Here is a 72089-nt window from a genome sequence, read left to right on the forward strand (position 1 = left end):
AGTGACATGGTTCCTAGAGCTGTGCTCACCACCCAGACACCACCCTTAGATGGTGAGAGGCTACTAGCTGGGGTAGACCTTGATGACACCATCAAAAACATGGGGGATTCATCTGTTTTCACTGAAGACATCATGGAATTCACAAATGCACATTCAAGTGCAAATCTATCTTCACAGGCAGTAGGGTTTGAGGGTAGTACTCCTGAGGGGGAGCTATCTAAATTCCCTCCTATTCTATTGGAGGTTCCTCATGAGAGAACAACTCCCCTCACAACCCTGATAGAAACTGCATCAGCAGCTGATGCTAGGAGTAAAATTGTCAATGACCCTGTAATAGGAGAGACAAGAATAGGACATTCAGGTTACAGTGTGGTGCAAGACACACAAGGGTTTGAGGCTGTTGCACATGACAGTAGCACAGTCAAATCCCCTCCAATTCAATTGGAGGTTCCCATTACCAGTATGGAATAACACCCTGTTAAAACCACAGTGCAAACTGTGAGTTCAACTGTGACTCAAGTCACAGGTGGTCCTAGTTCTTCAGAGCCTAAAATCCAAACAAATCATCCCTCCACCTCTTAACCTCATCTTATTGCATCATGGCTACAAGAAGCTACAACTCAACCTGCCACTATTGAAGATTTTAGAGTTGATTAACTTTCTGGGCTTGCTCAAATCTCGCAGCAACTTCTCACATCAGATATGTCTAATCAAGACTATCAAGCCATAATGATATCCTATCAAGAAGATGTGGAGGACCAACAAGCAAAGATTGTAGATGAGGCTGGCAATGATGCTAACTGTGATGCCTGGCTAGATAAAGAGTATAAATTAGAGATGGAGGATGTTCTTGTCAAATTTAGGGATGATTACCTAACCATTATAGGAAGCATCTCTAAAGCTCTTACCCCATCTGAGGTGTATGATGCTGTGAATGAAGTATCAAAAGCCCAACTTGTAACACCCCCAGATCCGGGGTCGGGAATCCGGGTTGTCACGGTCTTTCTTTCCACAATATCACTTTACTTAATTAATAATAAATACCTTCATGCTGTGACCCCACACTAACACACCCCACAACTCGTTATAGTCTCAGAGATGAAATTGAAATAAGTACAAGTCTTTGAATCCACAATTTAAAATTATTACAACCCAAAATGATTACTTGATAATTTACAGTTAATTGCCATTATCTGCCACAAGTTATAATTATACATAATTGGATTCTCAAAAGTAGATGGTCTAACTACAATGGATCTACCTCTGCAGCTATAGCAGCTACAATATCAGCGGGAAGACGCGGGACGCTTCCCACGCGCTTGCGCTGGGTCTGCTGGAGTCTGGCCATCTCTCCTAACTGTTGTTGTGTGATGAAGACATAAAGCAAGAGTGAGCCTTACAGCTCGCAAGATAATATGTATAGTGATAACAATAATATAAGTATCTAAATGGATACTTAATAGCATCTCTATCATATGCAAGATAATTACTTGCTAGATATAAGTAAAAACAAGGAATGAAGTTACCAATACTACATCACACTTATATCATATAAAGTTACTTGAACTGCCACCGTTCAAAGTATTATAAGTTTTAAGAAAAACATCCCATAGATGAGACCACAAGTTAAGACTTGAATAGATTCAATCTTTGAAATATTATTGAATGAAAAGTTATGAGATACTTTATTTAGTCCTGATATATATATATATCCACATATATATATATATATATCCCGAAAACATTTCCTGGAACCTCTGTTATGTGAAGTATGAACAGAGTTCGAAACATCCAATGAATTTTGGAAAGGAAAAGAATTTTGGCATAAACCCGATATCTCGCTGATCAGGCAAAGATACCAATAAGTAACCTGTTCTACTAGTAGATGGACGAATTCCCCACTGGTCATCACCCTGGTCATAATTAAGACCTATGCTGGACTGCCACTCAGCCACTTATGCATTTGATGGACTCCCACTGAGCCACTTACACAATAATAGACCGTACCCCGGCCTGTCGCTTATGCCGACTCAATGAGAGGGGCTTACTTCCCGAACGTTGGGCAAGTAATCAATTCATTTACCAAATCTGCAACCTTGTTGCGAATATAAAATACACCACAGAGCCGGATTCCCCAGGTTTTGAGCGAGTATTTAAATCCCCTTAAAAAGGAAGATCTTAAATATAAAAATGAGTTTTGGGATCCGCTCTGACTTTTAAAAATCACTTTGAAGACTCGAAAATACTTTAAAGAGTGTTTGGAGTAAAGCTGATTTAATGAAGTAAATCAGTCCCCAGAATATTAGAAAATATCTGAATATTATTAATTAAATAATATTCCCATAAAGAATAATCTTTATAAAAAAATAATTGAAGTAGAAGTATTAAAATTTATACTTGAAACGAGTATTAAATAACCAAAGATATACTTATATGAAAGTATTATCTTTATTTGAATAATCGAAAATAAGTTTGATTATTGACATCTTATTCTTTAATAAAATAAAGAATATATTTCAGCAAATAATCGGAGTCATAGATCCTCAAATGAATATTCAAATAATATTCAAAAAAAAATAAAATAAGCTGAGTCATAATACCTCGAATGAATATTATAAATAATATTCATTAAATAAAATAAAGGAGTCATACATCCTCAAATGAATATTCAAATAATATTCAATAAATAATATAAAAGAGTCATAAGCCTTCGAATGAATATTCAAATAATATTCAAATAAATAAATAAAAGAGTCATAAGCCCTCGAATAATATTCGAAATAATATTCAATAATAAAATGAAGTTTAAAGTTATCGAATAAACCTTATTCGATTAATAGTTTGGAAAACTATAACCACATATATATATAAATATATATATATATATATCCATATCCATATAAAATCTACTCGGGATCCTCGACTCCCGGTTTTAGAAAATATTTTCACCTTTGAGTCCCTATACTAAGGGTATATGCAAGATACAACTATCCTCTAGCATAGGTATTATCAAATAAACCAACAGATATATATCTCAAGAATATAAAACAGGCATGCATATATACCATATCACATGCTACAATATATCGCAACATTTGCTAAATAACAATCATGCAATATCACAAGATAATGCATATACATACATTTACATCACAACAACAGTGTATCGGATAGAATACTTGCCTGAGCGACTTGGGGGTGAGAAAGGCTCGGGACGAGTCTGATAACCTATAAACAACAAGTAAGTTGGAATTAAACCAAAATCACTTGTAAATCTATGCTTTAGCTAACTTAGACTCTAATGCTAGTTTTACGCTCACCGATTCGCTTAAGTCACTCGGGTACCCTCGACTCCACCATTTTTAATAACTTAACCTTTACGAGTTTTAAAGCGATTCCTTCGCGAATGACTTACCAACTGCCTAACGCACTTACCATAAATGTTTCACACATTAATTAACCCTTTTTGGTCTTTAACCTATGTTTCAAAGTAAGGCGAGGGAAAAAGTTTCGTCCGCGAAACGCCGTTACTTGAAACGGTCGTTTCTCCTAAACCGTAAATCGGAATTGAACGAACTACATATCAAAACGAAGCTCGCAACATGAGCTATCTAAACATGGCAGTGGTCACAATTTAGCAGGGGGTTCTCGGGTCCTAATGCTATGCACAAAAACAGTCCAAAGAAAATCGGACGTTACGACGGCTATGTTTACGCGATTTCCCATTTTTTAAACTACCCACAATCAACACAAACCATCCTCAAATCCAACACACAACAAACACCCATCCTTATCACATCATAACAACCCCAACCAATTCAATTTAACCATTCATACTTATGCTTAATCTTTACTTTAATCATTCTTAAGTTTCTTTAAATCAAAACCACAAAATTACCATTTCATTTCACTACCATTCCAAATCTCAAACTCTAATCATAACAACAACTACAATAACATCCTACTCATCAAAATCACCTTATAATATATATGAACCTAGGGTTTGAAAATGGTATACCTTCCTTGAAGTGGTGGGTTGAGCTAGGAAGCCTTAAGAAGCTTGGAGAAGCCTTAGGAAAGCTTGGATCTTCAAGAAAAACAAGAAAAAGTTCAAGTTAAAAACTTGAAAACACTATTCATTGTCTTCTTCATTGATTAAATGGAGAAGCTAGAGAAAGAATTAATGGCTTAAACTCATGATATAGCCATAACTAAGCATAAAGATGGTTAGGGAATTTTCTTACCAATTAAGGATGCTTGGATCTTGATTTTGGAAATTTTTTTCTTTGAAAAAGGCAAAAAGCCGAGAGCTAATATGAAGAACAATGCCTTGGCTGATTTTTTTGATTTTTGATGAAATGATTTGCTAGTTGGTTGGCTTGGTTTTGTTTTTGATTTAGCAAATTACCACCTTGCCCTTGAATTTGTGTGGTCCTTAATCAACCACACCTCCCTTCTTCCATGTCATGCTTATGTCACCCTTATGATGTCATCCTCCCTTCCTTGTCTCCTTTCTATTGGTTGGATGACATCACTCCCATTAAACCCTTTGATTAGCTTCCTAATCGTTTGCCTAATGACCGCTGATCTGTTGTACGGTTCGCTTAACTTTCGTTCTCGTTTATCGTTTGAAGGATCATACCCGGGATCTTATTACTTAGGTTCCCTTAACCTTTCTCAATACGTTATATTCCTTTTTTATGATCCTCTATTATAATCCTTTAATTTAAATCCTTTTTATCCTGTTACCTTATACTCAATTCTCTCCGTATCTTGTGGATTTCCGGGAAAAACCAAAGTGTTCGGAATTGGGTTCTGACGATATTTACATACACTTATATACTTCATAGAGTTCTAATAAAATCCCAGAATATCCATAACAGAACCCCTACATAGTGTGGCGTGAAAAGTTTTCTCATTCAGCTAAAACACTATTCACAAGGGTTACAAAAAGTTGAAAAATTTTGGGGTTATTACAGTCTCCCCTCCTTAAAAAGGATTCCGTCCCGGAATCAAACAGAAAACAATTGGGGGTACTTTTCTAGCATTGCGCTCTCTAGTTCCCAAGTCGATTCTTCCACATTATGATTCTGCCATGGTACTCTGACTAGCTTGATCACCTTGTTCCGAAGCACCTGCTCCTTCTTATCCATAATCCTTACTGGCTTCTCCACGTAAGTTAGATCTGGCTGCATATCCACCTGCTCGTACTCCACTATGTGCCTGGCATCTCGATGATACCTCCTTAGCATTGACACATGGAACACATTATGAACTTGTTGCAAATTAGGGGGTAGGGCCAGCTCGTAAGCTAACTTCCCAATCCGTCTTAATATCTCAAAAGGTCCAATGTATCTTGGGCTTAGTTTTCCTTTCTTTCCGAACCTCATTAATCCCTTCCAAGGGGATACTTTCAACAGTACTAAGTCCCCTACTTCATATTCCTTGTCCTTTCGGGCTAGGTCTGCATATTTCTTCTGTCTGTCTTGGGCTGCTACAAGTCGCCCTCTGATAAGATCCACTATATCTTTGGTCCTTTGGACCACTTCGGGTCCGAGCATCTTCCGCTCTCCTACTTCATCCCAGTATAAGGGAGATCGACACCTTCTTCCGTACAAGGCCTCATAAGGCGGCATTCCGATGCTAGCATGAAAGCTATTGTTATAAGAAAACTCGATCAACGGCAGGTGATCATCCCAACTTCCTTTAAGGTCTATTGCACAGACTCTCAACATATCCTCTAGTGTCTGGATGGTCCTTTCACTCTGTCCATCCGTCTGGGGATGGTACGCGGTACTCATATTTAACTTGGTCCCCGCACATTCCTGAAAGCTCCTCCAAAATCTGGAGTTAAACCTAGGGTCTCGGTCTGAGACAATGGACGCTGGGACTCCATGTCGTGTCACTATTTCCTTAAGGTAAATGTCCACCAGTCTATCGACTGTGTATCTCTCATTGATAGGAATGAAATGAGCTGACTTTGTCAGTCGGTCTATAATTACCCAAATGGCATCGTGATTGGCTTTCGTCCTTGGCAAGCCTACAACAAAATCCATCGCTATCTGTTCCCATTTCCATTCGGGAATCTCCAGGGGTCGCAAAAGTCCACTGGGTCTCTGGTGCTCTGCCTTTACTCTTTGGCAAGTCAAACACTTGTTTACCCATTCTGCTACGTCCCTCTTCATGTTGGGCCACCAGTAATATTCCTTCAAATCCCTATACATCTTGGTACTTCCTGGGTGAATGGAATACCTTGAACTATGGCTTTCATCCAAAATCTCATCTTTAAGTTCTTGAACATTCGGAACCCAAATTCGGTAGGAGTACCTCATTATCCCTTTATCATCTTTCTCAGTATGGATCTCTTCTCCAGTCATTGACTCTCTGTCTTCATTCATTGTTTTCTCCTGGCACAATCTGATCTTTTCCAATAATTCTGGCTGCATTGAGATCTCGAAAAGCTTTTCAGTTCCGGTTCCGGTTACCTTTACCTCTATTTCCATTCTCTCAAAATCCCTTATCAATTCTTCCGAAGTCGTTATCATTCTGAGTCTTTCCTTTCTACTAAGGGCATCAGCCACCACATTGGCTTTCCCTGGATGATAGAGAATCTCACAATCGTAGTCCTTGATTAGTTCTAACCATCTCCTCTGGCGCATGTTGAGCTCTTTCTGCGTAAATATGTACTTGAGGCTCTTATGGTCTGTGAAAATCTCGCACTTCTCTCCATACAAGTAGTGCCTCCAAATTTTTAAAGAAAATACTATTGCCGCGAGCTCAAGGTCATGAGTAGGATATCTAACCTCGTATTCCTTCAGTTGTCTCGATGCATACGCGATAACTTTACCGTGCTGCATAAGCACACATCCTAATCCTTTGTGCGACGCGTCACTATATATCACAAAATCTCCTTTTCCATCCGGCAATGCCAATACCGGAGCCGTTATCAACCTTTTCTTTAATTCCTGAAAACTGTTCTCGCATTTCTCCGTCCATTCAAACTTCTCTGTCTTACGAGTAAGTCGTGTCAAAGGGGCTGCGATCTTCGCAAAGTCCTGCACAAATCTACGATAGTAGCCGGCCAATCCTATGAAACTCCTCACCTCTGTGGGTGTGGTTGGCCTTTCCCAATTTGAGACTGCCTCTATCTTGGAGGGGTCGACCAATACTCCTTCTTTATTGATCACATGTCCTAAAAACTGTACTTCATTCCGCCAGAATTCACACTTCGAGAATTTGGCATATAACTGCTCCTCTCTGAGTATTCCTAGAGCTATCATCAAATGCTCTGCATGTTCTGCCTCAGTCCTTGAGTAGATCAAAATATCATCGATAAAAACTATCACACACTTGTCCAAGTACTTCTTAAATACTCTATTCATTAAATCCATGAAGGCCGCTGGGGCGTTGGTTAATCCAAAGGACATTACCAAGAACTCATAATGCCCATACCTGGTACGGAACGCTGTCTTGGAAATATCTTCGGGCTTAATCTTTAGTTGGTGATATCCAGTTCTCAGGTCAATCTTGGAAAAATAAACAGCATCCTTTAGCTGGTCGAACAGATCGTCTATTCTAGGTAATGGGTACCTGTTCTTTATGGTTAGCTTGTTCAACTCTCGATAGTCTATGCACAACCTCATGCTCCCATCTTTCTTCTTAACAAATAAAACTGGTGCTCCCCACGGAGACACACTGGGTCTTATCATACCCTTATCCAAGAGTTCCTGCAATTGGATAGCTAATTCCTTCATTTCTAACGGGGCTAACCGGTAAGGTGCTTTTGAAACTGGCGCCGTCCCTGGGGCCAACTCAATAGCAAATTCAATCACTCTATCGGGTGGTAATCCCGGAAGGTCTTGGGGGAATACATCTTCAAATTCGTTGACTACTGGAATATCTTGTAAGTTGGGCACCTCCTTCTGTGTGTCCACCACATAGGCTAGGTAAGCCTCACTTCCTTTTCGTAGCATCCTTTTGGCCTGAGCCATAGTCAAAAATTTCTGCGTTTGCCTCTTTCCTCTAAATATAACTTCTTTCTTCCCGGGGATATTTAACTTAACTTTCTTCCCTTTACAGTCTATCTGAGCATCGTTGCTAGATAGCCAGTCCATTCCCAAAATCACATCAAACTCCCCTAATTTAAAAGGAATCAGATCAACACTGAAAGATTGCTCCCCTATGCCTATCTCGCAGGCGGGGTGAATCTGGTTAACAGGAATAATTTCATGATTGGCTATTTCTACTTGTAAGGGTTCTATCAAAGGTTTAGCCTTAAGTCTTAACTTACGCGCAAAGTCCTTTGATATAAAAGATTTAGTTGCTCCCGAATCAAATAAAACAATTGCACTGACTGAATTTAGAGAAAGGGTACCTGCTATCACATCTGAATCTTTATAGCATCCTGGACTGTCATGTTGAAAGTCCTCGCAGTAGGTGGCTTATTAGAAGCAGCCCTGCTTGCTCCCGAAGCTGCTGGTTTGTTCATTGGGCAATCCTTCTTCCAATGACCCTGGCGTCCACACTGATGACAATTGGTGGTTGGAACAACGGCAGGGGTTGATGATGGGCACTTAGTTGAATAGTGGCCTTCCCGACCGCACTTAAAACAGGTTACTGGCCTTTCCTTACACTCCCCAGTGTGGTTCCTTCCACATCTGTTACAGGCTGGCAATGGGGGTCGAGACTGGTTGGAATAGGACATTCTTGACTTCTGGCCGCCCTGGCTCACACTCACACTCATTGGTCGCTTAAACCCAGTGTTCCTTCCTGGCAGGGACACTGCTCCTCGATTAAACCTAGTTGGGAAGCTCCTTCCTGCGGAACCTCCACCCATGCTCATACTTTTCCTCTTTATTCCTTTCTTCTCTCTTTCCTTCTGCATCTGCTCACTTCCAACTTCTACAATCGTTGCCTTTTGCACCAGAGTGGCATAGTCCGTAAGCTCAAGGATTGCCACCCTATTCTGAATCCATGGTTTCAGTCCCTGCTGAAACCTCCTAGCTTTCTTTTCCTCAGTGCTCACAAACTCCGGCACAAACCTTGATAACTCAGTAAATTTCGCTTCGTACTCTGCTACAGACAAGTTATTCTGCTTTAGCTCCAAGAACTTGAGCTCCATCTGGTTTTCCATAAACCTCGGGAAATACTTTCCCAGAAACAACTGACTAAACCTCTCCCAGGTTATTATAGCATCTGTCTCCATGTTTTTCTTGGCCTCCCACCAGTAGTTAGCTTCTCCTTTCAGAAGGTAGGTAGCAAATACAGTTTTCTGTGCCTCATCGATACTCAAAATCTCAAAAGACTTCTCCATTTCCTTTAACCATGCCCTTGCCTCAACTGGGTCGGCTGATCCGTGGAACTCAGGGGGCTTAAGGGACTTAAAAGCCCTGAAAGAGTTTGCCACTGCATTGTTACTTCCTTGAGGGGGTGGGTTGGGTTGACGTTCCAAATTCTGTCTTAGGAGTTGCATAAACTGGCCCATGGGATCCATGCCTGGGTTTGGTACTGGTTGCTCAACCTCGGTTTCTCCTTCTTCAGCCTCTATCTCGAATCCCTCAACATCATACGTTTCCTCTTCCTCTTCATACAGGGAGTCATCCTGTTCCACATAATCCTCATCTTCCTCTTCACTGTGTTCTTGGTTTCTATTGTCCTGATTATGGCTTCCCTGGTCCTCAGACCCAGGGTTCGCCCTAGTTCCAATCTTTCTTGGCGGCATGATTCTGATAATAATAAAAAAAACAATTTTTTGGGAAAAATTCAACGTTAGGTCACAATCATATACAACATTGTGCCTTGCACAGCTCTTATAATGGGGAGAACGTATATCGCAATTCTATTATTTTAAGAAAGTTCTAATACGAAGTGCAGTAATAATAATAATAAAACAGTGATCCCGTCACTATGGAACTGAACCGAAAGGAAACAAATATATACATAATGCGAGAATACATAGTTTGATCTGGTCAAAAGTACAACAGTGCTACAGTCATCTGCCCCAAAAGTGATACACAAGAGTCTATCTGTCTAGTCAGAAAAAAAGGGATGCTATATACAAGTCAACTATCCCGGAAAATTGGCTCTTACTAAGGCCTCGGCTAACTAGACAACTAGACTATTCCATCATCAATCCTGAATCACACACCGGAACGGGTCAGCTCCCAAACCCTTTCCATCGCACGACGGAAGATATAGTCGGCCTGCCGCCTGGAGATCCTACCATGCCTGTTGTAATAACCCCAATTTTTGGAAATTTTTGAAACCCTTATGAATAGTGTTTTTGCTGAATGAGAAAACTTTTCATGCCACACTATATAGGGGTTCTGTTATGGATATTCTGAGATTTTATTAGTACTCTATATGGTATATAAGTGTATGTAAAGATCGTCAGAATCCAATTCCGAACACTTTGATTTTTCCCGAAAATCTACCAGATACAGAAAGAATTGAGTATAAGGTAACAGAATAAAAAGGATTTAAATTCAAGGATTATAAGAGAGGATCATGAAAGGAATATAATGTATTGAGAAAGGTTAAAGAAACCTAAGTAATAAGATCCCGGGTATGATCCCTCAAACGATAAATGAAAACGAAAGTTAAGTGAACCGTATAACAGATCAGCGGTCATTAGGCAAACAATTAGGAGTTAATCAAGGAGGTTAGGGATGATGATGTCATCAAACCAACAAGGTGTGGACAAGTGGAAGCATTATGACATGTGCAAGATGACATAAGCATGACAAGGGGTTTTGTTTTGTTGGTTGATTTTGGGCCATGTAAAATTTACCATGGTAAAAAGCTAAAACATTATCCAAGGCCAAAAAGGAGAAGCAACCAAGCAAATATCATAAAACACAAAAATTAGAAGTTGACTTTCCCATTTCAAAAAGAAAGCTCTCGGCTAAAACAAACCCAGCAACTTCAAACTGCCATATCTCCTTCAATACTCACTCAAATGTTGTGTTCTATAGCTCCTTGGAAAGGTATTGAGATATCCTACAACTCTTGTTCACAAGTCTCTTCCAAATAAGCATGGTAAGACCCTCATTTTTACAGTTATTTAAATCGGACTTTTAGAAACTTCAAAGCCTAACTTTGTGTTCTTGATTTCTTTGGAAAGATCAAGCTTGTAGGAGGCTTCCTAAGGCTTCCTAGCAACTTAACACCTCCCAAGGAAGGTATAAATCTTCACACCCTTTAGTAATAAGTTTGAATGTTGAAGTTTGGAGATGGTTTGGATGGATGAGTAGTAATTTGAATGATAAGCATGATTCGAGCTTAATTGTTAAGTAGTTTAGTTAAAGTTGGAGATGTTATAATATATGATTGGATTGAGATCCTTGAGCTTATTATGACTGAAATCAGTAGCATTGATGTGTATCTTGAGTTGTTGTTGATTGGTAGTTGGATTGATATGATTTGGAATGGTAAAAATTTGGGAAATCGCGTAAACATAGCCGTCGTAATGTCCGATTTACTTTAGACTGCTTTTGTTCATAACATTAGGACCCGAGAACTCCCTGCTAGGTTTTGACCATTGCCATGTTTAGATACTTCATGTTATGAGCTTCGTTTTGATATGTGGTTCGTTTAATTCCGCTGAACGGTTTAGGAGAAACGGCCGTTTTAAATAACGACGTTTCGCGAACGAACCCTTACCCCTCGCCTTACTTTGAAACATAGGTTAAAGATCTTAAATGACTAATTTAAGTATAAAACATTTATTTAAGGTGTAATAGGCAGTTGGTAAGACACTCGCGAAGGAATCGCCTTAAAACTCGTAATGGTTAAATTATTAAAAAATGGTGGAGCCGAGGGTACTCGAGTGACTTAAGAGAATCAGTAAGCGCAAAACGAGCGTTAGAGTCTGAGTTGGTTAGAGTATAGATTTACAAGTGACTTTGGTTTAATTCCAACTTACTTGTTGTTTATAGGTTACCAGACTCGTCCCGAGCCATTCGTAACCCCCAGTCGCTCAGGCAAGTTTTCTACCCGATATACTGTTGTTGTGATGTAAATATATGTATATGCATTATCTTGTGATAGTGCATGATTGTTATTAGCAAATTTTGCGATATATTGGAGTATGCTGATATGGGAACAGGCATCGCCTGGGAAATATCGGTGAGTTCTCCTTTTCAAATAGATACGACTTCTTGGTGGAGCCGTATCAACAAGTTTCTACTTGGGGAAAGTGGGGACAAGCTTTACGTTTCAGAGTCATGGATTTCATCTGAACTAGGAGTGGCGTAAGTGGCCGAGTAGCGCCGGCCCAGCCTTATTATATTGGCCCAAATGGCCTGGAAGTTCCGCTAAGGCGGTCCATTCCTTAGGAGTTCAGTGTTCGGTTGACAAGTAAATCCGACAGGTTCTCCTCTACATGTAGAAAATGGTGGGGTTGTACTACTACGACTGATCATCGTAAGTTGTCTTCCTGGCGCGGCAAACTCCCGTAATGAGTTCATCATCCAATTGGATAATTTCTGCAACACTACCCAGAGCACTTCGATAGAAAGGCTACGGTTGGGCGATTGTTGAGTGTTGGCAGGGTCAAGTTTTCAAAATGATGTTTACATCAAATGAAGTATCTCTTAACTTCATTTTATTTTGATAATATTTTAAAGATTTAATCTATTCAAATCTTGCCTTATAGTCTCATCTATGTGATGAACTTTTGAAGCTAATTATAACTTGAACGGTGGTAGTTCAAGTAGTATTTGGGAAAGATATAAGTATATTGGGGTATCTTGTAACTTCATCTTTTAAACTTATATCTAATTAATAATTGTCTTATGAATGACAAAGATTTTCAGAAAAACGTTGAGACAAGGTTAGATATATGAGATCACCTTGCAACGATATTTTTTTTATACAGTTATACACTGGGACTTTGTGTATATTATGCATGGAAGAGGACTTCTAATATTTTGAAAAGTATATATGTATATATATATACTGAATATTTTGCGACTTCATCGCATTAAGATATCAACTTGGTTCATTTCTTTTGACCAAGACTTTCATGAGTACTATGAGAAGGCTCATATATTGTTAATCATTATACATATTATTTTGGTGGGCTTGCTGCTCACCCTTGCTTTCTTCTTTCATCACACAACATCAGATAGACAAGATGAACCTTACCAAGCTCCCGATTCGCAAGAGGTTAGGAGACGTTCCGCAGTTTTCTAGAAGCACTGATGCCGCCATAGCTGAGGTAGGAACTACCAATAGGCTAGGCTTTCAACTTTTGATGTATCAGATTATGTATATTTATGAATTGTAATAATGGCAAAGAAATGTAAATTTATTTAGAAACCTGTTTAAGGTGTATTGGCATATAATTGTGGAATAAAACGACTTGTGATTATTTTTGGATATTCATCTCTGAGACTATAACTTGTGGTGTGTGTTTATTGTGGGGTCACAGTACAGAGTAGTTGATTATTTATTAAGATTGGGTGTTGTTAAGGGAAATGGAACTCGTGACAACCCGGATCCCCGACCCCGGATTTGGGGGTGTTACAGAAATGGTATCAGAGCCAAGCGTTATAAACCTCAGAGATGATGGGACGTTAAGATAATAAGTTCACTAAGATAATAAGAACTCTTGCCAAGTTCATAGTCGGACTACCTAACGTAGTACTGACAGTTAAAACCCTTATGGGAACCCTTATAAATGTAGCGATAGAAGCGTAGTTCGTTATCGTATATGGTAGCGGGACTCCGAACCCTGAAGTTGAGGAACATCAACGCAATGATGTTTTATTACTAATTGGAGATCAGATTGTGGATCCAATAGAGCGTCCTAACGCAGGACCGGATGATGTTGATATTGAGGATGTAGCGGTTGAGGATGTTGTCCTAGAAGGGATAGTTGCTGAGGAGGATCCCATGGAGGATCCTGACGAGATTGGATAAAGGACCACTGATGAATTGATGACCCTGGTTGGGTCGACTACCAGAGGTAGGATTGGCCGGTCACTACCAGAGGTTCGTTCAAGTTTGTAAAGATAGTAGCCCCTTTAACGCGGCTTACTCGTAAGACTGAGAAGTTCGAATGGACAGAAAAATGCGAGAACAACTTTTAAGAACCGAAGCAAAGGTTGGTGACGTTCCCTATGTTGGCGTTGCCGGATGGAAAATGAGATTTTGTGATTTGTAAGTGACGCTTCGCATAAGGAATTAGGGTGCTTCTTATATAGCACAACAAGATAATCGCGTCTGCGTCAAGACAATTAAGGGAATTTAAAATTCGATATCCCCACCCATGAGCTTGGGCTCGTGGCAATAGTTTTGCCCTAAAGATTTGAGGCACTACTTGTATGGAGAGAAGTGTGAGATTCACAAACCATAGGAGCTCTAGTACATTCTTACGTAGAAAGAGCTCAACATACGCCAGAGGAGGCGGTTAGAGCTAATCAAGAATTATGATTGGGAGATTCTTTATCATTCGGGGAAAGCCAATATGGTGGCTGATGCCCTTAGTAAAAAGGAGAGACTCAAGATGATAATGTCTTTTGGAGAGTTTATAAGAGATTTTGAGAAAATGGAAATAGTAGTGAAGGTAACCGGAGCCGGTACCGAAAAGCTGTTTGAGATAGCAATACAGCCCGAAGTATTGGAAAAGAACATATTGTGCCAGTAAAAGTGATGAATGAAGGCAGAGAGCCAACAAATAGGTATGAGATTAATACCGAGAGTGATGATAAGGGAATAATGAGGTATTCCTATAGAATTTGGGTTCCAAAGGTTTAAGAGCTTAAAGATGAAATCTTAGATGAAAGCTAGTTTGAGGAATAAGAGTTAGAGCAAACCCTGAACGTGATAGTTAGGGAGGTTGCCACCAAGACAAAAGGAACCCATAACATGATGAAGTGGAAAATGAGGATTTAAATTATGTAAGATGACCCCAATTATGGGGAGTAGGAAGAAATATTTAGACTGAGGAAACAAAAGTCGAGTAAGGACAGGAGACCCGAGATGGTACCCCTATACGGCAATTCATGGACCTGTCTAAAGAGAACTTAGACTATTATCCCCAACCACCACCCTGAGGAGATAGTGTGGTGGGAAATTCTTTCATGACCTTTAAGTCGCTAAGCTCTCAGAGTTCCAAGGAACAAGCTGACCCAGTCGAGGCAAGAGCCTGGCTAAAGGAAATAGATGAATCATTTGAGATTCTAAATGATTGACGAACCACAAAAGACTGTTTTGTCACTTACCCTCCTAAGAGAGAGACCACCCGCTGGTGAAAGGCCAAGGAAGGCACGGAGCAAGAGATTATAATAAACTGATTTAAGTTCAGTCAATTGTTTTCAGGAAAGTACTTCCCAAGGTTATGGAGATAGTGTAAAAGCTTTAGAGCCAGAACAAAGGCAGACGAGTATGATGAATCATGAATCTAAGTTGTAAAAGTTGTCAAGATTCGTTCTGCGGACACGAATCCAGAATGACGGGATGTTTGAAATCAATACTTATATTGTGCTAGTTCATGAAATAATGATAAGAGAAAGGAAAATAAAAAGAAACTGAAGTGGAAAGGAATATAAAGGCAGTAGAGTTTGAGGAATGATAAGGGAGTTGGGTATGAGGAAACCCTAAAGACTCGTAGAAATAGAAATAGAAAAGTAGGAAATCGTCCGGATGAGAGTGATTCACCATGAGTTAAATTGATGGTTGAAGGTATAAGAGATACATATATTTTATCCCCTGTAAGTTGGGAAGATTCGAGGAAACCTTGAGATAATTCGAAGGATAAATAATGAGACGCGGATAGACTGAGGAGACATGAAAGTAAAAAATTAAGAAAATTGGGTGAAGGAAGTGACCTTCAAGAAGGTAAAGTGTAAGACCGGTGGCATGATACCCAGAAAGGGAGACACCAGATATGAAAGATATCCCAACATTGAGATGACTGTTGAGATAAACAACAAAAGTAAATAAGGAATTATTAAGAAGAAGTTCACGTTGAACATGACCAATATCTTCCAGAACATCCATGTTATCATTACCAAATCAAGAAAGAAAAGTGGACGACCATTGTTATCTTTTGGAGGCCATATGGATTGACCTCAATTTGAATAAGGATGTTATTGTGAAATTCGGCATATACTATCGAGGTGGGAATGATTGAATAAGACACCCTTATCAGGGATATATGACTTGATTTATCCATGGAAAGATGCATGTACCTTTTAAAGGTGGAATTAAGGATAGAACATCGGTAACTTAAAATGAATCCTAGGGGAATGCATAAAGGTTGGCATTTCACCCTTAATAGGGATAGTATGAGTTTTGACAGTATGAATTGGAAAGGATTAAGGTAACAACAACCTTTAAAGAATCAGTGGAGAAATTTTTTCAAAAGTATATAGACAATGATTCTAGTATTAGTATATGGTATTTTGATATGCCCTGTATCTAGGGAATACAGGAGGAATGATTCAAGGATAACCTTAGAGGTTTTACAAGGAGAAAGGTAATATTCAAAATTCTCAAGAATAGAAATGTTGATAAAGGAAATATGACGTAATTATAATGATGCCAAGTGGGGCACGTGTTAAACCACGAGAAGGTATGGATCGAACCAGTAATGGTCGAAGTTGTTCAGGGCAATTAGGACTTGAGATAAAAAGATGTTCTAATTATGATTGAGAGTCAGTCGTGATAGTGATTAACCTCTAAAGACTGAGGCAATAACTTATGGAAAAATGGTGATATTTTTTTTTTACTCATCAGATTTTAAGGAAAACATCTTCACATAAGCTGTGATTGAAATGAGGTAGAAAATTTATTTGGAGGTGGTTAAAATGACATTGACTGTAAGGAAATTTTACTATCAGGAAAGGCCAAAGAGGTGGCCGACACTTTAAAGGTAAGAGGATAATTATAGGCGCTTGTGCCAAAGGAATACAGTGATGATGGTTAAAGCTATGAAGGTTGTATTATGGTTTGGAAGATTGACATTCCTTCTGATGACTGTGCAATACCCAACCGTAATAGTAGTTGGTAAAGGTTTAATTCGTGTAATCGCCATGAGCGGGCTATCTATCTCAGGAGATACTATATTGAGATAAGCCAGGACCATGTTTCAAAAAGGACTAGACGAACCATTGAGTTAAGTCTTCTATTTAAGGCATACGAGTAAGAATGGTATTAACCTGCTATCGTTGCTTTGACTGAAACTCTTCTGCAATTTTATCTACTTCATGTCATGAAAGTACGTCAAGTTCAGGAGTGTTCTTCATGAATTTTGAACGGTGATCATGTTACCTCCTTAGAAGAATTAGATACGAGATATATGGACTCCGTATGGTTAGCTATTAAGACTTCATGGAAAATGAATGACTACAGTAGGTCAGTGGTGGACCATAGTAATGTAGCAATGATTCTGCGAGTAATGAGCTGATTACAACCGTGAGAGTTGTATTGGAATGGATGTTGAGATTGAGTACCACTAATCGGGTCGTGGTAGTGTATAAGTTCTCATTGATAGACTAATTAAGTAGAGTATCTACCTATTGAATATTTATTCCCTCTTATCAATAGAGAGTCGTATTACTATAGGAGGAAGGTTGCGGTGCGAGCATAGAATCCTAGTAACAGTGATATATAGAATGAGATCCCAGATTCGATTTTCGATGTCGAGGGAGTTTCAAAGGTGATTGTGTATAAGCTCGAGGAAGAGCATGGGTCCATAGAATGATGGACGGGATAGCGAAAATATTTAGGAATGTGAAATACGATGCTATAATACTTGATGTTGATATAAATACATATATGTTTTGTTCTCCTATGACAAACCTCTATAGTTCAGGGGTAGATTCCAAGCCAGATATTTTGTGGCAGTATATTTTTATATATATTTACAATTCTCTTCAATTCGTTCTTTTCTCTTCTTTTCATTTCATATAAACTGAGAAGAATAACCCTTCTAGAAGGGGAGGTATTGCCGAATGACTATCTATCTGTGTGATAGAAGCCGAGTAGGATACCAACTATTGTTTAATTGTTTGTCAAGTACTAAAGGCTGGCCACCTTCTGTACTAACTATGCAATGTAACAAGTGTTCATGATCATAGTGATCTCTCAATGAATTCTTTTACTTCTATATGATCAAGCTTTCAAAAATAGAAACAGCTGAAAAAGGAGTAGTAAAGATATGGTGGTATTCGGAATGGAAACACATTCGTGATACTAAGGTTGACGTGGTTACTAAAAGGTTATAGAACGCTAACGAGCAAAGGTATAACCAGTATAATATTAGGAACGGAAGGTAGTAGCGATTACGAACTGGAAAAGAATGGGTATTGAGAAGCAAAAGCTCTAATGCTAAAAGCTATAATGAGAGTTTGTGCAATAGACTTGAAAGAAATTGGAATGATCACTTAACACGGATTGAGTTTTCTTACGACAATAGATCGTATGTCAGGTATCGAGATGTCGTCTTATGAGATCCTTGAGGGAAGACAACGTCGATCTCCCTTATGTTAGGATGAAGTTGTAGAGCGCAAGATGCTCGGACCAGCAGTGGTCCAAAGGACCAAGGATTTAATAGATTTAATCAGAGGACGGCTGGTAGTAGCCCAAGATGGACATAAGAAGTATGTTGATTTGATACGAAAGGACAAAGAATAGGAAGTAGGGGACCTAGTGTTGTTAAAGGTATCCCCTTGGAAACCATTGGAAAGGATTGATGAGATTTGGAAAGAAAGGAAAGCTAAGTCCACAATTTGTCGGACCCTTGGATATATTAAGAAGTATTGGGAAGTTAGCATCTGAGCTAGCCTTACCCCAGAACATGTAGCAAGTCATAACGTGTTCCACGTATCAATGTTAAGAAAATGTAATTCGGATGCCAGATAAATAAGGGCATATGAGCGCATAGACATGCAACCCGACGTAACCTATATGGAGCAACCAGGAAGGGTTATAGATTGAAAAAAAAAACAATTACTTAGGAAAAGGGTTATCAAACTAGTCAGAGTTTGATGGTAGAACCACAATATGGGAAAATTTACTCGAGAGTTAGAAAGTGCAATGCTAAGAGAGTATCCCTATTTATTTTCTATTTGATTCCGGGACGGAATCCTTTTAAGGAGGGGAGACTGTAATAACCCCAATTTTTGGAAATTTTTGAAACCCTTATGAATAGTGTTTTTGCTGAATGAGAAAACTTTTCATGCCACACTATGTAGGGGTTCTGTTATGGATATTCTGAGATTTTATTAGTACTCTATATGGTATATAAGTGTATGTAAAGATCGTCAGAATCCAATTCCGAACACTTTGATTTTTCCCGAAAATCTACCAGATACAGAAAGAATTGAGTATAAGGTAACAGAATAAAAAGGATTTAAATTCAAGGATTATAAGAGAGGATCATGAAAGGAATATAATGTATTGAGAAAGGTTAAAGAAACCTAAGTAATAAGATCCCGGGTATGATCCCTCAAACGATAAATGAAAACGAAAGTTAAGTGAACCGTATAACAGATCAGCGGTCATTAGGCAAACAATTAGGAGTTAATCAAGGAGGTTAGGGATGATGATGTCATCAAACCAACAAGGTGGGGACAAGTGGAAGCATTATGACATGTGCAAGATGACATAAGCATGACAAGGGGTTTTGTTTTGTTGGTTGATTTTGGGCCATGTAAAATTTACCATGGTAAAAAGCTAAAACATTATCCAAGGCCAAAAAGGAGAAGCAACCAAGCAAATATCATAAAACACAAAAATTAGAAGTTGACTTTCCCATTTCAAGAAGAAAGCTCTCGGCTAAAACAAACCCAGCAACTTCAAACTGCCATATCTCCTTCAATACTCACTCAAATGTTGTGTTCTATAGCTCCTTGGAAAGGTATTGAGATATCCTACAACTCTTGTTCACAAGTCTCTTCCAAATAAGCATGGTAAGACCCTCATTTTTACAGTTATTTAAATCGGACTTTTAGAAACTTCAAAGCCTAACTTTGTGTTCTTGATTTCTTTGGAAAGATCAAGCTTGTAGGAGGCTTCCTAAGGCTTCCTAGCAACTTAACACCTCCCAAGGAAGGTATAAATCTTCACACCCTTTAGTAATAAGTTTGAATGTTGAAGTTTGGAGATGGTTTGGATGGATGAGTAGTAATTTGAATGATAAGCATGATTCGAGCTTAATTGTTAAGTAGTTTAGTTAAAGTTGGAGATGTTATAATATATGATTGGATTGAGATCCTTGAGCTTATTATGACTGAAATCAGTAGCATTGATGTGTATCTTGAGTTGTTGTTGATTGGTAGTTGGATTGATATGATTTGGAATGGTAAAAATTTGGGAAATCGCGTAAACATAGCCGTCGTAATGTCCGATTTACTTTAGACTGCTTTTGTTCATAACATTAGGACCCGAGAACTCCCTGCTAGGTTTTGACCATTGCCATGTTTAGATACTTCATGTTATGAGCTTCGTTTTGATATGTGGTTCGTTTGATTCCGCTGAACGGTTTAGGAGAAACGGCCGTTTTAAATAACGACGTTTCGCGAACGAACCCTTACCCCTCGCCTTACTTTGAAACATAGGTTAAAGATCTTAAATGACTAATTTAAGTATAAAACATTTATTTAAGGTGTAATAGGCAGTTGGTAAGACACTCGCGAAGGAATCGCCTTAAAACTCGTAATGGTTAAATTATTAAAAAATGGTGGAGCCGAGGGTACTCGAGTGACTTAAGAGAATCAGTAAGCGCAAAACGAGCGTTAGAGTCTGAGTTGGTTAGAGTATAGATTTACAAGTGACTTTGGTTTAATTCCAACTTACTTGTTGTTTATAGGTTACCAGACTCGTCCCGAGCCATTCGTAACCCCCAGTCGCTCAGGCAAGTTTTCTACCCGATATACTGTTGTTGTGATGTAAATATATGTATATGCATTATCTTGTGATAGTGCATGATTGTTATTAGCAAATTTTGCGATATATTGGAGTATGCTGATATGGTATATATGCATGTCTGTTTCGTAATCTGGTTATCTATCTGTTAATTTCAATGCTTATAGTTGCATAATACCTATGCTAGAAATAAGCAAGTAGTTGCGTATACCCTTAGTATAGGGGATAAAAGGTGAACATATTTCTAAACCGGGAGTCGATGTTCCCGAGTATATTATATATATATATATTTATATATATGGATATAGTTTTTAAAACTATGGATCGAATAAGGTTTATTCGATACCTTTATTTTACTTAATTGAATATTAATTTGAGTATTCATTCGAGGGCTTATGACTCAGTTTATTTTATTATTTGAATATTATTTGAATATTCATTCGAGGGCTTATGACTCAGTTTATATTATTATTGAATATTACTTGGATATTCATTTGAGGATGTATGACTCCTTTATTTTATGAATATTATTTATAGTATTCATTCGAGGTATTATGACTCCGCTTATTACTTAATAATATTCTTTATTGTATTAAAGAATAAGGTGTCGATAATCAAACTTACTTTTGATTATTCAAATAAAGATATTACTTTCGTATAAGTATATCTTTGATTATTTGCTATTCATTTCAAGTATAAGTTTTAATACTTCTACTTCAATTATTTTATAAAGATTATTTTTTATGGGAATATTATTTAAATAATAATATTCAGACATTTTCTAAATATTCCGGGGACTGATTTACTTCATTAAATCAGCTTCACTCCAAACATTCTTAAAAATGTTTTGCGAGTCTTCAAAATGATTTTTTTAAAAGTTAGAGCGGATCCCAAAACTCATTTTTTTTAAGATCCTCCTTTCGAAGGGGATTTAAATACTCGCTCAAAACCTGAGGGATCCGGCTCTGTGGTGTGTTTTATATTCGCAACAAGGTTGCTGTTTTGATAAATGAATTGATTACTTACCCAACACTCGGGAAGTAAAATTCTTGGAACAAGTTAATCCATTAACAGGCATCGCCTGGGAAATATCGGTGAGTTCTCCTTTTCAAATAGATACGACTTCTTGGTGGAGCCGTATCAACAAGTTTCTACTTGGGGAAAGTGGGGACAAGCTTTACGTTTCAGAGTCATGGATTTCATCTGAACTAGGAGTGGCGTAAGTGGCCGAGTAGCGCCGGCCCAGCCTTATTATATTGGCCCAAATGGCCTGGAAGTTCCGCTAAGGCGGTCCATTCCTTAGGAGTTCAGTGTTCGGTTGACAAGTAAATCCGACAGGTTCTCCTCTACATGTAGAAAATGGTGGGGTTGTACTACTACGACTGATCATCGTAAGTTGTCTTCCTGGCGCGGCAAACTCCCGTAATGAGTTCATCATCCAATTGGATAATTTCTGCAACACTACCCAGAGCACTTCGATAGAAAGGCTACGGTTGGGCGATTGTTGAGTGTTGGCAGGGTCAAGTTTTCAAAATGATGTTTACATCAAATGAAGTATCTCTTAACTTCATTTTATTTTGATAATATTTTAAAGATTTAATCTATTCAAATCTTGCCTTATAGTCTCATCTATGTGATGAACTTTTGAAGCTAATTATAACTTGAACGGTGGTAGTTCAAGTAGTATTTGGGAAAGATATAAGTATATTGGGGTATCTTGTAACTTCATCTTTTAAACTTATATCTAATTAATAATTGTCTTATGAATGACAAAGATTTTCAGAAAAACGTTGAGACAAGGTTAGATATATGAGATCACCTTGCAACGATATTTTTTTTATACAGTTATACACTGGGACTTTGTGTATATTATGCATGGAAGAGGACTTCTAATATTTTGAAAAGTATATATGTATATATATATACTGAATATTTTGCGACTTCATCGCATTAAGATATCAACTTGGTTCATTTCTTTTGACCAAGACTTTCATGAGTACTATGAGAAGGCTCATATATTGTTAATCATTATACATATTATTTTGGTGGGCTTGCTGCTCACCCTTGCTTTCTTCTTTCATCACACAACATCAGATAGACAAGATGAACCTTACCAAGCTCCCGATTCGCAAGAGGTTAGGAGACGTTCCGCAGTTTTCTAGAAGCACTGATGCCGCCATAGCTGAGGTAGGAACTACCAATAGGCTAGGCTTTCAACTTTTGATGTATCAGATTATGTATATTTATGAATTGTAATAATGGCAAAGAAATGTAAATTTATTTAGAAACCTGTTTAAGGTGTATTGGCATATAATTGTGGAATAAAACGACTTGTGATTATTTTTGGATATTCATCTCTGAGACTATAACTTGTGGTGTGTGTGTTTATTGTGGGGTCACAGTACAGAGTAGTTGATTATTTATTAAGATTGGGTGTTGTTAAGGGAAATGGAACTCGTGACAACCCGGATCCCCGACCCCGGATTTGGGGGTGTTACACCTGTCCCCCTGGAGAGATCTGAGTCTCGCTCGGGACGTGAGCTCTATCCCCGTAAGCTCCCTCCTCAAGGATCGGGGTATAGAAGCCCTGGTCTCATAAGCTCGGGTACGCCTACCCGCCCTCTCTGCATCCAACTCCCTCCTGGCCTCATCCAGTCGGGCCTCGGCAACAGCCACTCGGGTCCTCAAAACATCCTGAACATATCCATGAGCTAACGAAGACTGCCTCTGGGCAGGGTCAAGAGGTGGTGAATCCGGAGCCGCTGAGGGTGCCTCCTCGGTCTGCCTAGGCTCGGAAGTATGGGTCTCTGAGCTGTCATCATCAGGAATCCAAGATAGTGGTGGAGGGGTAGGGGCTCTGACCACCGGAAGTGTGGGTAAAGGGATACCAGCATACACTACCATAGATCCAACACGCTCCTCAGCTACTGGGACCTCATCCGGGTCCTCCTCATCTGGAATAGCAATAACCTCTGTCTCTGACTCCTCTGAGGGGTCCTCCTCATCTGAAACAGCAATGACCTCCGTCTCAGGCTCCTCTGGGGGGTCCTCCTCATCCTCCTCCATCTCAGGCTCCTCCTGATCCTCAACATCCAGCAATGCCTCATCATGCTCACGCTCGTACATCTCAGGGTCCTCCATCTCAGGCGCCTACACATTAAACGAGCTAAATTACTATCATGATACTTATAAGGGTTCCCGTAAGGGTTTTAGCTGTCAGTACTACTTTAAGTAGTCCGACCATGAACTTGGCAAGAGTTCTTATTATCTTTGTGAGTTTATTATTTTATCGTCGCATCATCTCTGAGGTTTATAACGCTTAGCTCTGATACCATTTCTGTAACACCCCCAGATCCGGGGTCGGGAATTCGGGTTGTCACGGTCTTTCTTTCCACAATATCACTTTACTTAATTAATAATAAATACCCTCATGCTGTGACCCCACACTAACACACCCCACAACTCGTTATAGTCTCAGAGATGAAATTGAAATAAGTACAAGTCTTTGAATCCACAATTTAAAATTATTACAACCCAAAATGATTACTTGATAATTTACAGTTAATTGCCATTATCTGCCACAAGTTATAATTATACATAATTGGATTCTCAAAAGTAGATGGTCTAACTACAATGGATCTACCTCTGCAGCTATAGCAGCTACAATATCAGCGGGAAGACGCGGGACGCTTCCCACGCGCTTGCGCTGGGTCTGCTGGAGTCTGGCCATCTCTCCTAACTGTTGTTGTGTGATGAAGACATAAAGCAAGAGTGAGCCTTACAGCTCGCAAGATAATATGTATAGTGATAACAATAATATAAGTATCTAAATGGATACTTAATAGCATCTCTATCATATGCAAGATAATTACTTGCTAGATATAAGTAAAAACAAGGAATAAAGTTACCAATACTACATCACACTTATATCATATAAAGTTACTTGAACTGCCACCGTTCAAAGTATTATAAGTTTTAAGAAAAACATCCCATAGATGAGACCACAAGTTAAGACTTGAATAGATTCAATCTTTGAAATATTATTGAATGAAAAGTTATGAGATACTTTATTTAGTCCTGATATATATATATATATATATCCACATATATATATATATCCCGAAAACATTTCCTGGAACCTCTGTTATGTGAAGTATGAACAGAGTTCGAAACATCCAATAAATTTTGGAAAGGAAAAGAATTTTGGCATAAACCCGATATCTCGCTGATCAGGCAAAGATACCAATAAGTAACCTTTTCTACTAGTAGATGGACGAATTCCCCACTGGTCATCACCCTGGTCATAATTAAGACCTATGCTGGACTGCCACTCAGCCACTTATGCATTTGATGGACTCCCACTGAGCCACTTACACAATAATAGACCGTACCCCGGCCTGTCGCTTATGCCGACTCAATGAGAGGGGCTTACTTCCCGAACGTTGGGCAAGTAATCAATTCATTTACCAAATCTGCAACCTTGTTGCGAATATAAAATACACCACAGAGCCGGATTCCCCAGGTTTTGAGCGAGTATTTAAATCCCCTTAAAAAGGAAGATCTTAAATATAAAAATGAGTTTTGGGATCCGCTCTGACTTTTAAAAATCACTTTGAAGACTCGAAAACACTTTAAAGAGTGTTTGGAGTAAAGCTGATTTAATGAAGTAAATCAGTCCCCAGAATATTAGAAAATATCTGAATATTATTAATTAAATAATATTCCCATAAAGAATAATCTTTATAAAAAAATAATTGAAGTAGAAGTATTAAAATTTATACTTGAAACGAGTATTAAATAACCAAAGATATACTTATATGAAAGTATTATCTTTATTTGAATAATCGAAAATAAGTTTGATTATTGACATCTTATTCTTTAATAAAATAAAGAATATATTTCAGCAAATAATCGGAGTCATAGATCCTCAAATGAATATTCAAATAATATTCAAAAAAAAATAAAATAAGCTGAGTCATAATACCTCGAATGAATATTATAAATAATATTCATTAAATAAAATAAAGGAGTCATACATCCTCAAATGAATATTCAAATAATATTCAATAAATAATATAAAAGAGTCATAAGCCTTCGAATGAATATTCAAATAATATTCAAATAAATAAATAAAAGAGTCATAAGCCCTCGAATAATATTCGAAATAATATTCAATAATAAAATGAAGTTTAAAGTTATCGAATAAACCTTATTCGATTAATAGTTTGGAAAACTATAACCATATATATATATAAATATATATATATATATATCCATATCCATATAAAATCTACTCGGGATCCTCGACTCCCGGTTTTAGAAAATATTTTCACCTTTGAGTCCCTATACTAAGGGTATATGCAAGATACAACTATCCTCTAGCATAGGTATTATCAAATAAACCAACAGATATATATCTCAAGAATATAAAACAGGCATGCATATATACCATATCACATGCTACAATATATCGCAACATTTGCTAAATAACAATCATGCAATATCACAAGATAATGCATATACATACATTTACATCACAACAACAGTGTATCGGATAGAATACTTGCCTGAGCGACTTGGGGGTGAGAAAGGCTCGGGACGAGTCTGATAACCTATAAACAACAAGTAAGTTGGAATTAAACCAAAATCACTTGTAAATCTATGCTTTAGCTAACTTAGACTCTAATGCTAGTTTTACGCTCACCGATTCGCTTAAGTCACTCGGGTACCCTCGACTCCACCATTTTTAATAACTTAACCTTTACGAGTTTTAAAGCGATTCCTTCGCGAATGACTTACCAACTGCCTAACGCACTTACCATAAATGTTTCACACATTAATTAACCCTTTTTGGTCTTTAACCTATGTTTCAAAGTAAGGCGAGGGAAAAAGTTTCGTCCGCGAAACGCCGTTACTTGAAACGGTCGTTTCTCCTAAACCGTAAATCGGAATCGAACGAACTACATATCAAAACGAAGCTCGCAACATGAGCTATCTAAACATGGCAGTGGTCACAATTTAGCAGGGGGTTCTCGGGTCCTAATGCTATGCACAAAAACAGTCCAAAGAAAATCGGACGTTACGACGGCTATGTTTACGCGATTTCCCATTTTTTAAACTACCCACAATCAACACAAACCATCCTCAAATCCAACACACAACAAACACCCATCCTTATCACATCATAACAACCCCAACCAATTCAATTTAACCATTCATACTTATGCTTAAACTTTACTTTAATCATTCTTAAGTTTCTTTAAATCAAAACCACAAAATTACCATTTCATTTCACTACCATTCCAAATCTCAAACTCTAATCATAACAACAACTACAATAACATCCTACTCATCAAAATCACCTTATAATATATATGAACCTAGGGTTTGAAAATGGTATACCTTCCTTGAAGTGGTGGGTTGAGCTAGGAAGCCTTAAGAAGCTTGGAGAAGCCTTAGGAAAGCTTGGATCTTCAAGAAAAACAAGAAAAAGTTCAAGTTAAAAACTTGAAAACACTATTCATTGTCTTCTTCATTGATTAAATGGAGAAGCTAGAGAAAGAATTAATGGCTTAAACTCATGATATAGCCATAACTAAGCATAAAGATGGTTAGGGAATTTTCTTACCAATTAAGGATGCTTGGATCTTGATTTTGGAAATTTTTTTCTTTGAAAAAGGCAAAAAGCCGAGAGCTAATATGAAGAACAATGCCTTGGCTGATTTTTTTTGATTTTTGATGAAATGATTTGCTAGTTGGTTGGCTTGGTTTTGTTTTTGATTTAGCAAATTACCACCTTGCCCTTGAATTTGTGTGGTCCTTAATCAACCACACCTCCCTTCTTCCATGTCATGCTTATGTCACCCTTATGATGTCATCCTCCCTTCCTTGTCTCCTTTCTATTGGTTGGATGACATCACTCCCATTAAACCCTTTGATTAGCTTCCTAATCGTTTGCCTAATGACCGCTGATCTGTTGTACGGTTCGCTTAACTTTCGTTCTCGTTTATCGTTTGAAGGATCATACCCGGGATCTTATTACTTAGGTTCCCTTAACCTTTCTCAATACGTTATATTCCTTTTTTATGATCCTCTATTATAATCCTTTAATTTAAATCCTTTTTATCCTGTTACCTTATACTCAATTCTCTCCGTATCTTGTGGATTTCCGGGAAAAACCAAAGTGTTCGGAATTGGGTTCTGACGATATTTACATACACTTATATACTTCATAGAGTTCTAATAAAATCCCAGAATATCCATAACAGAACCCCTACATAGTGTGGCGTGAAAAGTTTTCTCATTCAGCTAAAACACTATTCACAAGGGTTACAAAAAGTTGAAAAATTTTGGGGTTATTACACAACTCAAGGCCTTCCATCTTTTTGGAAGAGCACTAGAGATCAGGTTCACTGGTCAAGAAGACAGATTTAGAAAGCTCATCAAAGGAAAGGTTGAAGAACTCAGTCTTACTCAAACCAAGATAAACACAAACTTCCAACACTTCACTGATCAAATGGCCAAAATGAACTTCGAAACTATTGAAGCTGAAGTCAAAAGTATTAAGACCGTATTCTAGGCTGTTCACAAGATTGTTCAAGAACAGGTCACTCAGTCAAATGATACAAAAGTGAAGTTGGATCAAATGCACTCTGCTAGATACACTCCTTCACCTGTGACCATTTATGAGATTCAAAAATTCATCAGAACAACCTTTGGAAGCTCTACATCCTCATATGTCTCAACCTCTTCAAATCTTCAGATTCAGGAACTGCAAACTCAAGTCTCATCTCTCCAACAATCCAATGCATCTCGGAGTTCTTAGGTGCATGCTCTCACCACCTTGGTACAAAGTCAACAGACCGATATTCAATCCCTTGTGGACTCTCACAAGGTTCTTCAAATACAAAACTCCATATCCTTGGGAGCTATCATGGGAAAACTGGATATTCCACTGCCATCCTTTCCTGAGCACATAAGGCCGGAAATCAACACTCCCTACGTCATGCCTATTTCCAAGACTAAGAGGGAGATTGAAGCTATGATTCAACAATCTATGGATAAGGTCAAAGGAAAATTAATTTCATCCAGTCAAAGCTCATAATCTGAAAATGATAACCTGATTAAAGATGTTCATGGACCAATTCTAGATAAGGAATTCAGTGATCTTCTTGCAGTACTCAGGGAATCACTTCAGAGAAACTACATCAGCTATCAGAGAGCACTGACCAAGAATATTAATTTTCTAAGAGTAGTAGTGATAAATGTTAATGACATTGAGCACAAGAAAATTGTGGTCAGCATCAAGGATGGAGAACAAGACTGATGTTTGCAAGTGTCCTTTCCGTGTCTGAAATCTCTAAGAGCATCAGAGCTAGATGTCTTGATTGACAGTCACTACACCAAAAGTGGCCTTCTGCATCATTCCACAAACGTTGCAACAGGCCAAATAAATGTTGCAACAGACCAAAAAATTTCAACGGCAACACTTTTGTGATGTTAGTATTTTTGGCGTTGCCTTAGGGTTCAAAGGCAACATTTTATTATCAAGGGCAACACCAAAAATTATGTTGCAAAAAGCAATGACATGGCAAAAAAAGGGGGTCAAAGTGACACGTGGACAGCCACATGGACTGCCACGTGGCACTTTGACACGTGGCTTTTTGACACTTGGTAGTTGTGGGGCCCATTGATAGGTGGGGCCCACTGACAGGTGGAGCCCACTAACATGTGGGTCCATCTTGACACATGGCACTTTTGCAACACTTTTTAGTACCTATTTGCAACATTTTTAATACCTATTGTAACACAATAACAATGGTCAAATTTTGAAATATACTTTTTGCATACATTAAAGCCCAGTTCTATTTTAAAACTGTTTTCCCAATCAAAGTCATTAGCAAGACAATACAATATCACCAGTATGATGAACTACATCATTTAGACAATTTCTAATTATCAAAAGATTACATTTGCAAATGTGATATTACTGGACAATTCCAAAGTACCAGAATTAATACAGCTACTACACACGTTTAGACTTGGAAATTACTACATAACTCTGCTTTACAAAATCAACAACTACTTCAGCAGATAAAATGACATGTCCTTGGCCTGGTGTCATAGCCATTATTTGACCAATATAATGAGGTAGTTCTTATAAAATCTGCCAACATAGGTGGTTTCAGACCAGAATCCTTTAACGGTCTCTCATCATCATAATCTGCACACAAAAAAACTCTAGTTAGTCAAGGGTATATCTTGTATACATACAAATCATGTGTGCTGAAAAGAAAGGCCACCCCATTTGTGTGGCGAGCGTGGGACTTGGATATTGATCAACGCATTCGATTCCCAATATAGAAAATATCAAGAATCCTAAACATAAAATTGGACACGAGTGCAGGGACAAACCTGCAAGGTTGACAGAGTAATCTAATTTGATAAAATCTTTCATTATTAAACAGTGTCTTTTTTCAATTAAAAAAAGGATTACCAATAAAACTGTTTGATAAGGTACAACTCACTCGCTTCCCATTTTCTAGTATAAGGTTTGATTTTTTCATGCTGTAGTTCGTCTTTACCATCGACTGAGAGATCTGATACACGGGTAACATAATCATTTGTATTGTTAGAGGGTGTGTAAAGAAGAACCGAAAAGGAAGAAGAGTGTGTTCTCACATCCTCTTTCATTATACAAACATCAGTACGAATACTACTTCTTTCACAACAGATAGTCCCTGCACATTGTCACCAAAGTTCTATCAACAATTATGACACAGGGAAGTTATTCTACAGCTGAATTATTATTGATTTTTTTTTTGCAAATATTACACACAATTACATCTTAACTTTGTTATATTTAACTAAAACATATCATCTTGCATCTTGAGTATTAAATGATTGAGAAATAATGCTACCAAATATCTCTCTATATAGTATACCAGAACTGTTACATTGCTGGAATATAGCTGAATGATTGTTAGTGAAATAATGCAACAAATAAATACATATGAACAGTAGATGTTATGTTGACATTCAAGTGGACTAATGCAACAAATACAAAGCAAATAAAGACAACACAATAAATTGATCAAGACTATATCAAATTACCAAGTCCCTACCAACTAAATGTTCCATTTGACAAACTGTAATTTACCAACACAAACTTAGCAATAAGTTATAGCAACTTACTGATGTAACAAACTGCAAAGTAGACACATTTAACACTACAAATTGGACTACTGTTCCATTGATCCATCGAATTAAAGATCTAAACAAGAACTGTATTTTAGATTTAGTCGAAAACATTAATGAACACGACAAGGATTTCGGTTATATCTACCATACCCTTATTACTGAACAAGAAAACAACCACATGGAAACATATAAATTGCAAAACTAATTAAAAAATTACATTATAAAGTTACTTTATTTTCAATATCATTTTTGAACTCTTTCCTTTGTTCTGACCACTAATGAGCATCTGAGTAAAGACAATCTGATTTAAATTTCAGAGTAAATAAGGAATTGGATTAATTCACAAATAGGATTCATGATTATGTATATGTGTATAGCATAAAAAATGGCAGTTCATGGTAGGTGCCAAGATCCAATTTGTGAAGTCCACTCACATGGTACATCGCAACTAAAACGTTATTACAACATAATTTGGCCATATTATTGTAACATGACTGAGAAGTTACTGATTCGCATGACTTACCGATGTCTGAGTGATCTGAAGAGAAAAGTTACGGCAAGATAAATAAGACCCACGTAGGAAAGTACTGTAATTAAGCTGTAAAAATGCAAAGAACAATAAAAAAATTACTCGTTAGTTCTACCTTGGAACAAAATAACAGTTAAAAGTAACTAATTTTTTACATCTTTAAGGCAATAAACATATGGATTAGTGAATACTTTAGGCATTAATATTCTGACCTTATATTAAGATCTGTGGTGTAAGAAGATGACATTATGACAGAAGTTCCCAGTCCAAAGATAAATGATGATCTTGATGCATCTCTCCACATGACTAGATCAACTGAAAATCACATTCAAAGCATAATTTAATCTGTGCTCAAATTCTAAGTGCTTTAATAAAGAAGAATAATACTAATTGGCTTTATTACTGAAAACAAAAGTTTACCTAAACTCTGTAGTTTGCTGTGTCTCTTTGGCACTGAACAATATCCATCTGCAACTGGAACTAAATGGCAAACAGAAAAGAACAATCAAGAATGATACCGATCAAAATCTATGACATTGAACTGTTGACTTTCGGAATAAGGACTGATAAGTAAAAATTAAGAAGAGGATTAGCAAAGCAGAAAAATAACTTACTTGGTTCAATTTTTGTGGGTTTCGAGACAATTCTGGGATGGATCGCACCAAGAGTAGTCTGTTTCTTGACTGTTATTGAAGTGGGAGCCGATTTTAAGTTACTTTCTTCTATTCTCTGTTCTTCAACCACAATATTTTTGGCCTTCTGTTCTGGAATGCCAATTTCTGTCACAACTAAGCTTTCTTTTATTGTTTCAGTCTCAATTTCCTCATCGGACTCTTCCTCTGATTCTTCATCCCAATCATCTTCATCATCAATGACCTCTAAGTTAGGAGGAGATTTGATCGGACCGGCATTACCTAGATTGCTTGTGATAGTCTTTTCTTCATACTCAATAAGTTCCTTACAATTACTTTTAGCAATACCTGCAGGGCTCTTCTTGATAGCTACAGCAGACACATCAAGAACCTTCTTTGTCTGATCAAAATGCTTGCTAGTCTCCGACTGTGATCCCTCTGATTCAATTGACATCCTCCTGATTTCATCAGCAGAGAGAATTCTACTAGAATCACCGACAATTTTATCCGAATTTGATTCAAATATGATCAACTGAGATGAAATCCCCTCGCTACCACTGTCAGGCATATTCGAGTCCTTACCGGCCTCTGATCTTATCTTCCTCAGTCCAGCATTACTCTCATTTCTCACACTGGATGCCTTACTGGATGCGGATTTCACCTTTCTCAACTGCAGTGAACTCCTATCGCTGGGAATGTCATCATCTTTGGACTTTTCGTCTTTGGACTAGTACACTGACTTCTCCAAATAATCATACTCGTCAAACTCCATATTAGAGATTCAGAGAGACAAAATCTGAACCCTGATTTCAAAATAAAAAAGTGTGTTGGAAAATGATATATAAATATAAAAGGTAAGACTAGTAGAAATACTTATTAAAGTAATATAAACAGTTTTAAGGCATGATTAGACCAGCTTATAACTTAATTTAAAGCATATTTGACTAGAATTCACTTGAATTAATTCAGTTGGATTAGGTTGTCAAGCTTATAATAGATCCATAAATGTAAATATTATGAATAATATGGACTCTTTGCTTACTTTCACTCACCTTACACACAGAGAGACAGTCAGAGAGAGGGGAGAGACAGAGAGAGAGGGAGAGAGGGAGGGAGAGAGAGAGAGAGAGATTTTGAAGCAAAACTACCTTCTTCTCGAGTCCAGAGGCGGACTGCGAAGCAATTGGAAATTGAAGATTAGTTTACAAACCCTCACGGTGTTTCTTCAAAAAAATTGAGCTTCTTCTCGGCCGGCTTCTTCTCGCTGCTTTGGGAGCCATCACACAAATCTAGGGTTTAAGAATTGGGGGAAATAAAGAGAGAGAGATTGATTTGTGAATGTGTTTGTTTATGAGAATTGAGAGAAATTCGAGATGTGTACAGGTAGGTTTGGAGAGAGATCTGTGGATGTGTGTTTGGGCTATATTTCGCATGGATCGATGAGTTGGCATATCTCAGAAGCGTTGGATTAGATTTCCTTCTGTAGGATTTTGGTTTTGTTGTTCAAGATCGAGTAGATATTACATATATTATTTAAGTAAGAAACGAAAAGACGAAAGCTAATAAAAAATTTATGTATTTATTTATTTTTAATATTTTTAGAAATCCCTACTTACATATAAATAAAATAAAGATTTTTAATTTTTTATCAAAATTTTATTTTAAAAGAATCGATACTTCATTTGGGATAATAGCGCATACAGGGATTAATCTATTCTGACTGCTTTGACTGTTATATTATCTCATAAAATAAATATTAAAAAACCTAATAATGATGGTACACCCTAAAATCGATTGTTTTTAACATCCCTACGGACGGATCGTCGAAATTTTATTTTAAAAGCATCGATACTTCATTCGGGACAATAGCGCAAATAAGGCTTGGTCTATTTTGACTACTTTGACTGATATAAAATCTCGCAAAATACATATAAAAAACATAATAATGATGGTACACGCCTAAAATCGATTGTTTTTAACATCCGTACGGACGGATCGTCGAAATTTTATTTTAAAAGTATCGATACTTCACTCGGGACAGTAGCACAAATAGGCCTTGGTCTATTATCACTGCTTAGACTGATACAAAATCTCACAAAATAAATATAAAAAAAACTAATAATGATGGTACACGCCTAAAATCGATTGTTTTTAAAATCCGTACGGATGGATCGTTGAAATTTTATTTTAAAAGTATTGATACTTCACTCGGGACAGTAGCGCGAACAAGGCTTGGGTTATTTTGACTACTTTGACTGATATAAAATCTTGCAAAATAAATATAAAAAATTTATAATAACGATGCTACACACCAAAAATCGATTGTTTTTAACATCCGTAAGGACGGATCGTTGAAATTTTACTTTAAAAAAATTGAAGGAGTTAAAAGAGCCTTTACTTTAAGTAGAAATGAATTATTTCTATAAGGTTATATTTAAATAATGTGGAATAAAACACATTGTGTAACTTGGTGTAGTGGTTTGCACTACACTTTGTGAAGTGGGAGGTCTTGGGTTCAAATCCTGGGTAGTGCAAAATTTCAGAAATTTTTAGATTTAAATACTTCACCACTGCCACGTCAGCAGTGGACCACTGCCACGTCAGCAAAGTGGGGCCCATATGGGGGACCACCTGCCACGTCAGCAGGGTTCCACTGCCACGTCAGCAGGTTCCCTGCCACGTCAGCATGGTGGGGCCCACGTGTGACCCACCTGCCATGTTAGCAAGGCCCTGCCACGTCAGTAGAGTGGGGCCCATATGGGGGACCCACCTGCCACGTCAGCAGGGGTACACCTGCCACATCAGCAGGGTGGGACCCACATGGGGTGACTCACCTGCCACGTCCGCAGGGACCACCTGCCACGTCAGCAGTGTGGGGACCCAGCTCTGCCACACCAGCATTTATTTACTTATTTATTTATAAAAAATTGAATATTTTTATTAATATATGTATTGGCAACACTTTACGAGATCTATGCTAACATAATTAAAACATGTTGCATGATGGTACATTATTATATAGCTACTACAACATTATCTACGGCAACATCACCTAATTATGTGGTAGAAGGCCGTTTATGGCGTAGTGAGTGTTCGCAGATTTATCAAAGAAGACACTCAACTCCTGAATGGACTTAAACAAGCACAAATTGAAGCATTTCCTGAAGCTTATTTATATCCTTACAAGGGAATAGCTTATGTCTGTGAAAGAACCAAAAAACTCATTCACTTCAAAATTCCAAGAAACTGCGTTCAGAAAAACAGGAGATTGATAATGAAACTTCAAACGAGTTAAGGACAAAGAAGTTCAAGACAAGTGAAGATATTCAGATGATCAAAATCCTTGACAAGTATCTCATAAATGAACAGTCTATGATGCCTTACACCAAATTAAATGATTCACAAGATGACTTGGATGATGATGAGCAGATGCAAGATTCTCAAAAACCCTCTGGCTGTCCAAGTCAATCTAAAAAGGCAGCTAGCAGTGATAAATCATACAAGGATGTTGATAAAAGGCAACATAGAGACAAGAAGAAAGCTGATGAGAGGAAAAGGAAGAAGAATCAAGACCCAGGTCCCAAGGATCAGACCCTAAACATCCAAACAAAACAAACTCAATCCTTAAAGCCAATAATCTCCTTCATCAAACCTCCTCAAACCTCAAAGCCTAAGCTCAAATTCTTATACAAACAAACCGCTAACTCTTTCCTCAAAATTCCAGTTACTACTAACCAGACATCTCTCAAGAAAATTTCAACCCTGCCCTCTGTCAAACCATCACACAAAATTCACTTCAAAACTGTTGGAAGAAAACCTAAGAAAGCAAGGCTCTCAAAAAGAGTTGGAGAAACAGAAAGGGCCATCTGGAATTATTTTAAACAAGATGATTTTCTACCTTTAAATTGGAGTTGCTCAGATGAAAATCACTTTCAAAAACTGGCTGTGGAAATAGTCAGAGTCTGGGTAGTCTCTTTAAAAGAAGTGAGAATCTACTTTCAAGATGGAACCTTCACTCTTCTCAGCAGTAATCTAATGGACACTCTCTCTCCAACAGAACTTAAAAGAGTAATTAGTTTACTAAAGGACAAGGACACTGCTACAAGAGCATTGAGATCAGTTCTGGATGAATGATTGTTTATAAGGGAGGAAAGAAGAACAAAGAATAAGGCTGACTTTAAGGAAATGAAGAGGAAACATGATGAAGAGATTGATCTATACATTCAAAGATCAGAAGATCTCAAGGCAAAAGGAAAGAGCAGAGTCTCAAAAGATGGACAATTTCTCTATGTCAATACTGGTACAATGTCAAGATTCAGGATTGAACTACTGCATCAATATTCCTTAGCTGAAAGGAGCAAAATTATGAAAGCTCTAAAGGGAACACCCATAGTAGAAGAATTGGAAATTCTAGTCTACCTGAAGGACCTTACCAGAAAGGAAAAAGAATATCAATTGTTTCACTAAAACCCACGAATATGACTCAAATGTTCAGTGTATATGACTCAGTAGAATTCTTCATCTTAAGCTTGGGGTTAGTCTTGTTAACAGGCATGAATTTGTGATAAGCAATCTTCTCACAAATTGGGGGAGATTGTTGTGCAAGACATGCCTGTACAATAACAAGACTAAGTCATAATTGACAGCCCTAAGTAAGTTGAATGATAATCTTAGTCTGCAAGATGTACTTATAACTACTAAAGTCTGATTAAAGCCAAGGAGCAGACTGGAACCTTTTTCTGTGAACAGTACAAGCCTAAGGATTCTCTCTGAAAGAAGATCAAGAAGATCAAGAAGATCATGCCTCGGAAGAATTATGAAGAAGCTTGGAGTTGAATAAATCTGTTTTGGAAAAAATATTCTAAGTCAGGATCTCTACAAATCTCAGAGTTAGTGTTATAGAGAAGTCACTCGAGAACTCCAGAATGACTAATCGAGAACTCAGGAAGTGCTGATAGAAAACTCAGTAAAGCCAAGGAGCAGACTGGAACCTTTTTCTGTGAACAGTATGAAGCCTAAGGATTCTCTCTGAAAGAAGATCAGGAAGATCATGCCTCAGAAGAATTATGAAGAAGCTTGGACTTGAATAAATCTGTTCTGGGAAAAATATTCTAAGTCAGGATCTCTATAAATCTCAGAGTTAGTGTTATAGAGAAGTCACTCGAGAACTCCAGAATGACTTATCGAGAACTCAGGAAGTGCTGATAGAGAACTCAGTAAGTGCTGATACAGAATTCGGTAAGTGCTGATACGGAATTTGGTAAGTACTGATAGAGAATTCAGAGATCTCGACAAGCCAACCTCCTCATGGAAATCCAGAGATCTCTACAAGTCAATAAATTTATGGAAAATGAGAGATCTCGATAAGTCACTTTACTTATCGAGATGTCAGGCTCCATAAAGCTCAAACTAAAGAACTCGAAGTACAAGTCTCAAAGTACAAATCGCAGACCAGTTCAAGATTCAAGATTATCAATCAACAAACAATCCAATCACTTGGATTGACAAGTCTACAAAAAGCAGCTTGAGGCGTGCAAAGATCTACAGAAAAGATTAACTGACAAAAGGAGATCAAGATTAACACAGTGTGCAGAGATATGCTAACCCAGAAATAGAAGGTTCACTTTTCTATTTATAGAATGATAATTGATAGTTTAGAAAAAGTAAAAAGGCAGTTTCTATTGCACACTGTGTAAACCAGAAGTTAACTGACTTATAAAGTTAACAGTGGTCCTTTGGTCAGTTGTAACAATTTAGATCAGATCTTGTATTCTCTCAAGATAGAAGCTAAGCTCTTAAAAAAAAGCCTAGAAATTTTGTAGCAAGATTTTCTTAATTTTAATACAAAATTAAGTGAGTTTTGAAAGATCGTTGTTAACTGCATTATCTTGTTTGAATTTGCATTAACATTGTTCATCTACAAAATCATCTACTTTATTCACCATCCTAAACGGATCAAGAAAAGCTTAAAAACATGAAAACACATTCACCCCCCCCCCTCACTGTGTGTGATTCATTATCTAACACCTTCCTCTTCTGCTTCCGGAACTTCTTCTACTAGAACCTCTTCAAAATCGAGATTTCTCTGTCGCCTTTGAGAACGCGTAAGTATACACGCACTCTAGAGTACCTGAACGAAAATAAGTACCCAAGTAAGTAACAAATCCTGGTCACTGAACTCTAACAATCAATAATGACAAGTACATATACTAAACAATTAACACCGAAGTCCCCGGTAGCGGCGCCAAAAACTTGTTAAGACGAAATCACGCACTAATAATTCACGCAAGTATATGTGTTCACAAGTAATATAGAATATCTTCTAGTTTGTACCCACAGAGACTTCTTGATTAATTGTAAAAGTAAAACTTAGGCACTACTGATATTGTTATAATTCAATGCTAAGTCAATTAACTAATGAGATTGTTTATTCTAAGAATTAACTACTTATTAAAACTATTATATAACAATGGATGAAATTACTATATATGATGAACATGTGATTCTAACTTCATTAACCACTTCATTCAATAGCCATGTTGTTCTTAACCTTAGCATGCAATGGTGATGACACTAATCAGATAACACGCAACTGATACCCGCCAACTATCGTTGTACGAATAACATACTACCAGACATCCACAAAAGAGATAGAAGCTGAATAGATACCACTTATGATGAGACCCTATATGTCTATAGAATTTGACAACATAATGGTTTAATGCACAAGTTATCTATCATGATTATATAGGGCAAGTAAGATGGGTAAAATTACCTACAAATCATGCATAATAATAACACATGAACCTATGCTAGCATGACAAGTTCTAAACTCTTATATTCACTTTCGCTTCAATAAGAATTAACATACTATCCTATAAGTTCGCGACGCTCATAAGACGAATAAGCACAACCATAAGTAGGCTATCATACAGTCACCACACACTAAAGTATCAAAACAAATTAACTAAAAAAATCCATAATTAAATCCGCTAGAACCCCACGATAACGATTAGCCCATGATCGGACTCATCGCCAGCGTGGGTTCCAATGAAAACATGATATACGAAACGTAGTCTTTATACCGAATTAAATAAACCAGAGTACATAAAGAGAGTATTAGGTTCAACAGTAAAGAAAACTATCATCCAAGATTCCAACTCAATCAAAGAATCACAAGTTAAACTAGTTCTTCTTCTCCTTCATTGTATTTGTGCTCTTAGGTCTTCTCCGTGTATTCTCCTGGCTCTTATATGTCTCTCCCTTGATTAAAACGAATTATAGTAGCTTTTATAGTGGTTGAATAGGTCTGGGCCTTGCATAATCTCCAAATCATAACAGGAAAATATTTTAATTCAGATGATCTGCGGCGGGCGCCGTGGGATCTGGGGCGGCCGCCGTGGCTCTGCGGCGGGCGCCATGGATTCAGGGGCGGCCGCCGTGGCTTTTCTGGAAAAACTGATTTTATTGCGCAGAATTCTTCTGAATCAATTCCTGATTTCGACAAGACGTTCTCCCTGTTGGATTTTTAAACGCAGTGGGGCGTGGCAAAACACTTTTACACATACAAAATCCAAATAAAAGTATATAAATCGTGAATAAAAATTCGAGGGATCGAATCTAACCTTTTAAAATAATTCGGAGACAACGATCAGAGATCCTTAGCAGTTGCTCCTCAAGTGTGAAGCACTCCACCGGTATCCACCAAGAAAATGATGTGAAGGAGGAGGAATGAGGTGGAGAGAATTGGGTTTTCCAAACTTTTTGGGTTTTCGGGTTCGATGGGGTTAGAATAAAATAGGGTCTATAATAGTGTATTTATAGGCAAAATTTTCAGCTGAAATTTTCCCATAAATATTATTATTATTATCCCATTTATTATTCTCATTAATAATTAAAACACCTTTTAATCATTAATCCTTTTTCTAAACACTTTAGAAATAATTCTCTCTCTTGATTTAATTTCCAAAAATTAAATCCTTTAATTAATAATATTAAGAACTTTTCTTAATTAATTTATAATCAATTAAATCTCATTTAATCAATTATTAAATTTGCCAATTAATTATTTATTTCATAAATAAATAATTATTAGCCATTATTAATTAATTCCTCCACCATTAAATCATTCTCTTTTAATGGTGTGACCCTGTAGGTTCAATATTAAGCCGGTAGTAGAAATAAATAATAATAAAACTATTTTATCATTATTTATATAAATTCTCTAATTTATTAAATATGATTAATTAATTAATCACATTTATTCTACATCGTGAGTGATGCTTCTCAACATATCGCGACTATCCGGATAATATGAATTCACTGCTTAGAATACAAAGAACCTGTCAGTGAATAGTTACCGTACAATAAACTCCTTCTACCCTACAATGTTCCGATTAAATACAAGGCATGGATCTCGTGTCAAGCCTATCTAATTCAATCACTTGCTTACCATTTATTATGCGTAGTTCTATGCAAATTAGAAACTCCTTTCTAATTTCATTCACTCTGGCCAGAGATTCCTGAACTAGCATAAGTAGATCAACCTTGAACATTCGCTTCCTTCACTGGAAGGGGTAGATCCTTTATTGATCATACACTATCTTCGTGTACAAATTCCTATACCCAGAAGAGCCCTAATAATTGTCCCTGGAGACTAAGAACTAAACCAAAGCATAGTTCAGTGTACACAAGTTGACTATGATGACCTCAAGTCTAAGGATACTTGTACAACTATCACTATGTGAACAACTGCTGACACGTGAGTGAACTCCATCAGTTGTTCAGCTGTGCGAGTCATGTTCAGTGAACTTATTCCATAATAAGCACCTACATACTAGCTATAGTGTCACCACACAAATGTCTATGAGAACAGACATCCTTCATAATGAAGCAAGCATAGTATGTACCGATCTTTGCGGATTATTAATTACCAATTAGTAATCCTATGACCAGGAACTATTTAAGTTTAGAGTTATCATCTTTTTAGGTCTCACTATTATGATCTCATCATAATCCATAAAAAGCTTTACTCTAAACTATGGTATATCTTATTTAAACACTTAAATAGATAAAGCCCGTAATAAAAACAAAACAAGTCTTTATTAATATCAATGAAATCAAAACAGATTATATAAAAGTTATTCCTAAATCCTAATACACGATTGGACTTAGGACATATTCCTTTCAATCTCCCACTTGTACTAAAGCCAATCACTCTGGTATCTAATACCCATCTTGACGATCAAAGTGACTATCATAAAGTAGCTTTGTGAGTGGGTCTGCTATGTTGTTATGTGTGTCAACTCTAATTCAATACAATATAAGAAATGTTACCGCGCTCCCACTAACCCTTTTGTAGACGCATGGTTCATCTGCGTTTTTGATAAAATCAAACTCTTTGATTGTCTCATCAAAACGAATGTTCCATCTTTCGAGAAGCTTGCTTTAAACCACATATGGTTCGCAGCAGCTTACACACTAGGTTTTCATTTCCCTTGGAAAGAAAACCATTTGGCTATTTGCCAGATCACATAGTCGTAGTAAGCAGCATTCGCAAGCAAAATCTGAACTGATTTTAACAGGGCTACAGGTAAAAGGTTTCATCAAAGTCAATCCATTGCCTTTGTTTGAATCCTTTTCCCAAAAGCCTGGCCTTAAAGGTCTCCACCTGGCCATCTGCTATAATCTATCTTTTGTATACCGTATACATAGATTCCATTCTGGATTTCATGGCACTATGCCATTTCTCTGAGTCAACACTACTCATAGCCTCATTATAGGTGACAGGGTCGTCATCATTAATGATCGACAACTCATTGTCATTCTCAATGACAAGGCCATATTACCTCTCAGGTTGGCGAGACACTCTCCCTGACCTATGAATGGGCTGTTCCACAAAAGGTTGTTCAGTCAGAACAGGTGTTTCCACTTGATCCGTAGTAGTTTGTGCTTCTTGAACTTCATCAAGTTCAATTTTGCTCCCACTATTTCCTTCAAGGATAAACTCCTTTTCCAAGAAGGTAGCATGTCTGGATACAAACACCCGATGATCGGTGTAAAAGTAATACCCTAAAGTCTCTTTAGGATATCCCACAAAACTACATTTTATGGATCGATATTCCAGCTTATTTGGGTCAACTTACTTGACATAAGCTGGACATCCCCAAATCTTAACGTGTTTAAGACTCGGTTTCCTTTCTTTCCATATCTCATACGGAGTTTGAGGAACAGATTTGGAAGGCACCATATTCAGTAAATATGCTGAGGTTTCCAATGCATAACCCCATAGGAATACTGGAAGATTTGCATAGCTCATCATGGACCGAACTATGTCTAACAAAGTTCGATTTCTCCTTTCAAATACCAATCTGGAGGAGTCCACTGGGAGACTATACCATTTACTTTGAGATAATCTAGAAACACTCCATTAAAGTATTCACCATCTCGATCTAATCGAAGAATTATAATACTATGTTTGGTTTGTTTCTCTACTTCATACTTATATTCTTTGAACCTTTCAAAGGCCTCAGACTTGTGTTTCATCAAACACATATCCGAATCCAGATCTATCATCTATGAAAGTAATGAAGTATGAAAATCCACCCATGGCTTGCGTAGACATTGGTCCACATACATTTGTGTGTACCATTCCTAGCAAATCTGCAGCCCTCTCTCCATGTCCACTAAATGGAGACTACAGTGCCACTATAAAGTGAGATTTTCATCATCCCTTTTCTTTTATTAGTTTGTTCAATCTGAAGTAAATTATGTCACATATATACAGACCATTATTTAAAGTACCACGTCCATAAAGAATATTATCTCTAAGAATAGAACATTCATTATTCTCAATAATAAATGAAAATCCAGCCAAGTCTAACATGGGAATAATATTCCTCACAATCGAGGGAACAAAATAACAATTATTTCAAACAATAGTCTTGCCCGTAGGCATATGTAAATGAAATGATTCTACATCTTCAGCAGCAACTCTTGCTCCATTTCCATCAGTAGAATCACCTCCTCTTCCTCAAGAGTCCTACTTCTCCTTGGTCTCTGCAACAAATTACAGATATGAGAACCACAGGCGGTATCTAATACCCAAGTAGAAATGACATATTCACTTCTATCATGAACATACCTGAATCAGAAGCGGTAGTCACACTACCCTTCTTCTTCAATTCTGCAAGGTAAATGTAATAACCCCAATTTTTGAGAAATTTTGAAACCCTTATGAATAGTGTTTTTGCTGAACGAGAAAACTTTTCATGCCACGCTATGTAGGGGTTCTGTTATTGATCTTATGGGATATTATTAGTACTCTATGTGGTATATAAGTGTATGTAAAGATCGTCAGAATCCAATTCCGAACACTTTGATTTTTCCCGGAAATCCACAAGATACGGAGAGAATTGAGTATAAGGTAACTGGATAAAAAGGATTTAAATTAAAGGATTATAGGAGAGGATCATAGAAGGAATACAATATATTGAGAAAGGTTAAGGGAACCTAAGTAATAAGATCCCGGGTATGATCCCTCAAACGATAAACAAGAACGAAAGATAAGCGAACCGTAAAACAAATAAGTGACCAAGAGACAAGCTTGTACAAGAAGCCAGGGACTGTGACATCATCAAACCACAAGGTGTGGACAAGTGGGAGCATTATGACATGTGCAAGGTGACATAAGCATGACATGGGAAGGAAGGAGGTGTGGTGGCTTTGTAACCACACAAATTCAAGGGCAAGAAGGTAATTGACTAAAACAAGCACAAAAACCAAGCAACCAAGCCAAGAAAAATCATTTTCATCAAAAATCAAAAAGCAACCAAGGCTTTGTTCTTGAAGCTCTCGGCTTTTTACTATTCATTAGGCAAGAATTTTCAAAAATTCAAGATCCAAGCTTCCTAAATTGGTGAGTAAATTCCCTAATCATCTTCATGCTTAGTTAGGGCTATACCATGAGTTTAAGCCATCAATTCCTTCTCAATCTTCTCCATTTAATCAAAGAAGAAGACTATGAATAGTGTTTTCAAGTTTTTTTACTTGAAGTTTTCTTGTTTTTCTTGAAGATCCAAGCTTTCCTAAGACTTCTCAAAGCTTCTTAAGGCTTCCTAGCTCATCCCACCACTTCAAGGAAAGTATACCATCTCCAAACCCTAGATCCCTATGTATTATAAGATGATTTTAATTGGTAGGATGATATTGTAGCTTGTTGTTGTGATTTAGAGTTTGGGATTTGGAATGGTAGTGAAATGGAATGGTAAATGTTGTGGTTTTGATTAAAAGAACTTAAGTATGGTTAAACTAAGCTTAGGCATAAGTATAAATGATTAAATTGAATTGGTTGGGGTTGTTATGTTGTGATGAGGATGGATGTTGGTTGTATGTTGGATTTGAGGTTGGTTTGTGGTTGGTTTTGAATGGTTAAAAATTGGGAAATCGCGTAAACATAGCCGTCGTAACGTCCGATTTTCTTTGGACTGTTTTTGTGCATAGCATTAGGACCCGAGAACCCCCTGCTAGATTATGACCACTGCCATGTTTAGATAGCTCATGTTACGAGCTTCATTTTGATATGTAGTTCGTTCGATTCTGATGCACGGTTTAGGAGAAACGACCGTTTCAAGTAACGGCGTTTCGCGAACGAAACTTTTTCCCTCGCCTTACTTTGAAACATAGGTTAAAGACCAAAAAGGGTTAATTAATGTATGAAACATTTATGGTAAGTGTGTTAGGCAGTTGGTAAGACACTCGCGAAGGAATCGCTTTAAAACTCGTAAAGGTTAAATTATTAAAAATGGTGGAGCCGAGGGTACCCGAGTGACTTAAGCAAATCAGTGAGCGCAAAACAAGCGTTAGAGTCTAAGTTAGTTAAAGTATAGATTTACAAGTGATTTTGGTTTAATTCCAACTTACTTGTTGTTTATAGGTTACCAGACTCGTCCCGAGCCTTTTATCACCCCAAGTCGCTCAGGCAAGTTTTCTACCCGTTATACTGTTGTTGTGATGTAAATATATGTATATGCATTATCTTGTGATAAGTGCATGATTGTTATTAGCAATTCTTGCGATATATTGTAGCATGTGATATGGTATATATGCATGCCTGTTTCATATTCTTGAAATATATATCTGTTGGTTCAGTTGATAATACCTATGCTAGAGGATAGCGGTATCTTGCATATACCCTTAGTGTAGGGACCCAAAGGTGAAAAAAATTTTCTAAAACCGGGAGTCGAGGATCCCGAGTAGATTTTGTATATATATGGATATGGATATATATATATATATATATATATTTATATATATATATGGTTATAGTTTTCCAAACTATTAATCGAATAAGGTTTATTCGATAACTTTAAACTTTATTTTATTTAATGAATATTATTACGAATATTCATTCGAGGACTTATGACTCCTTTTATTTTATTATTTGAATATTCATTCGAGGACTTGTGACTCAGTTTATATTATTTAATGAATATTATTTGAATATTCATTTGAGGATCTATGACTCCGATTATTTGCTGAGATATATTCTGTATTTTATTAAAGAATAATGTTTCGATAATCAAACTTATTTTCGGTTATTCAAATGAAGATAATACTTTCATATAAGTATATCTTTGGTTATTTAATACTCGTTTCAAGTATAAATTTTAATACTTCTACTTCAATTATTTTTATAAAGATTATTCTTTATGGGAATATTATTTAATTAATAATATTCAGTCATTTTCTAAATATTCTGGGGACTGATTTACTTCATTAAATCAGCTTTACTCCAAACACTCTATAAAGTGTTTTCGAGTCTTCAAAATGATTTTTAAAAGTTAGAGCGGATCCCAAAACTCATTTTTATATTTAAGATCTTCCTTTTTAAGGGGATTTAAATACTCGCTTAAAACCTGAGGGATCCGGCTCTGTGGTGTATTTTATATTCGCAACAAGGTTGCAGTTTTGGTAAATGAATTGATTACTTACCCAACGTTCGGGAAGTAAGTCCATCTATTGAGTCGGCATAAGCAACATGGGCTCAGTGGGCGTCCATGATAGTGTAAGTGGCTCAGTGGGAGTCCATCAAATGCATAAGTGGCTGAGTGGCAGTCCAGCATAGGTCCTAATGCGGCCAGGGTGATGACCAGTGGGGAATTTGTCCATCTACTAGTAGAAAAGGTTACTTATGGGTATCTTTGCCTGATCAGCAAGATATCTGGTTTATGCCAAAATTCTTTTCCTTTCCAAAATTCATTGGATGTTTCAAACTCTGTTCATACTTTATATAACAGAGGTTCCAGGAAATGTTTAAAGAGATATATATGTGGATATATATATATATATCGGGACTAAATAAAGTATCTCGTAACTTTATTTCATTCAATAATATTTCAAAGATTGAATCTATTCAAATCTTGTCTTGTAGTCTCATCTATGTGATGAACTTTTGAAACTGGTTATAACTTGAACGGTGGTAGTTCAAGTAGTATTGGGAAAGATATAAGTATATTGGGGTATTTGGTAACCTCATCTTTTAAACTTATATCTAGTTAATAATTGTCTTATGAATGACAAAGATTTTCAGAAAAACGTTGAGACAAGGTTAGATGTATGAGATCACCTTGCAACGATATTTTTTTATATATACAGTTATACACTGGGATTTTGTGTATATTATGCATGGAAGAGGACTTCCAATATTTTGAAAAGTATATATGTATATATACTGAATATTTTGCGACTTCATCGCATTAAGATATCAAACTTGGTTCATTTCTTTTGACCAAGACTTTCATGAGTACTATGAGAAGGCTCATATATTGTTAATCATTATACATATTATTTTGGTGGGCTTGCTGCTCACCCTTGCTTTCTTCTTTCATCACACAACATCAGATAGACAAGATGAACCGGACCAAGCTTCCGATTCGCAAGAGGTTAGGAGACGTTCCGCAGTTTTCTATAAGCACTGATGCCGCCATAGCTGAGGTAGGAACTACCAGTAGGCTAGGCTTTCAACTTTTGATGTATCAGATTATGTATATTTATGAATTGTAATAATGGCAAAGAAATGTAAATTTATTCAGAAACCTGTTTAAGGTGTATTGGCATATAATTGTGGAATAAAACGACTTGTGATTATTTTTGGATATTCATCTCTGAGACTATAACTTGTGGTGTGTGTGTTTATTGTGGGGTCAAAGTACAGAGTAGTTGATTATTTATTAAGATTGGGTGTTGTTAAGGGAAATGGAACTCGTGACGACCCGGATCCCCGACCCCGGATCTGGGGGTGTTACAGAAATGGTATCAGAGCTAAGCGTTATAAACCTCAGAGATGATGTGACGCTAAGATAATAAGTTCACTAAGATAATAAGAACTCTTGCCAAGTTCATAGTCGGGCTACCTAACGTAGTACTGACAGTTAAAACCCTTATGGGAACCCTTATAAATATCGTGATAGAAGCGTAGTTCGTTATCGTATATGGTAGCGGGACTCCGAACCCTGAGGTTGAGGAGCAACAGCGCGATGATGTTTTATTACTAATTGGGGATCAGATTGTGGATCCAATGGAACACCCTAATGAGGGACCGGATGATATTCATGTTGAGGATGTAGCGGTTGAGGATGTTGTCCCAGAAGGGATTATTGTTGAGAAGGATCTCGTAGAGGATCCTAACAAGACTGAAGATGGTTAGGGAAACTACCAGAGGTAGGATTGGCCGGTCACTACCGGAGGTTCATTCAAGTTTGTAAAGATAGTAGCCCCTTTAACGCGGCTTACTCGTAAGACTGAGAAGTTCGAATGGACAGAGAAATGCGAGAACAACTTTTAAGAACCGAAGCAAAGGTTGGTGATGTTCCCTATGTTGGCGTTGCCGGATGGAAAATGAGATTTTGTGAAGTGTAGTGACGCTTCGCATAAGGAATTAGGGTGCTTCTTATACAGCACAGCAAGGTAATCGCGTACGCGTCAAGATAATTAAGGGAATATAAAATTCGATATCCCCACCTATGAGCTTGGGCTCATGGCAATAGTTTTTCCCTAAAGATTGGAGGCACTACTTGTATGGAGAGAAGTGCGAGAATTACCTAAGCCATAAGTGCTCTAGTACATTTTCACGCAGAAAAGAGCTCAACATGTGCCAAATAAGGTGGTTAGAGCTAATCAAGGATTACGATTATGAGATTCTTTATCATTCGGGGAAAGCCAATGTGGTGGCTGATGCCCTTAGTAAAAAGGAGAGACTCAAGATGATAATGTCTTTGAGAGAGTTTATAAGAGATTTTGAGAAGATGGAAATAGAAGTGAAGGTAACCGGAGCCGGTACCGAAAAGCTGTTTGAGATTGCAATAGAGACCGAATTATTGGAAAAGAGCATATTGTGCCAGAAAAAGGTGATGAATGAAGGCAGAGAGCCAACAAATAAATATGAGATTAATACCGAGAAAGATGATAAGGGAATAATGAGGTATTCCTATAGAATTTGGGTTCCGAAAGTTCAAGAGCTTAAGGATGAGAACTTAGATGAGAGCCATAATTTGAGGAATAAGATTTAGGGAAAACCCTGAATGTGATAGTCAGGGAGGTTGCCATCAAGAAAGAAAGAACCCATAACATAATAGAGTGGAAAACAAGGTTTTTAATGTATAAGATAACCCCGATTATGGGAGAAGGTTGAAACATTTCATACTAAGGAAACAAAAAGTCGAGTAAGGAAAGGAGACCCGAGACGGTACTCCTATACGACAATTTATGGACCTGTCTAGACAGAACTTAGACTATTATCCCCAACCACCACCTTGAGGAAATAATGCGATAGGAAATTCTTTCAGGACCTTTAAGTCTCTAAGCTCTCAGAGTTCCAAGGAACAGGTTGACCTAGTCGAGGCAAGAGCCTGGCTAAAGGAAATAGAGGAATCATTTGAGATTCTGAATGATTGACGAACCACAAAAGACTGTTTTTGTCACTTACCCTCCTAAGAGAGAGGCCACCCGCTGGTGAAAGACCAAGGAAGGCACGGAGCAAGAGATTATAATAAACTGATTAAAGTTCAGACAATTGTTTTCGGGAAAGTACTTCTCAAGGTTATGAAGGTAGTGTAAAAGCTTTAGAGCCAGAACAAAAGCGGACGAGTATGATGAATTATGAATCTAAGTTATAAAAGTTGTCAAGATTCGTTCTGAGGACACGAATCCAGAATGACGGGATGTTTGAAATCAATGCTTATGTTGTGTTGGTTCATGTAATGGTTGTAATGGAAACGATAATAAAAGACTGAAAAGGGAAGGAGTATAAAGGGATATAAAGGAAATAGAGTTGAGAAGTGATAAGGGATTTAGGTATGGGAAACCCTAAGAAACCCTTGCAATAAATATAGAGAAGTGTGTCATCATCAGCACGATGGTGACTGATCATGAGATAAATTCAAGGTTTGAAGGCGTAAGCGATATGTAAAGTTAATTCCCTTGAAGTTGACAGTATTTGATGCAAATTTGAGATAGATCGATTGATTAATAAGGAAACACGGATGGACTGAGAAGACAAGAAAGTAAGAAATTAGGAAAATTGGATGAAGGAAGTGACCTTCAAGAATGTGAAGTGTAAGACCGGGGGCATGATACCCAAAAAGGGAGACGCCAGGTATGAAAGATATCCCAACATTGAGATGACTGTTGAGATAAATAAAAGAGGTAAATGAGTAGTTAGAACTAAAAGGTTCACGTTGAACACGACAAACATCTTCTAGAACATCCCTGTTATCATTACTGAATCAGGCAAGAAAAGCGGATAACCGTTCTTATCTTTTGGAGGCCATATTGATTGACCTCATTTTGAATACAGATGTTATTGTGAAATTAGGCATATACTATCGAGGTGGGAATGATTGAATAAGATACCCTTATCAGGGATATATGACTTGATTTATCCATGGAAGGATGCATGTACCTTTTTAAAGGTGGAATTAAGGGTAGAACATCGGTAACTTAAAATGAATCCTAGGGGAATGCATAAAGGTTGGCATTTCACCCTTAATAGGGACAGTATGAGTTTTGACAGTATGATTTGGAAAGGGTTAAGGTAACAACAACCTTTAAGAATCAGTGGAGAAATTTTTCAGAAGTATATAGACAATGGTTCTGGTATTAGTAAATGGTATTTTGATATGCCCTGTATATAGGGAATACAGGAGGAACGATTGAAGGATAACCTTAGAGGTTTTACAAGGAGAAAGGAAATATTCAAAATTCTCAAGAATAAAAATATTGATAAAGGAAATATGACGTAATTATAATGATGCCAAGTGGGGCACGTGTTAAACCACGGGAAAGTATGGATCGAACCAGTAAAGGTTGAAATTGTTCAGGGCAATTAGGACTTAAGATAAAAGATGTTCTAAGTATGATTGAGAGTCAGTCGTGACAGTGATTAACTTCTAAAGACTGAGGCAATAACTTATGGAAAAATGGTGATATTTTTTTTTTTACTCATCAGATTTTAAGGAAAACATCTTCACATAAGCTGTGATTGAAATGAGGTAGAAAATTTATTTGGAGGTGGTTAAAATGACATTGACTGTAAGGAAATTTTACTATCAGGAAAGGCCAAAGAGGTGGCTAACACTTTAAAGGTAAGAGGATAATTATAGGCACTTGTGCCAAAGGAATACAGTGATGATGGTTAAAGCTGTGAAGGTTGTATTATGGTTTGGAAGATTGACATTCCTTCTGATGACTGTGCAATACCCAACCGTAATAGTAGTTTGGTAAAGGTTTAATTTGTGTAATCGCCATGAGCGGGCTATCTATCTTAGAAGGTACTATCTTGAGAATAAGCCAGGACCATATTCCAAAAAGGACCAAACAAACCTTTGAGTTAAGTCTTCTATTGAAGGCATATGATTAAGAATGGTATTAACCTGCTATCGTTGCTTTGAGCGAAACTCTTCTGCAATTTTATCTGCTTCATATCATGTATGTATGTCAGAATCAGGAGTGTTCTTCATGAATCATGAATGGTGATTATGTTACCTCCTTAGAAGGATTTGATACGGCATGTATGGACTCCGTATGGTTAGATATTAAGATTTCATGGAACGTGAATGACGACAGTTGGTTAGTAGTGGACCATAGTAATGCCGCAATGATTCTGCGAGTAATGAGCTGATTACAACCGTGAGAGTTGTATTGGAATGGATGTTGAGATTGAGTACCACTAATCGGGTCGTGGTAGTGTATAAGTTATCATTGATAGACTAATTAAGTCGATTATCTACCTATTAAATACTTATTCCTTCTTATCAATAGAGAGTCGTATTACTATACGAGGAAGGTTGCAGTGCAAGCATAGAATTTTAGTAACGGTGATGTCTAGAATGAAAACCCAGATTCGATTTTCGATGTCGAGGGAGTTTCAAAGGTGATTGTGTATAAGCTCGAGCAAGAGCATGGGTCCATAGAATGATGGATGGAATAGTAAATATTTAAGCATGTAAAATGCGATGCTATAATACTTGATGTTGATATAAATACACATATGTTTTGTTCTCCTATATCAAACCTCTATAGTTCAGAGGTAGGTTCCAAGCCAGATATTTGGTGGCAGTATATTTTTTTTTCACATATATAATTCTCTTCAATTCGTTCTTTTCTCTTCTTTTCATTTCATATAAGCTGAGAAGAACAACCCTTCCAGAAGGGGAGGTATTGCCGAATGACTATCTATTTATGTGATAGAAGCCGAGTAGGATACCATATATTGTTTAATTGCTTGTCAAGTACTAAAGGCTGGCCACCTTCTGTACTAACTATGCAATGTAACAAGTGTTCATGATCATAGTGATCTCTCAATAAATTCTTTTACTTCTATATGAAAGACTAAGCTTTCGAAGATAAAAGCAGCTGAAAAAGGAGTAGTAAAGTTGTGGTGGTATGCGGAATGGAAACACATTCGTGATACAAAGGTTGACGAGGTTATTAAAAGGTTATAGAACGCTAACGAGCAAAAGTATAACCAGTATAATATTAGGAACGGAAGGTAGTAGCGATTACGAACTGGAAAAGAATAGGTATTGAGAAGCAAAAGTTCTAATGATAAAAGCTATAATGAGAGTCTGTGCAATAGACTTGAAAGAATTTGGAATGATCACTTAATTCGGATTGAGTTATCTTACGACAATAGATCATATGTCATTATCGAGATGTCGCCTTATGAGATCCTTGAGGGAGAAAATGTCGATCTCCCTTATGTTAGGATGAAGTTGTAGAGCGCAAGATGCTCGGACCCGCAGTAGTCCAAAGGACCAAGGATATGATAGATCTAATCAGAGGACGGCTGGTAGTAGCCCAAGATGGACATGATAAGTGTGTTGATTTGACACGAAAGGATAAAGAGTATGAAATAGGGGACCTAGTAATGTTATAGGTATCCCTTGGAAAGGATTGATGAGGTTCGGAAAGAAAGGAAAGCTAAGTCTACAATTTGTTGGACCCTTGGATATATTAAGACGTTTAGGAAGTTAGCATATGAGCTAGCCCTACCCCCGAACCTGTAGCAAGTTCATAATGTGTTTCACGTATCAATGTTAAGGAAGTATAATTCAGATGCCAGATAAGTAGAGGCATATGAGCGCATAGATATGCAACCCGACGTAACCTATATGGAGTAACCAGAAAGGGTTATAGAGTGAAAAGGAACAAGTGCTTAGGAGAAGGATTATCAAACTAGGCAGAGTTTGGTGGTAGAACCACAATGTAGAAAATTGACTCGTGATAGGGATAAATAAATCCTGATTTTATTAATAATGGGCTGCTGGACCCAATAATAAGATGTATAATATTCAGACCAGAAAGGTTAAGCCTGACGGACCAGATCAGGCCTGGTGGAATAAAAAAAGGCCCAAAAAGCCCTGATTATTAATTAATTTCGTAATTAATTAATAAGGAAGAAATCAGATGTTGAAAAGAGTCCCGATGAGGATATAAGTCCTTAGAGATTAGCCTCAAGGGGACCTAAAAGGATAAGGAATCAGCTTCCTACTTCCTAGGACTCCTAAGTCTATCCTAATTCAGAGGCTTATCCACCAAGTCTCCTATACCAAGTCCAATTCAAGGACTCCCACATCTATATAAGGGGTCTCACCCCCACCAATCAGAACTACGTTTTTTGACTTGATCCTTGGTAATCAGCAAGGTACGTAGGCATCTTGTTAAGGCAGATTGAGTCACGAAACACAAGAGCAGTCAAACCGAGCCTCGAAGCTCACGTTCCTTAGTATTAAATACAGCAATTATATATAGTAGTTTTAATCCATAACATTTGGCGCCGTCTGTGGGAATTACGCAACAACAACCATGGCGAGAACACGGAGAACAACCAGCACTTTGGAGGAGGGAACACCATCAGGGACAACCCAGGTGATTTCATCAACCGTGGAGGTTCCTCCCCATTCAACTTATGCATCTACTCAGGGGGAAGCCCAGACAGGGGCAACTCATCCTCAGCCACAAGAAACAACTCCCCCGACTGTTCAAGGTACGAATCCTCAAGTTCAACAAATACATATACCTGTGAATTCTCGACCCGTCGGGTATGAATACTCAACTATTGTTACTACTAACCCCCCTTATGGGATGCCCCTTCACCCTGAGGTTGGAGGAAGTGGATATGCTGGGCGAAGCGAAGCACGAGGGCGGTCGCCCCCCTATATACGAGGTTTGGATCCTATCCCTGAGGATCGGGAATTTTCTGGTCCATACACTGAGAGAGACTCCGAATCTTCGGATGATGAAGTGGCCCCGAGAAGGAGGCGTCCTGGAAAAGAGCCAATGCCCGATGGAAGGCAACGCCCCCAAAGCACCCCAGGGGCGAATCCCCAAGAAGTGCAGGAAAAGATCAGGGCTCATGAGGCTGAAATCCAAAGGCTGAGGCGTGATTTGGAGGCTTACCAAGCCACCAGACCCCACATACCTCCTAGGGGGAGAAATCCTCCTCCTATCATAGACCTGGATGGTCCGGTAAGAAGAAGGGCTGCTGTCCCAAGAACTGATCCAAGCAATCTCCTTCCCCTTGGAGATCCTGATGATCCAACTCCACCCTTCACAGAAGAGATAATGAATGCCCATATCTCAAGAAAATTTAAGATGCCCACTATCAAAGCCTATGATGGCACGGGAGACCCCGCTAATCATGTTAGGACATTCTCTAATGCACTGCTGCTGCAACCCGTGAATGATGCTATAAAATGTCGGGCCTTCCCTCAAACCCTGTCGGGTATGGCTCAAAGATGGTACAGTCGCCTACCCCCAAATTCTATTGGATCATTCAGAGAATTAAGTCAGGCTTTTATTAAGCAATTCATCAGTGGAAGAGTCCATGAGAAAAGTTCAGCATCTCTTATGAGTCTTGTGCAGGGAGCTAAAGAATCCTTAAGAGATTACCTAAATCGTTTTACAAAGGAGGCTTTAAAAGTCCCAGACCTTGATGATAAGGTAGCCATGATAGCGCTGCAACAAGGAACTAGGGATGAGTTTTTCAAGATGTCTTTGGCCAAACGACCCCCTGAGAGCATGTTGCAGCTCCAAGAGAGGGTAGGGAAGTATATCAAGGTTGAAGAGAGTATGAGGAAGACCGTAGTAAGTAATGAGCCCACTGGAGGCAAGAAACGAAAAACTGATTTGGAGTACATCGCTAAGGATAAGTATCCTAGAACTGAACAAAACCCTGATTCAACCCCCAAGAAGGGAGGACCTGGGCAAAAGTTCACTGAATACGCTAAGCTGAATGCCCCCAGAAGTCAGATTTTGATGGAGATTGAGAAAGACAGAGATATTCGCTGGCCTAAGCCCTTGAAGGCTGATCCCGCCAAGCTAGATAAGGGCAAGTATTGCAGGTTTCACAAAGATGTTGGCCATGACACCGATGAGTGTAGGCAGTTGAAAGATGAAATTGAGTTTTTGATTCGAAAAGGAAGGCTGAACAAGTATACTGGAGATGGAGGAGACAGAAACAATAATGGAAGGAAGAACTTTGAAGATCGTAGGAGGGACCAAGATGATCAGGGGCGGAATCCCCAACCTAGAGGACCAGTTATAAACACCATTTATGGAGGGCCGAGACCTCGAGGGCCTGTAATAAACACGATCTTTGGAGGTCCAACTGCTGCTGGATTGTCCAAAAATTCCAGAAAGGCATATACTAGAGAGGTTATGCATATTGTTGGAGAAGCCCCGAAGAGGGCCAGGACAGAAGTAACATTGGCTTTTGATGATTCCGACCTAGAGGGTGTGAAGTTTCCCCATGACGACCCGCTGGTCATAACGCCGATAATAGGAAATAGCCCGGTTAAGAGGGTCCTTGTGGATAATGGTGCTTCTGTGGATATCTTGCTCCACGACACCTTTCTAAGGATGGGGTATAACGACTCCCAGTTGACACCAACCGACATGCCGATATATGGATTTGCTGGAGTAGAATGTCCTGTGGAAGGGATAATTAAATTACCAACCACCATAGGTACGGAGCCAAGGCAAGCAACGCAGATGCTGGATTTTGTGGTGGTAAAGGCTAGTTCAACTTATAATGCTATCATGGGGAGAACAGGGATACATGCCTTCAAGGCAGTCCCCTCTTCCTACCATTCAGTCATGAAGTTTCCCACCCGAAATGGGATTGGAGAAGAGAGGGGAGATCAAAAAATGGCTAGAAGCTGTTATGTGGCCTCTTTGAGGGCAGATGGAGTCGGGGGGCAGGTTCTTCCTATTGAAGATATGGATGTTCGAGAAAATGATGAGAATAGGGGAAGGCCAGCAGAAGAATTGGTTTCGGTTCCTTTAGATCCCAAGAATCCTGAGAGGATGACTTTCATTGGAGCTACATTAGAGGAGCCCCTTAGAGGGAAGTTAGTGAAATTTTTGCAAGAAAATAGTGATGTGTTTGCATGGTCAGCAGCTGATATGCCAGGCATAGACCCGGGGTTAATTACCCACAAGTTAAACGTGGATCCAAGCCGGAAGACAGTGAAACAAAAGAAAAGAAATTTTGCCCCGGAAAGACAAGAGGCTATAAAGCAGGAAGTGGAAAAGCTCTTAGAGGCTGGTTTCATTGAGGAGATTCAATTTCCGGAGTGGTTAGCAAACCCTGTAATGGTGAAGAAGGCTAATGGAAAGTGGAGGATGTGTATAGACTTCACCGATCTGAATGATGCGTGCCCCAAAGACTGTTTTCCGCTGCCTAGAATTGATACTTTGATTGATGCCACCGCTGGACATGAGATGCTGAGTTTCATGGATGGATTTAGCGGATACAACCAGATCAAAATGCATAAGGATGACATTCCAAAGGTATCATTTATCACTGACTTTGGTGTTTATTGTTATCTTGTTATGGCGTTTGGTCTCAAGAATGCAGGAGCCACCTATCAAAGGTTGGTGAACAAAATTTTTAAGAATCTTATTGGGAAGACTATGGAAGTCTATGTTGATGACATGCTAGTCAAGAGTCTAGTAAAGATTGATCATACAACCCATTTGAGGGAAGCTTTTGAGGTCCTGAGGTACCACAAGATGATGTTGAATCCCACGAAGTGTGCCTTCGGAGTAGGATCTGGAAAATTCTTGGGATTGATGGTCTCAAAGAGGGGAATTGAGGCTAACCCCGATAAAATAAAGGCAATCCTGGACATGGAACCCCCAAAAACTGTCAAGGATGTTCAGAAACTCACAGGAAGGGTTGCTGCGCTAGGGCGATTCATCTCCAAGTCAGGAGACAAGTGCTTGTCATTCTTCAAGTCATTAAAGAACATTAAAGACTTTGTATGGAGTGAGGAAAATCAGAAGGCATTTGAAGAGTTAAAGAAGTATATGGGCCAGGCCCCGTTGTTGGCCAAGCCAGTTCTGGGTGAAGTTTTATTCTTGTACTTGGCTGTTTCAGAAAGCGCCTTGAGCGCGGTGTTGGTTAAGGAGGAACTGAAAGTCCAGAAACCCGTATACTATGTCAGCAAAATTTTGCATGGTGCTGAGTTGAATTATTCAGTCATTGAGAAATTTGCTTTAGCCTTGGTGATGGCTTCAAGAAAGCTGCGTCCTTATTTTCAAGCTCACCAAATTGAAGTGCTAACAAATCAGCCACTGAGAAATATCATTCACAGTCCCAAGGCAAGTGGGAGACTAATTAAGTGGGCAATAGAGTTGGGAGAGTTCGATCTCAAGTATAAGCCACGTATGGCCATAAAAGCCCAGGCACTAGCTGACTTCGTGGTGGAATGTACCATACCCAACCAAGAAGTCGGGGGGCAGGAAGATACCACACCTCAAGAAAAGGGAGTCGACAATGGGGACAAGGAGAAAGAATATTGGGTTCTCTATTTTGATGGAGCATCAAAAACAAATTCCAGTGGAGCAGGGTTGGTTTTGCAAAGCCCTGATGGATTCTTAATTGAGTATGCCATGAAGCTAGACTTCCCAACCACAAACAATGAGGCAGAGTATGAAGCCCTGATTGCTGGCCTTGGTCTAGCTGGGACACTTAGAGTCGAAAACTTAAAGGTCCGTGGAGACTCGAAGTTGATCATATCCCAGGTAAAGGGAGAATTTGAAGCAAAGGATGATACGATGGCAAAGTATGTTCGCCTAGTAAGGGCTGTGATGACCCAATTTAATGAATGCCATGTTGAACACATTCCAAGGGAAGAAAATGCTAAAGCAGATGCGCTATCAAAGTTTGCTTCATCTGAGATTGAAAAAAGTTCAGGAAGTGTGTACTTCCGTGTTTTGAAGACACGAAGCATAGATGTTAAACTTGTGGCTCCCGTAGGCTTGGGGACGTCATGGATTGATCCCATCAAGGCTCACATTCAGACCGGTTGGTTGCCAAGCGATACAATTGAGGCACGGAAGTTAACTGTTCGAGCACTAAGGTACTCTTTGATAGATGGGATTCTATATAAAAGATCTTTCGTGGTTCCTTACTTGAGGTGTCTCAGGCCCGATGAGGCACGCTTGGCTCTTGAGGAAGTGCATGAAGGCATTTGTGGGCAACACTTGGGGGGCAGGGCCTTGGCTCATAAGATAACTCGTTTAGGCTTCTATTGGCCAGAAATGATGGCTGATGCCAAAGAATATGTAAAGAAGTGTGATCGTTGTCAGAAGCATGCACCAGTCGCCAGACAACCCCCCGAGATGCTGACCTCTATCAACTCACCTATTCCCTTTGCTATGTGGGGGATGGATATTCTAGGGCCTTTTCCTATGGCCACAGCACAAAGGAAGTTTCTGATTGTAGCCATTGATTATTTCACCAAGTGGATCGAAGCCAAACCTTTGGCCAAAATCACAACTAAGCAGGTTGCACAATTCCTGTGGGAAAATATTATGTGCCGATATGGAATTCCCCGTATCCTCGTCACTGACAATGGAACGCAATTCAATAATGAGGAATTCAAGAAGTACTGTGAAGAAAATGAAATTGAGTTACGGTTCACCTCTGTCGCTCACCCACAAGCTAATGGGCAAGCAGAAGTTGCAAATCGAATAATTCTGGACGGATTAAAGAAGAGGATCGAGAAGTCAAGAAATAATTGGGTGGATGAGATACTTCCCATATTATGGGCATATAGGACTACCTGTAGAGTCACGACAGGTGCGACCCCTTTCATGTTGGCATATGGGGCAGAAGCAGTAGTTCCCGTGGAGATATCACATTCTTCTCCAAGGATTCAGGCTTTTGATGAGAAAGAAAATGAGGAAGGGCAGAAGCTAGCCCTGGATTTAATCGATGAAGTGCGAGATAAAGCACATGCAAAGATAGTAGAATATCAGAAAAAAGCTTCATTCTACTACAACCTAAGGGTTAAAGAAAGGTTTTTTAAACAAGGCGATCTAGTCTTGAGGAAGATAGAAGCATCTGGTGTAGGACAAAAAGGGAAGCTTGCCCCAAATTGGGAAGGGCCGTACAGAGTCAAGAGTGTTCAAGGTAGAGGAACCTACAAGCTCGAGACTGTGGATGGTTTTGAAGTCCCGAGGACCTGGCACGCACAAAACCTGAAGGTTTACTACGTGTAAGATAGGCGAAGTACGATTCTCACTTGTCATTATGGCAAGTAGGTTTAAAAGCACCTGGAAGCTTTGCTTGCGTAGGATTTTATATTCCAGTAGAATTTACATTGTCAAGTTATTATTGATTAGGGTCGAACCCATGCTATGTAAGGTTTTGAAAAACCAGACTTCATGTTAAAGAGTTTTAAGTTATTTCTATCTAAAGGATGTTTAAACACACATTAAGACTATAATGATAAGAGGCCGAAGGAGCAACATACAAAATTTAACCCCAAAGGGTAACAACTTCTGATAAAAATAAAGTTCATAAAGAAGATATACAAAAAAATTAGGCCTTGGAAGGTTGAGATTCTTCAGAACCACTATCCGACGACTCCTCGGAAGTTTCAGTCGTCTCTTCAGAAGTCTCAGTCGAACCCTCCGAAGTCCCTGTGGAAGTTCCCTCTGCAGGTGATGATGGCTGTTGAGGCACTACTTTTGAAGGTTCTTCCACCCTTGCCTTCTTAGTAGCAGGCTCGAGTTCCTCCTCAGAAGAATCTTCCTCTTCTCCATCCCTGATCATGCCAGCAAGCTTCTCAGTAACGTCTCCAAGCTCTGGAACCCGCACAGGGCAGGGAAAGGGCGACTGCTCAAGGATCTCGGGAAACTCATCCTGGATAGCCTCCACAGCAGCGTCCCAACCCTCCTTGTAGCTGACTGGGTGAAGAAGGGCGTCATGCTCCACCATCAGGTCTTTGAATTCTTGGGTATCCATCCAGCCGTCAAAGGCTTTGTCCTTCTGCGCCTTCAAGATTACGTTTTCAGCCCGGGCCGTCTCCAGGTCAGAAGTGGAAGAAGCCAATTGAGCTTCAAGGGCCTCAATTTTTTGGTTGGCCTCCTCCAACTTCTTGTTGGCATCTTCCAGGCCAATCTTCCAAGCCTTAGCTTGGTGAATTGCCCCTTGAAAATGGGCGTTAGCCTGCAAGAGAAATAGCAAAACTTTAGAAAAGAAGCATGAAAAGAAAAGTGTAAAAGGCATAAGTAAAGTGCGTACTGTCGCCAGGGCTTGGGCTCCAAAAAGCTCGTTCCCCTCTAAGTCCTGTTGGAGGACAAAGTCTTGATAGTCCACCGGAGAGATGGAATGTTTGGACCATTCCTTGGACAGGGCTGTGCTGCCCAATATTGAGTCCTTGCCCCGGATCCCCCAGGCAGGTTGAAAATAGGCCCCTGGCCTCTGCTTGGTGCGCAAAACCTGGCTGGGACCTTCCTCATTTGGCTCCATAGCCTGAAGGAGGAACTCAGGGAAGCGATCACCAAGCCTAGGATCTTTGAAAATCTTCCCAGCCCTCTTCATCCTGGTCGTTTCCAGGTCCTTTGGCTTCGTAGCCTCCTCAATCTTCTCAGCCACTGCGGCAAGCAAAGTCAGTTGAAAACTAATGGAATAAAAATGCAGGAAATAAAGTAGATGAAGGTAGGAACTTACTTTTCTTATGAACGGGCGAGAGGCCGCGTTCTACCAGGACAGTCTCCCGGATAAGATCCCAAGAATGGGAGGTGCCGTTGTCTTGCGTCAGGAGGTTGAAACCTCTAGCCTCCTCCTCAGACAAAGCTATGTCATTTGGGCTCCCATCCACGGCAATCCCAAAAGAAGATCGAAATAGGGAACCCCAGTCTCCACCCTCCCAAACTATAAACAAAAAATCCTTCTTCCACCCCAAATTGTTGTCAGGGATGGATTTCCCATTCACAATATGGGGGATAGTGGGGCGTTGGTTGATAGAAACCCAACCCGGACTTTTATCGGGGCTGTTCTTGAACTGGAAAATCTTCCTGAAAACAGCAACAGATGTGGGGATGCTGTGCTTGGCGCATTGCGACAGATAGCATAGGATCAACCTCCAGGAATTGGGGGGAAGCTGGCAAGGGCTGATGCCTACATCAGCCAAAAGTAAAGGAATGAATGGATGAAAAGGGAGTCTAATACCTGCCCTTAGAGTATCCCTATAGACGCATAGCCCGTCCTTCTTCCACTGACAGGCCCTGTCGGCCGGACCTGCAAGAACCAGCTTAAAAGGTTCTTTGATTCTGAAGCAGCCGCTCAACTTTTCCAGCTCCTTGGGATCCCGTAAGGCGCTGATATGATCGTGCGCGTCCAGATGCGCATCAGATGGATACTCGTCCCCTCGAGTGTTGATCATGTCGATTAAGGAAGTATACCTCGATCGAATAGGAAAATCATTGGACTTTCTAGCCATGTTCATCTTGGCCAAACGAGTCATTCTTTTGTCAGCCATCTGAAAAAAGGTATGAGGCACGTAAATAGGCTGTCTTAAAATGGCACACAATGGAAAAATGAACACAAAAAACAAAGGGAGAAATCTTACCTGAAAAAGCACTCCTGAGAAAGGCTTTGAGCTCCGACTTGCTGTTATTGCTCTGAGAATCTTAGCAGGAGAATGAAGAAGAAAACAAAGAAATGAGGAAGTGAGGAGTAGTGACCTTTCCTCATTCCTTTATATAGGAGGAAAAAGAAGTTGAAGGGACAAAAAGCCCATTAAGAACAAAGGCCCATGAGAAAAAGCCCAGGAAAAAGCATCTTCCAGAATATTCCTAGGAATTCTAGGGCATTCTAAACAGGGTGTGATAAAGCCCAGTAAAGAGGCCCAGTAATATTTGATAAAGCCCAATAAAGAGGCCCAGTAATATTTGATAAAGCCCAATAAAGAGGCCCAATAATATTTGATAAAGCCCAATAAAGAGGCCCAGTAATATTTGATAAAGCCCAATGAAGAGGCCCAGTAATATTTGATAAAGCCCAATAAAGAGGCCCAGTAATATTTGATAAAGCCCAATAGAGAAATCCAGGCCCAAATCCAATTAGGATTTGGAAAATTCAGTTTTAGCCTTAAAAAATGTAAGGCCCAAATAAAAAGATGTAAGACCAGGATTCAGGTCGAAATCCAGGTCGTGAATCCTGCTCAAAAACTTTCGAGCAGACACCCGAAAATAACGGAGAAAAAAGACCAGGATTCAGGTCGAAATCCAGGTCGTGAATCCTGCTCAAAAACTTTCGAGCAGACACCCGAAAATAACGGAGAAAAAAGACCAGGATTCAGGTCGAAATCCAGGTCGTGATCCCTGCTCGAAATTTTTCGACTAGATTCACGAAAAAAGCGGAAAAAAATAGAACTGAATTGAGGTCGAAACTTCGACTAGGAATGAGGTCGAATTAGACAAGCATTTTACAGAAATAAGGATTAAAAATCCAGGTCGAATTTCGACTAGGATCCTGGTCGAAATCCAGGTCGTGAATCCTAGTCGAAATTCTTCGACCAGGAATCAAGAAAACCAAAGAACTTTCGACCAGGATCCAGGTCGAAATTTCGACTAGGATCCTGGTCGAAATCCTAGTCGAAGGGCTCAAAATCAGAAACTAAAAGTGGGGAATTGACGACCTAGATCCAGGTCGAAATTTCGACTAGGATCCTGGTCGAAATCCAGGTCGTGGATCCTAGTCGAAATCCTTCGACCAGGATGATAAGGCTGACCCCTATTTTCGACTAGGATCCAGGTCGAAATTTCGACTAGGATCCTGGTCGAAAAAAGGGCTGGAAATTTGAAAATTCCAGAAAATAAGGAAAAATCCCAGAAAAATTAGGGAAAATTCCAGAAAATAAGGAAAAATCCCAGAAAAATTAGGGAAAATTCCAGAAAATGAGGAAAAATCCCAGAAAAATTAGGGAAAAATCCAGAAATTAGGGAAAAAAATCCCGGAAATAAGGGAAAAATTCCTGGAAATCAAAATAATTCCTGAATAAAAGGAAAAACTCGTTGTAAACGTGTAGGTCGCTCCACACTTTACGCAAGAACGAAACCCTGTAAGGGAATGAATAGACTTAACTTCTGTGAAACCTAATCAATGTTTCCCAAAAGTTGGGGGGCAAATGATAGGGATAAATAAATCCTGATTTTATTAATAATGGGCTGCTGGACCCAATAATAAGATGTATAATATTCAGACCAGAAAGGTTAAGCCTGACGGACCAGATCAGGCCTGGTGGAATAAAAAAAGGCCCAAAAAGCCCTGATTATTAATTAATTTCGTAATTAATTAATAAGGAAGAAATCAGATGTTGAAAAGAGTCCCGATGAGGATATAAGTCCTTAGAGATTAGCCTCAAGGGGACCTAAAAGGATAAGGAATCAGCTTCCTACTTCCTAGGACTCCTAAGTCTATCCTAATTCAGAGGCTTATCCACCAAGTCTCCTATACCAAGTCCAATTCAAGGACTCCCACATCTATATAAGGGGTCTCACCCCCACCAATCAGAACTACGTTTTTTGACTTGATCCTTGGTAATCAGCAAGGTACGTAGGCATCTTGTTAAGGCAGATTGAGTCACGAAACACAAGAGCAGTCAAACCGAGCCTCGAAGCTCACGTTCCTTAGTATTAAATACAGCAATTATATATAGTAGTTTTAATCCATAACAACTCGAGAGTTAGAAAGTGTAATGCTAAGAAAGTATCCCCATTTGTTTTCTATCTGATTCCGGGACGGAATCCTTTTAAGGAGGGGAGACTGTAATAACCCCAATTTTTGAGAAATTTTGAAACCCTTATGAATAGTGTTTTTGCTGAACGAGAAAACTTTTCATGCCACGCTATGTAGGGGTTCTGTTATTGATCTTATGGGATATTATTAGTACTCTATGTGGTATATAAGTGTATGTAAAGATCGTCAGAATCCAATTCCGAACACTTTGATTTTTCCCGGAAATCCACAAGATACGGAGAGAATTGAGTATAAGGTAACAGGATAAAAAGGATTTAAATTAAAGGATTATAGGAGAGGATCATAGAAGGAATACAATATATTGAGAAAGGTTAAGGGAACCTAAGTAATAAGATCCCGGGTATGATCCCTCAAACGATAAACAAGAACGAAAGATAAGCGAACCGTAAAACAAATAAGTGACCAAGAGACAAGCTTGTACAAGAAGCCAGGGACTGTGACATCATCAAACCACAAGGTGTGGACAAGTGGGAGCATTATGACATGTGCAAGGTGACATAAGCATGACATGGGAAGGAAGGAGGTGTGGTGGCTTTGTAACCACACAAATTCAAGGGCAAGAAGGTAATTGACTAAAACAAGCACAAAAACCAAGCAACCAAGCCAAGAAAAATCATTTTCATCAAAAATCAAAAAGCAACCAAGGCTTTGTTCTTGAAGCTCTCGGCTTTTTACTATTCATTAGGCAAGAATTTTCAAAAATTCAAGATCCAAGCTTCCTAAATTGGTGAGTAAATTCCCTAATCATCTTCATACTTAGTTAGGGCTATACCATGAGTTTAAGCCATCAATTCCTTCTCAATCTTCTCCATTTAATCAAAGAAGAAGACTATGAATAGTGTTTTCAAGTTTTTTTACTTGAAGTTTTCTTGTTTTTCTTGAAGATCCAAGCTTTCCTAAGACTTCTCAAAGCTTCTTAAGGCTTCCTAGCTCATCCCACCACTTCAAGGAAGGTATACCATCTCCAAACCCTAGATCCCTATGTATTATAAGATGATTTTAATTGGTAGGATGATATTGTAGCTTGTTGTTGTGATTTAGAGTTTGGGATTTGGAATGGTAGTGAAATGGAATGGTAAATGTTGTGGTTTTGATTAAAAGAACTTAAGTATGGTTAAACTAAGCTTAGGCATAAGTATAAATGATTAAATTGAATTGGTTGGGGTTGTTATGATGTGATGAGGATGGATGTTGGTTGTATGTTGGATTTGAGGTTGGTTTGTGGTTGGTTTTGAATGGTTAAAAATTGGGAAATCGCGTAAACATAGCCGTCGTAACGTCCGATTTTCTTTGGACTGTTTTTGTGCATAGCATTAGGACCCGAGAACCCCCTGCTAGATTATGACCACTGCCATTTTTAGATAGCTCATGTTACGAGCTTCGTTTTGATATGTAGTTCGTTCGATTCCGATGCACGGTTTAGGAGAAACGACCGTTTCAAGTAACGGCGTTTCGCGAACGAAACTTTTTCCCTCGCCTTACTTTGAAACATAGGTTAAAGACCAAAAAGGATTAATTAATGTATGAAACATTTATGGTAAGTGTGTTAGGCAGTTGGTAAGACACTCGCGAAGGAATCGCTTTAAAACTCGTAAAGGTTAAATTATTAAAAATGGTGGAGCCGAGGGTACCCGAGTGACTTAAGCAAATCAGTGAGCGCAAAACAAGCGTTAGAGTCTAAGTTAGTTAAAGTATAGATTTACAAGTGATTTTGGTTTAATTCCAACTTACTTGTTGTTTATAGGTTACCAGACTCGTCCCGAGCCTTTTATCACCCCAAGTCGCTCAGGCAAGTTTTCTACCCGTTATACTGTTGTTGTGATGTAAATATATGTATATGCATTATCTTGTGATAAGTGCATGATTGTTATTAGCAATTCTTGCGATATATTGTAGCATGTGATATGGTATATATGCATGTCTGTTTCATATTCTTGAAATATATATCTGTTGGTTCAGTTGATAATACCTATGCTAGAGGATAGCGGTATCTTGCATATACCCTTAGTGTAGGGACCCAAAGGTGAAAAAAATTTTCTAAAACCGGGAGTCGAGGATCCCGAGTAGATTTTGTATATATATGGATATGGATATATATATATATATATATATATATATATATATTTATATATATATATATATGGTTATAGTTTTCCAAACTATTAATCGAATAAGGTTTATTCGATAACTTTAAACTTTATTTTATTTAATGAATATTATTACGAATATTCATTCGAGGACTTATGACTCCTTTTATTTTATTATTTGAATATTCATTCGAGGACTTGTGACTCAGTTTATATTATTTAATGAATATTATTTGAATATTCATTTGAGGATCTATGACTCCGATTATTTGCTGAGATATATTCTGTATTTTATTAAAGAATAATGTTTCGATAATCAAACTTATTTTCGGTTATTCAAATGAAGATAATACTTTCATATAAGTATATCTTTGGTTATTTAATACTCGTTTCAAGTATAAATTTTAATACTTCTACTTCAATTATTTTTATAAAGATTATTCTTTATGGGAATATTATTTAATTAATAATATTCAGTCATTTTCTAAATATTCTGGGGACTGATTTACTTCATTAAATCAGCTTTACTCCAAACACTCTATAAAGTGTTTTCGAGTCTTCAAAATGATTTTTAAAAGTTAGAGCGGATCCCAAAACTCATTTTTATATTTAAGATCTTCCTTTTTAAGGGGATTTAAATACTCGCTTAAAACCTGAGGGATCCGGCTCTGTGGTGTATTTTATATTCGCAACAAGGTTGCAGTTTTGGTAAATGAATTGATTACTTACCCAACGTTCGGGAAGTAAGTCCATCTATTGAGTCGGCATAAGCAACATGGGCTCAGTGGGCGTCCATGATAGTGTAAGTGGCTCAGTGGGAGTCCATCAAATGCATAAGTGGCTGAGTGGCAGTCCAGCATAGGTCCTAATGCGGCCAGGGTGATGACCAGTGGGGAATTTGTCCATCTACTAGTAGAAAAGGTTACTTATGGGTATCTTTGCCTGATCAGCAAGATATCTGGTTTATGCCAAAATTCTTTTCCTTTCCAAAATTCATTGGATGTTTCAAACTCTGTTCATACTTTATATAACAGAGGTTCCAGGAAATGTTTAAAGAGATATATATGTGGATATATATATATATCGGGACTAAATAAAGTATCTCGTAACTTTATTTCATTCAATAATATTTCAAAGATTGAATCTATTCAAATCTTGTCTTGTAGTCTCATCTATGTGATGAACTTTTGAAACTGGTTATAACTTGAACGGTGGTAGTTCAAGTAGTATTGGGAAAGATATAAGTATATTGGGGTATTTGGTAACCTCATCTTTTAAACTTATATCTAGTTAATAATTGTCTTATGAATGACAAAGATTTTCAGAAAAACGTTGAGACAAGGTTAGATGTATGAGATCACCTTGCAACGATATTTTTTTATATATACAGTTATACACTGGGATTTTGTGTATATTATGCATGGAAGAGGACTTCCAATATTTTGAAAAGTATATATGTATATATACTGAATATTTTGCGACTTCATCGCATTAAGATATCAAACTTGGTTCATTTCTTTTGACCAAGACTTTCATGAGTACTATGAGAAGGCTCATATATTGTTAATCATTATACATATTATTTTGGTGGGCTTGCTGCTCACCCTTGCTTTCTTCTTTCATCACACAACATCAGATAGACAAGATGAACCGGACCAAGCTTCCGATTCGCAAGAGGTTAGGAGACGTTCCGCAGTTTTCTATAAGCACTGATGCCGCCATAGCTGAGGTAGGAACTACCAGTAGGCTAGGCTTTCACCTTTTGATGTATCAGATTATGTATATTTATGAATTGTAATAATGGCAAAGAAATGTAAATTTATTCAGAAACCTGTTTAAGGTGTATTGGCATATAATTGTGGAATAAAACGACTTGTGATTATTTTTGGATATTCATCTCTGAGACTATAACTTGTGGTGTGTGTGTTTATTGTGGGGTCAAAGTACAGAGTAGTTGATTATTTATTAAGATTGGGTGTTGTTAAGAAAAATGGAACTCGTGACGACCCGGATCCCCGACCCCGGATCTGGGGGTGTTACAGTAAACCTTGCAGTTCCTCTTCCAGTGCCCCACCTTGTTACAGTGAAAGCAAACAACTTTGCTCTTGGGGTCTTCAGCTTTTGGTGGAACCGGCATTTTCTCACCTACTTTCTTCTTCTTGGAAGAGTTCATCTTCATTTTCTTAGGATTGGAACCTTCACCAATTAGAAGAACAGAACTCTTCTTAGGGGGAAAATTCGATTCCGCAGTCTTCAACATGTTGTGGAGTTCAGGCAGGCTGACATCCAACTTATTCATGTGAAAGTTCACAATAAACTGCGAGAACGAACTCGGAAGCGATTGCAAGACCAGGTCTTGGCTCAGCTCCCCATCCATGACAAAACCAAGTTGTCCCAGACGTTCAATCAAATTGATCATCTTAAGTACAAGGTCATTCACAGATGATCCCTCAGACATCCTACAACCGAACAGCTCCTTCGATATCTCATATCGAGCTGTCCTCCCCGCCACATCATACAACTCTTGTAGATGCATGAGGATAGTGTGAGCATCCATATGCTCATGTTGATTCTGTAGCTCAATGTTCATGGAACCTAGCATGATGCATTGAGCAACATTTGCATCATCTATCCACTTACGATACACAACATGTTCATCATTATGTGCATCACTAGCAGGTTCAGTAGGCTTAGGTGAGTCAATCACGTATTCCAGCTTCTCAATCCTGAGAACAATTCTCAAGTTTTGAAGCCAGTCAGCATAATTAGGACCAGTCAATTTGTGAGCATCTAGTATGCTCCTGAGTGATAGTGCAGATGACATAACGTACAAAGTAAATCTGTAAATGATAAACACATAACAACATTTAGCAAATATTCGATTTCATTTCAAAACACTATATGAATCGGGTCTTTATTCATAAGTGGCTCCCACTAGTTTTCCTAATTTATTCAACCCCCTACGTGAAAAATTAAGCATTCATAATGTTAGTGGGAATAGGGATCCTACATTCCATTACACAACCCCGGCTGTGGCACGAAACGCCATGTAATGTTCAATAGGCAGACAACTCTTGTCAATTACATCTAATGTTATTCCCTAATCAAACTTTAGCCTCTTGAATAATTGAGTCACGGATGTGGCACGACAAACTCAATATTCTAAGTCAAGTCTAACCCAACATTCTGTACAATTGAATCAGTCCCCAAAGGCCCACGGCTGTGGCACGTAACGACCTTTAGATTCTTATTCAATGTACACATCTCTATGTAATAGACAAGTATTTCTTATTTCGAAATCAAAGCCCTCGGCTGTGGCACGAAATGACAATGATTCAAAAATAAGAACTACTTTCTATCATGTTGGAAGGCTATGACCGACACAAGCCCGTTGTATCATTGGCCAACTACTACTTGATATTATTTAATTTTAGAGGGATTATATTACGTTACAATCATAATCATATTATAAAGAGATTCTTCCTTTTAAATTAAATATTTCAAATCAATAATCAATAATCAGATGATTCCCAGATCGGGTGGAGCATTGTCAAGAGGCGTCACTTAATAACCCTTTCTTACAGATAGAAATCTGTTGTTGACAGAATCATCCTTTCTCTCATATCGAAAATTCATATTCAATTACGTGTTTCATAAACACAAAAATCTCATGATTGTATTCATAATATTGTTATTAAGGTTATGAAACAATTTCACTATACTAGGTTGTCTAACAAACGCCTTATATTTATTTAAGGTCACCTAAATCTATCATCGCATGATAAACTAAGCATATATCACATATATAAACATTAATAAATATCAAGGTAGGTATGTTACATCATCTAGCACATTAGTCTAAGCATTATACATCTCTATGTATCACATGAAGCATTTAAAAGCAATTAAAACAGTCAAAAACATCTTTAAAACACTTCATGGAAATATAAACAGTTCAAAACTTTTATATAAACTAAAATTGATCACACCATTAGATCCGTCTCGAAAAAACGAATCCAATGGTATATTGCACGCCCAAAACGGAGTTACGAAACTCCCAGAAAATTAATTTTAAAATCAACAGAAGGGTTGTAACGCATTACAGGAACGCGTTACAAGCCCTGTAACGCATTCCGGTGATGCGTTACACCCCTTTTAAGCCATTAAAGGGTGTAACGCATCCCGTGAATGCGCCACAGGTGTGTAACGCATTCCCGGAATGCGTTACACCCCTATTTTTTTTTTCTTTTCAGCAGCCGCCTTTTGCTTTCCTCAGAAAACGAGTCGCCATACTGACATCTGTGTACCTGACTGTCTTCTTTCCATGCCATTGAACAGGTAATAGCAGAACAGCAGAAACTTTCTTTTACAGCAGATACAAACATATATATATATATATACTATATACATACATATATTTACTTATTAAATTATGAATTTTAATTGAAACAACTTCAAAAATTCATAATAAAAAATCTATACATCCTAAAATTATGAAAAAAGTACCCAGACGATCTACAACACTTGTAGAACCCAGATCAACATTCAAAATTATTCTGAGAAATGATTTCTCATCAGACAAAATTAATCCATGATATAACTTGTAAAAATCATAATTAATTCATACAAGCACATAAAATTCTGAAATTTTTACCACAGATCTATATGCATACAACCTATGCTCTGATACCATTGTTGGATTTTTAAATGCAGTGGGGCATGGAAAAACACTTTTACACATACAAAATCCAAATAAAAGCATATAAATCGTGAATAAAAATTCGAGGGATCGAATCTAACCTTTTAAAATAATTCGGAGACAACGATCAGAGATCCTTAGCAGTTGCTCCTCAAGTGTGAAGCACTCCACCGGTATCCACCAAGAAAACGATGTTAAGGAGGAGGAAGGAGGTGGAGAGAATTGGGTTTTCCAAACTTTTTGGGTTTTCGGGTTCGATGGGGTTAGAATAAAATAGGATCTATAATAGTGTATTTATAGGCAAAATTTTCAGCTGAAATTTTCCCATAAATATTATTATTATTATCCCATTTATTATTCTCATTAATAATTAAAACACCTTTTAATCATTAATCCTTTTTCTAAACACTTTAGAAATAATTCTCTCTCTTGATTTAATTTCCAAAAATTAAATCCTTTAATTAATAATATTAAGAACTTTTCTTAATTAATTTATAATCAATTAAATCTCATTTAATCAATTATTAAATTTGCCAATTAATTATTTATTTCATAAATAAATAATTATTAGCCATTATTAATTAATTCCTCCACCATTAAATCATTCTCTTTTTATGGTGTGACCCTGTAGGTTCAATATTAAGCCGGTAGTAGAAATAAATAATAATAAAACTATTTTATCATTATTTATATAAATTCTCTAATTTATTAAATATAATTAATTAATTAATCACATTTATTCTACATCGTGAGTGATGCTTCTCAACATATCGCGACTATCCGGATAATATGAATTCACTACTTAGAATACAAAGAACCTGTCAGTGAATAGTTACCGTACAATAAACTCCTTCTACCCTACAATGTTCCGATTAAAAACAAGGCATGGATCTCGTGTCAAGCCTATCTAATTCAATCACTTGCTTACCATTTATTATGCGTAGTTCTATGCAAATTAGAAACTCCTTTCTAATTTCATTCACTCTGGCCAGAGATTCCTGAACTAGCATAAGTGGATCAGCCTTGAACATTCGCTTCCTTCACTGGAAGGGATAGATCCTTTATTGATCATACACTATCTTCGTGTACAAATTCCTATACCCAGAAGAGCCCTAATAATTCTCCCTGGAGACTAAGAACTAAACCAAAGCATAGTTCAGTGTACACAAGATGACTATGATGACCTCAATCTAAGGATACTTGTACAACTATCACTATGTGAACAACTGATGACACGTGAGTGAACTCCATCAGTTGTTCAGCTGTGCGAGTCATGTTCAGTGAACTTATTCCATAATAAGCACCTACATACTAGCTATAGTGTCACCACACAAATGTCTATGAGAACAGACATCCTTTATAATGAAGCAAGCATAGTATGTACCGATCTTTGCGGATTATTAATTACCAATTAGTAATCCTATGACCAGGAACTATTTAAGTTTAGAGT

General features: G+C 38.1%; 1 long non-coding RNA gene across 1 annotated transcript; it reads right to left on the reverse strand.

Moving 5' to 3' along the window:
• Nucleotides 1-30400: 30400 nt before the first annotated feature.
• On the reverse strand, nt 30401-32089 carry LOC141718899 (uncharacterized). The gene is made up of 5 exons (XR_012574001.1): nt 32024-32089; nt 31816-31918; nt 31598-31672; nt 30556-30614; nt 30401-30473 (listed from the first exon to the last, which is right to left on the reverse strand). It is a non-coding gene; the product is annotated as an uncharacterized LOC141718899 (long non-coding RNA).
• Nucleotides 32090-72089: the final 40000 nt, after the last annotated feature.

Source organism: Apium graveolens, chromosome 1 (genome assembly GCF_009905375.1).
Source record: "Apium graveolens cultivar Ventura chromosome 1, ASM990537v1, whole genome shotgun sequence".
In the NCBI taxonomy this organism is placed as follows: domain Eukaryota; kingdom Viridiplantae; phylum Streptophyta; class Magnoliopsida; order Apiales; family Apiaceae; genus Apium; species Apium graveolens.